General features: G+C 35.7%; 1 protein-coding gene and 1 pseudogene across 1 annotated transcript; one reads left to right on the forward strand and one right to left on the reverse strand.

The window, feature by feature from the left end:
- Positions 1-13026: 13026 nt before the first annotated feature.
- Positions 13027-20687, reverse strand: LOC128211990 (uncharacterized). The gene is made up of 13 exons (XM_052917192.1): positions 20581-20687; positions 20122-20203; positions 19345-19416; positions 18818-18924; positions 18627-18717; positions 18351-18431; positions 17842-17976; positions 16702-16798; positions 16450-16532; positions 15962-16138; positions 15641-15742; positions 15429-15531; positions 13027-14668 (listed from the first exon to the last, which is right to left on the reverse strand). The coding sequence occupies exons 4-13, from the start codon at positions 18844-18846 to the stop codon at positions 13659-13661; spliced, it is 1908 nt and encodes a 635-aa protein (XP_052773152.1). The 5' UTR covers positions 18847-18924; positions 19345-19416; positions 20122-20203; positions 20581-20687; the 3' UTR covers positions 13027-13658.
- A 6811-nt stretch (positions 20688-27498) lies between these two features.
- On the forward strand, positions 27499-34613 carry LOC128211624 (uncharacterized; annotated as a pseudogene).
- Positions 34614-72089: the final 37476 nt, after the last annotated feature.

Here is a 72089-nt window from a genome sequence, read left to right on the forward strand (position 1 = left end):
CTTTGCTCAGGTGAGCTAAAACGCGTGACATGAAAAGTGTGACGGACAGACAGATGGACGGACAGACGGCTGGACAGACGGACTAAGACAGACGCCAGAGAAGTGATCGTTTAGTGTCACCTTCTGCCTACAGCAGGTGACACAAAAACCCTAGAACCATCAGTACTTCTGCCCCAGCTCCTGACACAACAAGGTTTTGTTATTATGGGCTATTACTCAATAATCGTCTTGAAGAGACAATTCAAAACTATAAGTCCCGTGCATGGAGGTCAACTCTCGTCTATTATTTCCCAAGACCATAAACATAATTCTGACAACAAAGCATCACAGAGTTATGGCTCTTGGTCAGATTAAAGCCCTTGTGATTGTAAACAGCTGTGTGAAGTTTCATTGCAGTAGCTTCAAGAACAAAGAAGTTATAGCCAAGGTTAAAGTTTTTCATGCCTACACCAACCATGACTAATGACGACAACAACGACAATGCCAACTCCTATATACCCCTTCTCGAACTTGGTTTCTGGGGGTATAAAAATAAGCATCAACTACAGACCATGATCATCTATAACACCACATAAGGTAGTCCTTAGCTGAATGCGTTTCAATTAATGGTACTGACTAGATTAAAGATCACGGTGGCGATGACCTATTGATCGAGTTATTCAAGTTACGGTATTGAGCAGAAATGTTTGAGTGCACAGGCATTCTATATATCAGATAACTGTGACATTGACATTGATTTGGTCCCTAATTAAGTGTTGCCTTGGTGCCCGATAACATAACCTTCAAATTAAAGATAGCTACTGGTAGTATTTGAGATTGGTGACCCAACAATGTATTATACATTTTTTTATATATTCCATGAGAACTCTGAATAATTGTTGGGTCATAAAACAATTGACCCAACAATGTAATATATATATAACTTGCAAAACTCCAAGAATTGTTGGGTCATAATTTTTTAATCCATGGTTGCCCTAAGCTGAATAGTATTAAAGTTATTGAGCGGACAAGAATGGCTAACAGACAAAAAGACAATGTATTATACATTTTTTTATATATTCCATGAGAACTCTGAATAATTGTTGGGTCATAAAAAAATTAACCCAACAATGTAATATATATATAACTTGCAAAACCCTAAGAATTGTTGGGTCATAAATTTTTAATCCATGGTTGCCCTAAGCTGAATAGTATTAAAGTTATTGAGCGGACAAGAATGGCTGACAGACAAACAGACAGAGGGATGGACAAGCGGAAGATGCGCCATAACAAAATACAACCAAAGTTTCTTTGGGCATATAAAAAGAAATGATTAACAAGAGCTGTCACAGTCACATGACACATGCCCCAAAAGGACTGGGTCTAGCATGAAGGCACTTTTTCACAATTGTGCATGCAATAGGGGTTGGGAGTGCCCATTTACGCACTAATGTCAAAGGTGAAGGTTTGTGATTTTTTAAGATTTAACTTACTGACCTACTTTATGACCTGGCCCCACCCTTGATTGAACTTGATCAAGATATTATCAAGAAATAATCCTGAGCTAGTTTCAGGAAGATTGGGTAAAAAATGTGGCCCTTAAAGCCTAAATAGGATTTTTCAAAGATTTGACCTACTGACCTACTTTTTGACCTGGCCCAACCCATGGTCAAACTCGATTGAGATATCATCAAACAAATATTCTGACTGAATTTCAGGAAGATTGGGCAAAAAATGGGGCTCCTACAGGGTAAACAGGATTTTTCGAAGATTTGACCTACTGACCTATTTTTTGACCTTGCCCCATCCATGACTGAACTCGATCAAGACATCATCAAGAAAAACATCCTGAGCAAGTTTTTGGCCCGAGGTCTGACCAAAACTGTCACTTTTGTTTTGGCTTAAAGGGATTCAAAAGAGTTCCTATCCAATTTTGTCTACTATATATGATCATTTTCATCAGGTTTTGCAAAAAAATTAATGACCCAACAGTTCTTAGGGTTTTGTAAGTAGTATATATTACATTGTTGTGTCAATTCCATTTGGTTAGCACTGCCTGATACTTCACTAGTCTTGGTCTGAGATTAAACTGTCTCACTAGTCTTGGCCTGTGAGTAAACTGTCTCAATGGTCATGGTCTCTATGGGAACAGGACTTGTATGAAAACAATTTATGACCCAACAGGTATTCATGTATAATATGTTGTTGGATCACTGATCTCCATTACAGCTTGTAGCTTTCTTAGCTCTAAAGGTAACCTTAAGGGGCATCTAGGCAACATTGTTGGTTAATTCGGAACCATATTAACTGTCACTTTTGTTTTGGCTTAAAGGGACTCTTTTTGGGCCCCTAGCCAATTTTGTCTACTATATATCATCACTTTCACCAGGTTTTGCGAGAAAATTTATGACCCAACAATTCTAAGGGTTTTGCAAGTAATATATATAACATTGTTGGGTCAACTGTTTCCATCTGGTCAGCACTGCACTGCCTGCTGCCTCATTAGTCCAGGTCTAAGATTAAAATGTCCCACCAGTCCTGGTTTGAGAGTTAATTGTCTTACAAGCCTTGGTCTGAAGTTCAAACTACATTGTTTACAAGTGTTATGTATTCAGTTCACAGTTGGGACTTTTCAATCAAATGAATGAAATAACCATTTTGGTAGAAGCTGATAATGATTATCAGCTTCTGTTCGAACGTTTTCTCCATTCACACAAGACTATTCCAAAGTCTTAACACTTTACTCCTAGGCCTGCAACAATACAGGTACTTCTCGGTTCGGTTCAGTTTCGATTATTACCCTCTCGGTTATCGATTATTCGGTTCGGAAATAGGGAACACAAGATAATTATAGAAACACTTTAAAACAACTCATTTACTTGCCAATATTCATCTAATAAGACTAATATATACATCTGTCAACTGTATCAACTATCAAGTTATGCTGCAAGCCTTTTTGAAGAAGCCGAAATGCTTCCAAAGTGCCGATTTTAAAGCAGCCAGTGGATCGCACAATTCAGACATTTTTACCTAACAACAGTAGGCAGAATATTATCGGCAAGCTGATTGGTCCAAATAAGCGGTATAGTCTAATGGGCCGTCATGGCCGTAAATTGACGCACCGAACCGAAATTTTGCGGCGCCAAACCGAAAATCGAACCGAGAAAAAAGAATCGAAAATAACCGAACTTCGGTGAACCGTTGCAGTCCTATTTACTTCATACATTAATTTTAGATCATCACTTCATTTTCTATAAATTTGTATTGTTTACAAATTTATAGAAAATGAAGTTAAAAAAAAAGAGCACAAAATGAACTTGAAAAAAATGATGGTCTGAATACCTTTAAAAATATCATGGGAAATGGAGCATTTTGCTCTATAGGAGCACATACTCTAATTTCATTTAAATTTTCAACCACTTTAAGTTTCAAAGGTTTCAATAGGTGCACTGTGCTTGTGTGGAGGAAGGGTAAAGTCTGAGCATGCAAGAATAAGAGACCTGGTCCAAATTTCATAAACAATATCCGACTCAAGCTTATGTGAAAACTGTATTTGAGCTGAGAAAAAAACATAATTTGTTTTTGACACTTGCCCACTAATTCTTAATGTGTTTTAGAAACATATTGAGAATGAGTGGGCAAGTGTCCAAAACATTTTTTTTATTTTTTTTGGACACTTGCCCAAAATCCGGAATTCTGGAATTTTGTCACCCCTGAGTGAAACAAGCAGAGCAGACCCAGATCTTTAGGAGCTGCCTGATCTGGGTCTACTCTGTTTGCAAGGGCGTGAAAACACGTGATAAACAGGTAAATGGTTGAGAAAGGTGCTAATGAAATTTTCACATCATGTCACATCGTCACCTTAAGTCCACAAAAATGTTACTCCTTCAAAAATGCGAGGGCGTTACATCTTTGTGGAATTATAAATGCGACAGCATGTTGTTATAAAATAGGCACAAGTGGCTAAAACTGCTTCTGGATAAGAGTGGGTGTATCCTTGAAATGTTCTCGAGATATTTTTATCCAGTTTTGAAATACTTTAAAATATGATTTAATAAAATGGAAAGCTTTCGTAACACTGACACGATACTACCAGGAAACACGCTGATTAAACCCGGAAGTGGTACTGTGGCCGTATCTGCGATGCCCATATATTAGACATTCCCCCTGTTCTAGGAATCCAAACATCCGGTTGCGATTCTAATAAGTGGTCAAACATAGGAATAGATTGAGAAATGGATATTTTAGAACATGCAATACACACCTTATCTTAAGCTCTGATTAATTATACACAATTGCTAGTCAGGACTCGTCAGGATTTGTCAGTGCTTTACAAACATCTTTCACAACCAGACAGCAGTGTTTGGAAAATTTAAACACATACACACTTGTTGACAGTTGTTAGATAATACTTAGTGACGACAAACTTGCTTTGCCTATGTGTTATTTTTGGTTGTCTTCGTCTGCTTTCGGATTATACACTGACGAGCAATGAAAACGCAACAAAGAATATATGCTTCAATATCTTTTGAATGCAAACATATACACATCTCTTAAGGTCGTCATTTCATCTAGCAAAGTGTTAAGATTTAATGCCTGCAGAAAAAGAAAATTTAAACAAGGCATTGCCTGAGAGACGGGTGTGCAAGATGTGGTACCCAGAGCAACACAGTTACCACGCCTGTGTCAAGCTGACTGTAACTTCAATACGATGGCTACGGCGCAACACGACAATTTGCAAAGCCGATGACAACTTCCACCGTAGTCCCTAAGTCTTCTTGACACAGTTTCCAATGTTTTGGTTTACCACCGTGTCCTGACCAAGTCTTCTGTCGTCGATTGGGCTGCAAGGAATCGATTACGTTAACGTTGGTAGACATTCTGTCTTGACGGCGTTGCACGCTGTGTACCTTGTCATGGACAGTCTGAAACGGAGCCCGTGACGTTATAGCGTTCAATTTGAAGACTGACTTTTCGATTGTTTTATCGTGTCATTGCCTATTTCTTAGAGATTTGCTATTTCAGGTGATTTTCATAAAGTAAATCAACGCACACGTGCAATAAAAGTAAAAACGAATTTTAAAAACGTCGCTAAGAAAGCGTGCGCGTCGCGGACGTTGAATACGCCAGAAGTCCGGCCGTAGTCAGTCATGGTTGATTTCAGAAAACAAAACCCATTTCAGGGAGTAGCATAGGTAACTAATATGAAATATGTCTTGGTCTGTTGTCTACGAAAATGCACGTTTTGTAGTTACACTCAAAAATACTTGTTGCATTTTCATTGCTCGTCAGTGTACCCACTCCCCTATTGTATGTTGATTGTTAACTCATATCAGAATGTCAACCAGCTTGGATCCGAATGGGACGTCCAATTACTCGGCGTCTCATTTGGATTCAAGTTGTATGCTTATGAAGTGATACGATGATGTACAGGAAAGAAATAAAAAAATAAACCATTATTTAGCATTTAAGAAACAGATTTTTAGGGAAGGAGCATTAAACTTCATAGAAAGTAATATTTAGAAAGTTTTCTTGCACTAGAATGCCTGATTTTTTTTCCTGGGATCTATACTGGCTGACATAGGAGTTATTCTATGAATTAAATTATTTTGAGTTACATGTTAATGTTCACATCTACCCAATAACTGATAGAGACACATTCTAACGCATCTAGAGAATGTAGAATGTGATATTTAAAAACACGATGAAACATGGAAACTTTGCTCCTAAGGAGCAAATTCTCCATTTTACATCATATTTTCAAAGCTATTCACAAGCAAAAAAAAAAAATTGAATTATTTATAGAAAATGATGTCATCATCTATATAATAGTACATCAACTAAACGGTTAAGGTGTTATATTGCTACGTTAAGGTTTGTTGTTACTGTGTATGGAAAAAAATAAGTATAACATATACCAATAACGATAGCTTTTCCACTTTATTGTGATGTCCCAATATATTGCAATATTGGGTCAAAATATATAATATAATATACAAATATACACGAAACACGGTGCGTGTATATTTGGCGACCCAACAGTGAAATTGCGACCCAATAAATGTGTTTAGGAATACAGGTTGCAATCACGTATTTGACCCTGCAGATACATTTAAAACAAACAATTATGTTGGGTCCTTATATGTTGGGTCTTTGACCCAATATTGAGGTATGCCCCAATAAATACACCGTGGACCCAATAATTCGGGTGTAAATATAAACAGGGCCCCAATATTTTAGAGGTTTTAAAACTATATATATATATATATATATATATATATATATATATATATATATATATATATAGTATTTATGCACTGAGCTGTTTGTAGAGTTTTGTGCTGTTCTATATTTCTTGTTAGTGAATTTGTGTTCTAAGTCTTTGGCGTTTGCCCATTGCCACTAATCCGGGTTTAAGTTTAAACTTTTTGCTACTGAGCCTGTTTCTGTAGCATTTTGCATATATATTGAACCCGCCGTGACGCCATCACGACTTAAGCTATGTTAAAATGGCATAAATGACATGTGTTCGAAGTGATAGCGAATTCGCAGACGAATCGAACCATTTGAAGACTTGAAGGAACAGACAGAATTTGTCTGTAAAAAAAGTCAAACATTTCATTATTAAAATAAGTTTTCTATTATCTGACTGATGAGATAAAATATATGTTCTTTAACTCTTATATACTTCCGTAATTCGATTACTGTTGTCATGTATGGGACAAAGGCAATGGTTCAAATGTAAATAAAATAAACATACTACAAAGAACAGTGGCTAGAATAAAAAATATTTAAAAGACCAAAGCGATTTTCATCTTGTGGACTGCTGCACGAGTTAAAAATAATTAACTATAACAGATGGATCTAACTATCATACTGCCGTACTTGTATATAAAACCATACATGATATGGTACCAACATATATGTCAGATCTTTTACCATTTTCAAATGATGAAATTATACTCTTAGATAAGTTTCGAAAAAGGACCTTATTTGCAATATGTTGCCTAGAACAAATGATCTCAAGGATACCTTTTCAGTTAACAGTATGCACGTATGGAATGAAATACGAAAATCAATTGGAAACGTTCAAATTTTAGTATAAAACTTTCCTTTTGAATAAACATTTAAACATTCTAGTCAACTTGAACTCCGACTGCATATAATTAAACAATTTGTTTAAACGTTATATTCATTATTATATTTCTCACTTATTGTAAATCGTGTGTTTGCCGGTAAGTTCTTGAAATTCGCTGAAATGATAAATGTGTTTTACACGGTTTATTAATCATTACTACTTCATATGAAGATTTTTTTTTATCCTTTTTGCTATTTGAATGAAAGTATACATGTGTGAATTGTTTACATGTGTTTAACAATATAAACATGTTTTATTATGCATTTATGCTTTATATGACTTGTTGTTTATCGTATTTCATGATATTTTATTAATAGTATGTATACATGTGTGAATTGTGTAAAGATGTCATTATATTTTGTTTTAGAGGCCATATTATAAATATGATGTTTTATAGTTGACACTGTAATTATGTCTTAATGTGTTACCTTCTTAAAACAAAGATGTTATTATTATTATTATTATTATTATTATTATTATGTAATAAATAATGCAATGAGAATAATCATTATTATTATGTAATAAATAATGCAATGAGAACAAAAATGTAAAAGTGGTAACAAACACTAAGAAGAAAGGATGCTGCTGCTTCTATTTACAGCTACGTTGATAATTGTTTTAACAAAAAACAATCACCATAAACAAATACAAGGTAATAAAAAACTTGCTTAAATATGTTTATTAGTCGTTGCTTAAAGCCAACAGAACAAGAATATCGCAGGGAACAATGGGTGCTTCCAATACGCCTATTCTGACGGAAATTGTGATATAATGTGCTGGTAAAAGGTAAAGGGCTGTAGCATTGTAATATACAAGTTGGAAAAAATCATAAGATTGAACTATATGTGTGTGCATCAACTGAAATTCAAAAATATCAAAGTTATGACCAGGACAAAATCATAATATATTTGGTAAGGAGATATACAAAATGTATTGCATGATTATGGTTCATGCACTGACACTTATTGCCAGTTTTCTATATTTCAATTCATTCAATATATTCCCAGATATGACCCGGACAAGTACTCATTTTTAAAAGAAAATAATCAGGTAAAGGGAAGAAAACAAAAAAAAAATATGCAGGGCGGAATTCTTGTGCACTGCAATTTCTTTAATTCCATCTATCTATATTTGAAGTTTCATTTCATTTTTTTAGTGATCCCAGAAATGGCCGGACAAGCACAAATCATGAACAAAATGGTTGGGGGGGGGATTTTTCGTTGTTCATTATGCACATATGAAGCAATGCGATGAAAAGTTTATCACACAAATCAACTCTTATGTTTGCACTGACATAACACGTTCATCGCTTAAATCAAAAGAATATCGAAAACGCAATCGACATGTTTGTCTCTCTAGTGTGCTGCTCTCAACAGGACAAAGAACTCCTTGAGTTAATGAAATGCTTCATATTCTCGGAAACTAGTTGATTAGTTTCTAATAGTTTCACTTGTGAGAACCTCTTTCTTTGTGAGCTGTAAAGATAGAGCGTAACTATAATCAATAAAGTTTTCTGAGAACTAATGTAAGAGTTTTTTGGCCTGTTTCTGTTAATGTGACAACACTCTTAGAACCCTAATCCGGAAGTACTTCAGAATCTTGTTCAGACAAATATTAACCTAAACAAATATTTTTAATTTTGGAAAGGTATCAGAAATCGATAGAATGGAAGCATAATGAATTGTATGTACGTTTTTAATTCAACTTTGAACTAAGGCAATACATATAAAGTATAAGGACATTGATCACATTCTATCAAACATTAGACAAAGTGTATTACTCCCCTCGAGTAATATTTATGCGAAAAGCTACAGAAACAAGCTCAGTAACAAAGAGTTTAAACATAAACCCGGTTTAATGGCACGGGGTAAACGCCAAAGACATAGTACATAAATTCACAAAATATTCCTAAACAGTCGATGGGTATAGTTTTGAAAATATTATAAATATGGTTTAATTATACCGAAGTCCGCTCGGCCAATCTGTAATGACCAATTGCAACTCGGAGAAGCCATAGAGGTATGATATGGTTTGCCTTGAAACCAGTGTGTCGTGTCCGCCCAGCGACCACAAACCAAACTCACATGCGCCCAGGACGGGTATCGAGCCGCCTTGTTGACGAGTGTGCTAAACTTGTTTTCGGGGTTAAACCCCACGCAAACGTACCCTGCTAGGATTTCATTATTCCAGGTGGTACCCCTCCCCTCGTATATTGTCTATTGATAAACTTTTTATGTTAATATTGCAGAAAAAACAACAACAAATAAATACGCAGAGTAACTCGTTGTCAACTCTGATTATGTCAAATCATAAATTATCATTTATCATTTCAAAAGCTGTTGGTGTGTCTTTTCAACGCCTTGGTAAAAGATCAAATGAGAACCTGAAATATTTATCCGAAAGTTGCCCTAGTTACTTCTAAGCTCCAGCCTAGGGAACAACTTGAAAGTTTTTCATGGGTTTTCAATATGTTGTAGTTATTGCATTCAAAATGAAGCGGAAATATAATGCAACATTTATTATGTGTGATATAAACGAATAAGGGCGGGGTGGCTGGAGGTAAAAGGTAAAATGTCCACCTTTCAACCAAGAAGTCCCGTGTCAGGGAACACTTGTAGCCTCTCACTCTTTTGGACACTCGGTACTCGTTCCACCCAGGAATTCACTCCATAAAGTTGATGCATTTCGTCACAATCGAATTGGAATAATTTGGAATAAAATAACTCCTTATATATCTAATACTAGGCTTAAGCAAATATCTTTTAAGATTCTCATCTGAATTAATTAAAAATGTTCAGGCTTACATTTACCTATTACTTCCAGGAGGCCAGAAGCGGATATTTAGGTTGATTTTTTCGCGCGATAATACCATTATTCAAAGAATATCTCATAATATGCCATTTTCTATTTTATTTTAAAAGACTATTTATATTATGTTTAAATTTAACTATACATGGCTATAGGTCATTTCATTGGTTATGTTGACTAAATCTGTGTTGTCCTTTTTAGCTATTAAGTGAAAGCAGTTGGAGATACTCCCATCAGCAGAGACGACACTCGCATAATAATTAAGTTCGCAGATTAAGCCGGAAACCTGTGATGTCAATTTTGGAACATGTTAACCTGCTATTACTCTAGCAGACATCCAACATTCGGAAGAAAAGATTCAGGTCTATACAGGACTTCCAAATTATCACACATTTAACGCTTTATTTACTACTTATTCGTGAGAATAATATTTCTAGTGAAACGGGTCGGAAGCGTAAACTTAGACCAATTAATGAATTTCTCATGGTTATGTCGAGGGTAAGATTAGGTTTATTTGTCAAAAATCTTCAATATAGGTTTAAAGTTGCAAGTACAATGTAGCACAATGTCCAAGAGATTTAATAGCTGGATAAGTTTTATGTATAGATACTTGCAGTCTATAGTGTTTCTTCCTAAACAACATGTCCTTCAAAAACGTGTGCTACCTTGTTTAAATAACTAGACAAAGTGGCTCAATAGAGTAGCTAAATGCAGGTGATGCTGTTAAAGTGGACAAGGCTTTTATTCATTTGAAATCGGATTTGGCCAAATAAGATTTAAAAATTATACTGCCAACCCTTTTAAAAAAAAGGAAAAGTTTACGAAAGATGTGACTTTAACAAGAAGAATTGCTTCAGCTAGGATTGACGGAAAGGAAAGTGTAACAATTAAAAAAACAGAATTCTGCAATATTAATATGAAAAGCTTAAGAAACAAGCACAGTAGCCAAAAGCTTAAGCATAACCCCCATTTTATTGCACTGAGTAAACGCCAAAGACAAATAACACACAAATAAAAACTCACAAATAAGAAACACGGATCAAAAGCTCAATTCCACAAACGAGTTAAACATTTCTTTTAAATGATCACTAAAGTGAATTTTACAAAAAAGTGAATGGCCAGCAATAAAAAGCGGTTTTAAAGATAACATGAATAGAGAAGCATTTTTTTTATAAAATCAAAGCACTGAAAGTTTAGTTATATTTATGCAAAAAGCTACAGAAACAAGCTCAGTAGAAAAGTTTATACATAAACGTAGTTTAATGGCACTGGGTAAACGCCAAAGACATATAACATAAAATCACAAACAAGAAACATGGAAGAACACTTTCCCACGTGCTATAAATAAAATTGCTGATAATTTGTTTTGCATGTGTGGGCTCTGACCGTGTGCATAAGTATAACATATATAAATCACAACAGCATAAGATGTTACAACATAATGTTAAATTTTCCCTTTAATTTGTAGACTTATTTGAATTTTAGTTCATATAAATTAACTAATGATAATCAAAGGTGCAAGACAACTTGTGATAAGTAATGCCTTCATATACTGTACATTGTTTGTTAGTGTTATTACATGTAAATATATCTTAAATTCAAGTAAAATATAACTTCGTACCATAATTTAGTACAAACTTAAATTTACCATCCCTTTTCACACCACTTTTTATCTGCGGATATTTTTAATATAAAGGTCCATGTAGTAAGAATTTCCTGTACGTACACAAACAGACAAACATGCATTGCAGTATATTATTAAACAGAAATTTTGGTATACATTTTCTTTCATTTCCTTTCAAAAGTAAAACTTAAAGCTTATAGTAATAATGAGTTACAGAATTTACCAATATACTTATAATAATAAAGAGGAAATGAAAAGTATACATGTTTAAAAATGCACAGTAATATTTAATCGTATTCTGTTTTAAAAACTATTTTGCAATGCCTTGTTGATGTTAATGTGTTTGAAACCTGATATCATATCTGATACATTGAACAAAAGCTATTACTTGAATGATAGCAGGAAGACGCCATGTTTCATTTAATATAATAAATCAATAGTCTAGTTATTTTTGTATAAAGTTTTCAATTAAAGCAAAAAGTTGCCTTCTGGCGTAGTATTAATGACGTAATTAATTACGTGCTATACACACTAACTATTACTTCCTCTGCCAAATTTAAACCACTTCAACAGGAACATCATTTTCAGTAGATGAAATTAACTAAAAAAAATACTGCATTTGATTTATTTCCAAGCCTTTTAGCAAGTTAACTCCTGCATAATGATAACTTTTCATCGTTCCATTATTCACATGTACCTTTGTTTGGTTTGCACTTTGATTCTGCATCATTTAGTATTATTTTCTTAAACACGATGTTTTCAACTGTCTTGGCATCATTCTGTCTTTTACTGGGTTTGTTCTATTCGCACGGCTTGGCTGTGCATGCTGCATTCTCAGATCCAACAGCATACACTGATATGGCAAACATCTTTCATCATTAATAGATGCACAATTTAAGGTATCCGTTGTACAATAAAGAGATTTCATATGTCTCGTGACCCCATGTTATTTAAGTATCATTTAAAAAGTTTCATCAATATCAAAATTATATGTATTTGGTATAACATAATTGATTGGCGCGCGTGCGTATGCCTAGTGACATCATGCTATTAATGTATCCTTTGAAAGAAGTTCGTTAGTATCAAAATTAAACGTATTGGTATAACATAATTAATTGGCGTGCGTGCTCTACTGCTTTCATACAGTATGAACACACAAAATGATAGCAATCTTTAATTGAAATATTGAAAACGTTTCATTTTACGCCAAGTTTTTTGTTAGAATATAGAACAAAAATACAAACTGCCATAACTTTGACAATGATATATGAAAAAGAGACAAAGACTTCAATTTACAGTACAGAGCAGAACAAAGTTTATTTCGTATTTATCAGTTCACACAATAAGCACAATGAGATAAATGAAAGATGAACCTTGATCATTGACAAATTGAAAATTCTGTTATACATGGCGATCGGATTTGAAATGACTGACCACGGTTTTCTATATGTTTCAACGATAATTTTTAGGAGCGACCTTGTGCACCGAATGAAGAGCAATTGCTCGTATACGAAGACGCTTGTTTTAGATCAAAATAATGTCTGTATTAAAATATCTCGTGAAAACAATGTACGTTCTTACTAGGCTTCCAGGCTCACTCAACGCATTTTTTGCTTCAAAACAACTATTTAATACCGTTCTTTTGCAAACAAACCCCACCCGATGGTTTGTTTTGGACAATAACAGTATTGCTATTGTTTTCCGAATGCAGACAGCCAATTTTGGTGTAAAATCGGCTCATTTACGAAAATGCTTTCTGGTTCATTCTGTACATTTTTAGAACCTAGGTTCATTTCAAATCTGGAAGATCTATGGCACACTGTATTTACCCAAATTACCACTCCTTTTTTTTCACAAAAAATAATTTGTTAATTATTTAATTAAATAAAAGGGTGTACAGATATATAATTTATATTTTCAGGAAATTAAAGATGAAACGAAAGAAGAAATCAAACATAAATCTTAATAGACAAAAGAAAAGACGCTTAAAAGTAGTGCATATAAATGACATCATAAATGAACTCTGCAAACCTATATCACCACAGTTTAGGCAAAAAATTGTCAGCAGCGTGAAACGATCGTTTCCAAGATCTCCAGCCACAATAACATTCAGGTCACAGTATAATTTGCTTTGGCCTTGTTGTGACTCAGTGATAAAAAAACAGGTTTAGTCTCTCCTTCTGCCAAAACTGAAAATTTACGTGTACCTTTAAAGTCACTTAATTCAATCAAATCCTTGCCAGCACACTGCTTTCCCTCCTGAACAAATTTACGGGTTTTGGTTTCTGTAGCCCTTTCATCTATCTGTAGATTTGGAAGAACAATACACTTAAGGAATATACAGTGCATGCAGCTATTCTTGTTTGAATAATTTAGAGTTTGGCTATGAGCTATATCAAATAAAGTTCTATATATACTGCAGGTACAATGGAAGTAGTCTCCAGATTCTTGCTTTAGCCAAGTGGTATAAACATACACTTCTTTTCTTAAAGAACCAGAATCATTAAAATCATTCATACAACATATCATGGTGTCTTCCTCAGCTACCTGAATATATATCTTTCCATCCTCTATTAAATCAATAGAAAATTGTTCATACATAGATTTTTTTGATTCCTGCATAACACTCAATGGCTCCACATCTTTTGTCACCTTCACAGAGGCTGTGCTTTTCCTCTTCTTAGATGGCCTCTCTAGTGCAGGAATTTCTAAAACCTCACATTGAACCGCATTTAAATCTGGGGAATATGTTCTATACTTAGTGAAAATTGTATTAATTTCATTCTGCAGAAAGAGACTGAAAGTAAGATATCTAAGTGACGTTCTGAGTCCAGGTTTTTTCTTGTTTATGAAGTTGGATGCAAATTTTGGATCACCTTTGAATAGTTCGGTTTTTCTTTTGACGTCACCTGGTAAACAATTTAATGCCTTTGACTGACTTAAAAGGGTTTCTTCTCCTTCATATTGCTGCTGAAATATTTCCCTCGAGTTTCGAGGAACCTGTTCCAATTTTGAGTGCCTAAAATCTAAAAGCAAAGCTTGAAGACGGTCTTCCTTTCCTGCAGTACAAGCATCCATAAACTTGGCAGTTGAGGTTGAAGAAAAGGGCAAAATTGATACTGCAAAGGATAAACAATTAATATTATCAGTGTCTAAAGAAATCATTAAGTCTCCTGCTGGGCTTATACGTATTCGGCTTTTCCTTTTTATCTTTTATATGATCAGATTCAATGTTCTGTATATCTTCCACTGTTAATGTATTATGCAAAAACATATTATTGTCAGTGTAATGAAATGTATCTTCGATTTCTTGCAAATATTTCTGTTCCATTAGGCCAGCATACACTCCAGACTCAACATAGCGGATGTACAGATATTCAGCATTGTCTACAATGATTTTAAATACATGACAAACAAAAACACCTTTGGTGCAGGTTTTGGCTGATGCTAATACAGCAGTGTCATATTCTAACTTAAGAAAACTTAGTTTTTTGCAATCAACAATTCCTCCTTCTAAAATCAAATTCAGAAATAAGTTCTGCATAGTTATGGCATGAAAACAGAATTGTAAATTTGTCAGCAAGATACTTGACCATTCATTTGGAAACGTGCAGGAAGCTTTTCTTTTTACAGGCTTTAACTTAGTTCCAGAATGAGAATTTGAACTTAATTCAGGACGTGAAGTTTGGACAAAGTGGAATTGATATTTTCCACCTTGGAACTGCCTGTGCTTGCGGACTTTTGGATCTGGACTTAAAAGTGAATCAGTGTCATTTTCCTCAAATTTACCATTATAATCTGACCAGTCTTCACCTAACAAAAGTCTTTTTTCAATAAATTTTTTCTCAATATTGAAGAATTTTTTAGTATAATGATTACTTTCAAAATCCAGTGTACACAGGTGGTCGCTCATTGTGTAGGATTTGTTTGTCGGCATGTCCAGGTAGTCCTCATCAAACAGTAACAACTTCAGCTTGCTTCTCTGTAAAAGACATTGAATATTTCTCATATTTGTGAGTGAAATATTGCTGAAAAATACTCCTTTATTTCCACATTGAGTTCAAATATGAGAACTTTTGAAAAGGTCTTACCAGGTGTTTTGGACAGAAGCGTAAATCAGTGGTTTCTGGGTCGATTCTTTTTTCTGGGAGATATTCCAGCCAATCATCTAGGGAAGGAAAGGTGATTCTGTCCTAAATAAAAAATCATTTGGGAAATAAAATTGACAGAAAGATGTTAAACAGTGTCATACATGAACACAAGGGAATGCCACAGCTAATGTGTTATTGCTCAGTAGGTTAAGGAGATCATCATGGCTATTGATATACCCTGTTATTACATTTTTAATTTTCTATTTAGTGTTATAAACATGTAAAAAAGTTATACATAACAATATTGTTTTTGCACCATACATCAAAGAAGTGGTCGTGTATAATGTGTAACTCCAGGTCTTCGTAGCTCGTTCGCTGAAATCCATTGCATTGCGCCCATTTGCATTCCTCTTCTCGTCCATGTTGTCGCAGGTGTTGTCCCATTCTAGTTGTTGTTAGCCCGATGAATCCACAATTATTCCATTCACAGTGATAGGTCTTGGGGACAAAAACAGAGGAAATTTGTTTAATAAATCATTTAATCTTTTTCTGAATTATTACCTTCATTCAGACCATAGAACATGCAAATTTTTATTATTATTATTACAAATCTGTTATATTGCATGTTTCTTAATATTAGTCATTAAAGCAAGACCAGTTTAAACTGTTTTATTGTTTTAATCTCATAAACAAACTTTAGGATAACATGCAGAAGATGAAGGTTGGCACTTAACTTAATAATAGTAACTTTATATTTCATAAATTTTGATCTCTTCGTTATTTTCATGTTAACATATTTTATAACTCACGGGTCCAGGATTTTGCTCAACATCATTTGATAAAAGTAATTTTAATTTGGAGAAATCGGCGTGATCTGCGATATCCAATTCATCTGTAAGAAAAACACAAATTTCTGAATTCATGTACTTTTGAGCCTTAATAAATTTTATTTTTTACACAGATATTAAGTTGATAAGTAAGTGTTGACAAAAAGAAGCATGAATAACATGAAAAAATTATATAAACAATGTTTGATTTAGTACCCAAGAAAGAAATTAAACCTTGATGGGGAGGTGAAGTTTTTTCTACAGGGTTCAGGCTGGATGTTGAAATGGTGCTCTTCGAGTTTGGCTGACTTCTGCTGCTCTTCGTTGATTTCTTGTTTGTAAATTGTAATAAAATAATTTCATTAAACATTAATATCCCTTTTTATTATTTTATCATTAAAATTACCCTAAGGGGAAATTCATTATATATAGATGATGCTTGTTTTGTTTTTCAATGTAATATTGTAATTTATTTCACTGAACGAGCAAGATAAATGTCATTTCAGAAAGGATATCATAAATTTATAATTTGAGTTCCTGGACCCTGTTTGCACTCAAGTATGGTTTTGACATTAAAACTGACTAAAATTTCAGAACAGTGTAAATAACCATTTTGTTTTACTGATAAATTTCTTTTATTAGACAGAAAGCACATAATGAATATTACATATAAATCTGTCATTTTTGGCATTAATTCAATTAAATTTGATAAACATTACAATGAATTGACAATTATCGACAAGCAAGACTCATTGATTATCTAATGAGCATTAAAATTCAGTTAATAAACAAAACTAATGCATATATACAATTATAAACATATCTTTCACTGGGGATGGGGGGAATGTCGCATAGAGAAAGTAGACAATCCAATGTATTTTACGCCAATATAAATTTATTGCCACATTTTCATCAAATTCTTGTTTTAAATAGAGGTTTGGGTTGTTGTTTTTTATAACTGACTGTATCACATTTGTATATGTGTTCATGCTCTGTCTTATTGCATAACATCATGTAACAATCCTGCCTTTTTACAATGTAAATGTTTACATCAACACCAGCTGGTATCAATTTAAGCTGTTTCCAATACCTGACCAATATGCAAGACGGTTAGACCCATGTTTAGCATTTTTATATCAGTCAATAAATTTAAGGGGCCAGGGGAAATTTCCGAAAAGGGGGTGGGGGATCAAAATATACCAATTTAATCATAGCCACCTTATTAAAACTTACAAAGTAGTCATGTAAGAAATGAAGATGCCAAGGACTATGAAAAATTTATTATACAATGTATTATTATAAACTAAGAGGTAAAACTCATTCACTGATAAAAAAAACTTGTTTACCGTACTACTCAGTAAGTATCTAACATACCCGATGACAGAAAGAATTGTCAGTGTTCTTCTTGTATTTGGTCCCTCCAGGTACATGGCGTCGACAGAAATGGTCCAGTAGGAAATCTTCTCTAGAACACTTTACTGGGCAAAGGGGGCAGTCAAACCATGTCTGCTACAGTTAACGGACACAATGCATTCAATATTTCTTGCTTCAAGTTATAAAATGAGGTTTTTACAATTCACTTCGACACTTTTCGTAATATTGCACATTAAAACATATCAACAGAAAGCATCAAAGCAATACACCAAAACATTCTTAGAAATAAATAGAAAAAAAATATGATAATAATAATAATGCAAACTCAAGGGCTATAACTCTGGTTTTATTAAATGAAGCTGGGAATGAAATCCTCATAGATTAACAAAGGCATTGGTTTTGCATTTGCCTACCCCTTTTTTATTAAATTATTGGAAAACTGAATTGTATTTAATTTAAATGATGCTGCAATTTGTTACAAATTGCAATTACATGTAGCATGTTCTTACTTTGTTTATCTTCTTAACTCCAGTCATTGTAGAGCAGACAGGTAGGCGCTTCTTTGTGGTAATGGCGTCTTCATTCGGGCACTAAATATGCAAGATATCAAAGCATTTATTATCCCAAACCACCATCAAAAGTGTTTCTTCTCTTTATTTCAAGAACACATCAGAACACTAGGACATTGTTATGGCTCAGAAAAGGATTAGGATTAACTTTGATAGTTATGTTGATTTTAATCTTCTTTGAAGAAACTACATCACTACAGGAATATTGTAACTTACCATCCAGATGCTATGTACATTGTCTGCCTTCACCTTTACTGTTACATCAGATGTCAACGGAATTTCAACGTGATCTTTATACTGCTCAGATCTACAAATATACATGTGGAAACATAATTGTAACATCAATTAATTGATTTGACAAGTAAATTAAACAGAAGCTTTAACATCAGCAAATATATTTCATTTACCTTTGAACTTTCAGCTGTCTGTGTTGCATAAATTTTCTTCGCCTTGCCCTTCGATGTTTGTTTGATCTGTGGTCACATGGTCTGGCTGATCTAGCACATTCATCAACCTAAATATTAATGACAAAAAAACCCTAAATATTAATGACAAAAAACGTTGGCTACCTTCTGGGTATATTAACAGCGTCAAAGTCAATCAGGATATATAAAAATATAGCAAAATATGGAAATGTTTCAGGTTGTTTAACCCTTGTCCCTACCAAAGGTAGACAAGAAACAGACATGCTTTAAATGATTTCATCAATGAATGTATTTAAGGTTAGTTATGTAAATGCTCATTAAATTTTATTAAAATTGTTGCATTGCCCATCTGAAACAGCTTAACAGGCTTTCAAAAAGAACACCAGCACTGTATCATACCGATCACAGGAATTTCAGATTTACATAAGTTTTTTGGCACTATTACCTATATTTATTAAATAATTATGTTATAATATATATTTCAAGTACAAAACAAACATAACAGAGACCTTCAATACATTGCGCCTTGGTAACTTCACATTATGCTGCACTGAGGTAACATCTGGAACTTCAGCTGCTGGCTGTAAGAATAAAACAAATGTTCCTTTTGCGGCCATAATATGAAGTTCAGTTCATCTGTTTTATGAAGTCACTATAATTAAGAATAACCTTCGTTATCTCCTCTGAATAGAGGCATTTTCAAAATAAAAAGAACAGTGGTACAACATAGGAATTAAGGCAAAAAAACCCACAACATATGTGATTCTTCCATGCTAAGGTTAAAACCCTTGACATTGACCTCTTTTGCCTTCGTAAATAAGTGTTAATTTACTTTCAACACAAACTAGGTAAAATATATTTCGGCATTGTTCAAAATATCTTAAAATTAATATAATTGTTCATTTGTTGCCATTCAATACAAAACAGCGGTTGAAATTAGCACAAGCCCATTCCCTGCACTGGTAAAATGTGTTTTGGCTTCCTCAATTTCTGGGTTTTATACTGCAGGGCTTGTTCAAAAATCAAATGCCAAGCATTTGTACATGAATTCGGGCTTGTTCATCCAAAAGACTAACTTGATGACTGACCAAATGTTACGAATATCAAATTAGAAAAGGTTCATAATTGTTTGAATTACCTGTAAATGGTAACTTATGAATGAAGATCCTATATCTACCAACCAACACAAGCATCAGCTGGATATTATCAGAGAATTCAATGCTTTTGATAAATTATAACTATTGATCTAGCAAATGCCATCCATTTAGAGCAAGTGTTGTATTTACCAAACGGACTATTTCCGAGTACAGAGGCTGCTTGCTGGCCTGGACATTCTGGTCACTGACTGGTTCAACAGCAGCTGCCAGGCTTTGAAAATAGTCAGAGCTAAAAATAAGGCACCAGGAAAATATTGTTTTTAATATCTCAGACGTAGGGAGTTAGGAACACCATATGAACTAGAATTAAATGGACATCATTTCTTTAACTGACTAACATATAACAAACCGAACAAGAGTCATACTTAACCTTGCATCATACAACAAGCAATTAAGTACGACAGTATCGAACAATGCCAACATTTAATATAATTCTTATCATTGTAAAATATTTCATGTTAATTCATCAACATGACATGTTCATCTTATTCCCTTAAACAACACTGAGGCAATGACAATATTCAGATATTTTACACAGGCAAAAAACTAATTAACTCAGCTGTATTGAAATATATTTGAAACAAATACCACTGGTCAAAGCTTGATGCATCAATCTCTGCTGAATGTGGTTGGCATATGTCTTCATTCCAATGCACATCCTGCTGATAGGCTATTTCACTCCAGGAATACACATCCTCCTCAATCACCTGACTTCAATGTCTACCACCAACACGACTCAGATGAAGTCCATCACGACCCAACACATCAGCACATTCCTTAATTGTATATAAAAACAGAATGCATGGTTTAACAAACTTTTTAATCATTGGAATATTAAGTCTTCATCTTTGCTATCTTCAATATACTATCTTGTTAACCGAGATACAGAAACAAAAATAATGATATTGCTCATATACTGTTTTTGAAAAAGTTGGTGAATATTATATAAATATTGCATGCCTTCCAGTGAGACTGTACATATTGTTAACATGAGGGAAATACTGTTACCCGAGGAGAAGCCGAGGGTAACAGTATTTACCCGAATGTTGACAATATGTACTGTCACACTGGAAGCCATGCAATATTTATTTTATTATACCGAACACAGTTACATTTATATACATGATATATAAGATTTTTACCATAACACAACTTTCAAGTTTAATCAATTTATTCTGTAATTATTGTTTGTTTACTTCAGCTGTCATTTTGTTGCAAATGTTGTTTAGAAATAAGGCAAACACCGGTTGTAACCAGATTCACAATACATTTTAATAAGCGCTTACCACCTCAGACTTGGGAAACCAAAAATGCCTATTTTAAGACGTGCGTGCTATGTGACAGTATCATGTCAACCGGTCAAAACGATACTGTCAGTGTGTGACAGTACGAAATTGCCCATGATGGTTATATGAGAAATTAACATGGGCAGGTCACGTGACTTATAATAATGATATATGTATACCAATGAAATAAACAATATCATTATGACAACCCATATCCACAAAGGCATAAAAATGCATTACTGTTACATATTTCTACCGGCCTATATAAATAAGGATCATCTTAAATTTGCGAAATATCTACAACTTTTATTTCTGTATTGCATAAACTTATTTTGTTGATTTATACCTGAGCTCCATATCCAAGGAATCTGATGTATGGGATGGCCTCTGAAATGTCCATTAGCATGGTGTTCGCATTCTGGATCCATCTGTTGAAGACTCTCGCTAATGTTGAAGATACTCGTCTGTCATTCTTTTTTCGTGGCAGAATAGAACATAAAACAATCTCAGTTTCCGGACTCGTCTCGTGGATACTATCACATACCTCAGTGACTCTCCTTTGAAATAAATATACATTATTAGACTATTAATAAAGCCAAGGCAAACAAGTAGTGACTTAATTCTTCAAATAAAGCATTATAAAGTCGTAATAACACTTTGTCATAACTTTCTTGAATCAGGCATATTTCATAACATTAAAACTTGAGGAAAAATAAAATTTCATAAATTGTTTTGTTACTTAGTAGACAAAATGTGTGTCATAGAAATAGAGTACGCCAAAGGGAGTTTTTAAAAAACTGGTACCTTGACGAAGCTTATTGAAAAGACTGCTTCTTACGTAATAGAATCAAACATATTTAATGTGTACCTATAAAACACATCCTCTCTGGCTTGAACATCATTGGAGCCAAGATGAATATAGACACATGGGTAAAACTTCTTCTTCAATGAAAGCTGCAGAACTGCCACAAATCCCTTCTTGTCATTCACAAACTTGGCTCTACAATTGAGGTAAACTGAACAATGGTAGCTTTTGTTTTTATGTTTTCTTTAACCACGACCCCCCCCCCCCCTTGGGTCCAGAATACCGGTGACTTTGACTCTCGGTCCAGCAAATCCCGGGTTTAACCCCAGCCCTGTGGGGACAAACTGCTAACCCTAACCCTAACCCCGGTAAGGACCATTTCTTGCTATTTTTTTTTATTCATGCGAAAGGGTGTTGGGGGGGGGGGCGTGGTTACAATTGACTGATGCATTAATAATATTATTTTGGTATTGGATGGTTCAAATCAATCAAGAAACATTTGATTCAATCATTAATATGGAATGGAATACGCAGTACCATATTTTGTGATATGATTGGCGCATGGAATTTAATTGGTATTAAATAAAAAAACATTTTTCCTTTTCTTTTCACATAATAAACTGTTTAAAAAGTGGTTGTGTGGAGTTCTTGTTTGTCCATATACATAAAAAAATTATTCAGTTTAGCTTGACTGATATGTGGGATGTTTAAACAGGAAAAGTGAAAAGAAAGAAGGTCTTTGACTAGAAACTTAAGAAAAACATTTTGTATACACCAATCACTTTAACAAGTACTTCGAGCTAACAGGGACCTTTAGATGAAATGGCCGAGAAACAAAGCAATATATGACATTTTTACTTCTAGCAATATATTGGCCTACATGTATCTGTACCTTGTGTGGGTAAGAACCACCAGCCCAGTAAGCTCAATAGGTTAGATAACTGTGCTAGTGTTCCTGCCGCCATGGGTTTGAGTCCAAAAGAAGGCTATTATTCAAACAAACAATATTTCCTCCATATTGTTTTCCTTACTTGTGTCAATAAAAGGTAAAAATGACAGAATCAGCTAATAGGTTAATTGGGGCCAAGGAGTGTAAAATGTGTGAGCAAGAACAAGCTACAAAATAAATGGCGGAGTGGAGTAAACAGTGTGTGGGTAATGGTAAATAGACATGTTATCACTTCTTTATGCAAACATTATGCTGTGAACAAGTTTGTCATGTCAAGATTTTTTTATAAAATTCACTGCAATTTGTATAAATCAACATAATTTGCAAATATGAAATTGGACAAAAAATAAGAATTTTTTTGGGAAAAATAAAATTTATGGTCCAGTGAAACAGCCTTGAGAAGCCTTTGCACAAAATTAATCACTGGAATGCCATGCTAGTGCAATCATGGGTTCAAGCCACACACAGGACGCACTCTTGCTCGCAGGACTACTTATAGACTGATATATCAAAAGTAAAATGCAAGAATCTCTGGATCAGCCTAAAAGGTTATTGGTGGAAGTGTGTGTGTGTGTGTGTGTGTGTGTGTGCATGTGTAAAAACCAGCTGCCCAGCTAGCCAATTGGTTAGAGGGCTGTGCTATTGTTCTGGTATTCATGTGTCCAGCCACCACACTGGGTACTTTCACTACCTCCAAGGATGTCTTTATTGGTGTCAGAAAAGAAAGAACCGAGTGCCAGAATCACCCTTAAATGTAAATATGGGGAAAATTAGTGAGTGTTTGGATAAGAAATCCTACATGTCCGCAAAGCTCAGTTGGTTCGAGCAGTTCTGGGTTGAAAGCCAACACTGCAAGGACACACTTTTCCTCACAGAATACCCTTGAGATAATAGTGCTACGCTAATTCACCAGTCAATATTGTAACCATGGCCCCCAGGGTCAGGGGAATAGCCGGGACTTTGACTTTCGGTCCAGCGAACCCCGGGTAGAATCCCTGCCCTGCGGGAACAAACTGATGGTTAAACCCCGGCCAAATGCCCCCGCACCTCAGAGACTCTACATAAGGCCCAATCTCGGCTTTTAAAATTTGGCGCTATGACAAAATCACCGCAGTCACCCGGCCCTGCGGGGCCACCTGGAAAGTAGAAAGATGGCCCTTTTCCCCGGCTATCCCTGGTATTCCCCCGGACCTGGGGGGGGGGGGGGTACAATTTACTGGTGCATAACATAGTGTTTACAGTAATAACCATCAAATATATCAGAGCAAATTGGATACTATAAGGAATAAGGTCTTCGGGTTGATGAAATATGTCGTCTGCAAAACTGAAGGAGACTATAAGTTGAATATTGTGGCAGATTATTTGGGTTATAATACATTCACTAACATCTTTATGCAATATTGAAGCAAAATAGTTCGCCATAATCATTTAAATAACATCCATTTGCCTTTTAACAATGTGTGTACCTGATACTTGGAGGCATCGAATAGTGGACCAATTTGGAATCGCTGCTTGGATACGATGTACGTTGGAATCACCTGCCACAAGCGCACTACAAAGACATCCACTTGAATCTGCAATGGAAGAAAACAAACGCTCCTCGACCTGGATGTGCATCTCGACAGAAAATAAAATATAGACAAATACTGCTGTTTTTTTTTAAATAAAGTCGCGAAATCAAATGACGATTCACAATACAAGCGAAAACGCGATAAATAATTCTAGGAACTTAATTCAGTCACAATTATATTCAAAAAAAAGGCGCGAGTAGTATTTTGATTTAAAGTTTGGTCAGCGATGATATCTAAGCAAGCTTAAATCTCAGTTTCAATCTCAAGAAATTCGAATCAAATCTCTCTCGTGAGCTTTCCGTGACAGAAAGCATCAGTTTCCGGGTCATTTCTCCAGAAGTGTGCGTAGATCGTAACCTTTGCAATACGTCATGTGCTATTTTAAGCATTTTCCATATAAGGTAATCCTCTACTTCCGATACCGAAAAACTTACAACAGGCCTCTCTTATTGACTTTATGCTCATGGGAAATGGAAATATAATGAATATATGAGTAAGTGCATCTAACACTTAAATTTTGACATCGACGATGGGACATCTTAGTTTTATAATAGTATAACAGTATGTATTTAATATTAACATGTGTTTACGAAAACTGAAGAGATCGTGTTTCATTATGTTTTAAACAGAAACTATGATGACATATGTAGTAAAGCAGAAACTAAAAATAATTCCATTAAGTTAATTTGTATGATTGCACTTTCAGTAATTGAGTAACTGTAAATATTGGAGTAAGTGGGCCATTCTACAGAAACGGTTTTTTCATGTCCCAGCTTTTTAATTGCATATAAATGATGTGTTTTACAACATTTTAACACATAGACTTATTCAATCGATAAAGCAATTATTTGTTTTAATATTTATACGCTATTAAACAAAAATATATGAAAAAGAGTAATATTTTTCAGATGTTAACCAAACATCCCTCCTTTTTTTCCATGTCCCAAACTCAAATTTCTGGCCTACTACACTAAAGTATGTAGTAAACCACAAAGAAATTAAAATTGTGTATGGTTATTTCCATCACTTATTTTGAAAATAATGTTTTAAATGCCCATATTTATCTTTTCTATGTTTAGATACAATAATATAATCATTTAAAACTTGTCCCAAATGTTTTATGTCACTACCGCAACGATTCAATTTTTTTCCAATTATAAGACTCAATCAAGAAACCATTTTAAAAGCGTGCTTGATATGACGTCATCAACAAAATCTTTCTTTGGCGCGAAGCTGCGAATGTTTACACACGATGCCTGAAGAAACTTTGGAAGTAAAAGGTAGTGTTTTATATTCGTACCTTTTTACTATGTCACTACCGTATGCTGTTCCATGGCTAAATTATATTATGTTTGTGTTTATTTCTTGTTTGTTTGTCCGTACTATGTGTTAAGATAAGTTAAATATTATAAAATAACATCGGCATGCATGATCATTGTCACGTAGGCGCTTGAAAATGATCGAAATTCACTACCGTCACAGTTCACTACCGTCACACACTTTTTTGTTGCGGGAGTGACATGTTCGTGACGGTAGTGAACTTATTTTGACTGCACGATAAATTCATCATTTTGATTATATATTTTAGCAAGTATACTTTAAATTAAAGGACATTGATAATCAGATATGTTTAATAATTTTGTTAAACAAGAATCTTAAATAATTCTACATAAAATTAAACAATCTTTCACTTCAAAAATATAACAACTTAAAAAGGCGTTCGCATTGTTCATAATATAATTTTAAATATATTATTGTAAAACATTTCAGACCCTGAACATATATTAGCAGAATATAACAGATGTGAAAAGAGTATCGCCATTATAGAAAAGCTATATTATACATACTTACGATACAGACCTACTGAAGAAGAAAGGCCAAACTGGTCAAAAGAGTTGCTTGATACAAGAGACAGATTAAGCACAGAACGCGACACAATCTACCTCTTGCGGAAACAAATTAAAGAAAGGGCAGATAAGCAAAATGCCATTGACGCCTGCAGAAAGGGCAAAACTGTACAGAGACTGAAAGATAATCCCGCTAAATATAGCGAATACCTAAAATGGGAACACGAACGGTATGAAAAGCGAAAAGGGAATAGAATCATCAAACTAGTAGCTGAAATTACCAGTAGGGAAAAAAGAACAACAAGAAAAGCCTGGAGACAAAGAAAACTTGATCAGAGAATACGAGAAACGATGGCCAATATAGTAATTAATGAAACACCACCCGCTTCTCCTGTTGCAGTAACATTGACCATACTAGAGACTCGGCAGAATAAAGAAAGCCGGCAAGAAACGAATAAGACGGGAAAAAGCGAAGTCTTACAGAACAATACAGAAACTGACGGTGAAATTATCGCAGGAAACAAGAAGAGCTGAGCAATTTCGAAAGCAACTCCAACGTCAGACATTGAAGGTGACTAATATGAATTCACCGAGATAAAAAACAAACAAGGCGTTGAAGGGACAAAATGTCAATTCTGCTACACGCAAAACATTGTTGTTTCACAACGTATTGATAGAACGGATACGACAGAAATACATAGATGCAAAAACAAATCACGAAAAAAGAGCCATCGATGAAACGATTAGAAACAAATTGTTCAAGAAATACAAAATGCAGGGCGTTGCACAGAAAACATTTGGAGTAACAATTAAAAGACTTGGGGCCAACAGAAAAAGACCATCGCTAAACGGGAAAAGGGACAAAGTATTAAGAAATATGAAAATGTCTGTAGAGGTTTTCTTGTCGCGTGACGATAATAGTAGGATAAAAGCTGGAAAGCGTTCAACTAAAACACACAAAATGGTCAAAAAGCAAATAAGGCTTCTCACAGATACAATGAAAAATCTCCATTTAAAATATCTGTCTTTAAAAAACGCTGAGAAGAAAATGTCGTATTCCCTATTTTGTCGACTACGGTCATTTTATATCAGAACACCTAAACCATCAGACAGAGAATCCTGTCTATGCAAAAGGCATGACGATGTGCAATACAAAGTAGCAAAACTGAAGCAATTGGCCCTAATTGATGAAACTGACTTATATGACGTGTGCGACATTAAAAACAAGGACTGTATGTATCGACTGTGCAATACATGCAAATGCAAACAGGTGCCCATAAAGGAGTTTTATGAAGGCAAAATTGTATTTTGGTATGAATGGAAAACACAGAGAGTAGAACGCAAATGTGACGACGGTACTTGTAAAACAGTTACGGTAACTGTAAAGCAACAAGAGAGCGGAAGTATTGAAACCCTGGTACAAGAGTTTCAGGAGGAACTCGAAAAATGTTGCAAACATTTGTACAACATACGACATCAGTATATGGCTATCCGAGGACTGAAGGAAAAATTAACAGAGAAAGATCTGTTGCTTCATATAGACTTCTCTGAAAACTATGCCTGCAAGTACCACGAGGAAATTCAAAGCATGCACTTTGGGGTGTCTCAGAAGCAAGTATCAATTCATACTGGTGTTATGTAAACTAAATCAGCAACGGAAGGTTTCTGCAGCTTCTCTGATAACCTGAAACATGGTCCTGGGGGGCATTTGGGCGCACTTGCTGCCTGTACTTAAGCATGCACAGGCAACATACCCTGGTCTTGAAAACCTATACGTGATAAGCGATGGCCCTACAACTCAAAACAGAAGCAAGGACAACTTCTTCATGCTATCAACTATCCCATTTCATGAGGGCTTCATATCTGTTAATTGGTCATTTTCAGAAGCCGGCCACGGGAAAGGAGCAGCTGATGGGATCGGTGCTATAACTAAACGAGAAGCTGATCGTGCTGTTATGTTCGGAAAAGACATCAATGACGCAAAAACACCTCATGATGTACTGGTTCAGTCAGGCGTTTCACTTCAATTGTTCCTCATAAGTGATAACGACATAGCAGCTCAAGAGAAGAAAATTACAAGGGACCTGAAGACTGTTGTTGGAACAATGAAACTTCATCAGGTATTTGATATACTGAAAAAAACATTTCAAATCTATACTAATCCGATAATTGATTAATGCCATCTTGCATGCATGTATATTTCATAAAGTTGTATATTAACCATATACTGACTTGATATATTGTACAAGTGTGTACCGACCAATGCGATGAGTTCAGCTACAGAGACGTCAGTTTCTTTTGTAGTGCTCCCAATACGTGCAGCTGCTACAATCTTCGAAAGCATGTTCAGGTTTTACAAAATGCTTTACCTGTACAAACAACATCAGATGTTCACCGTCTTCACAGTTAAATCATTGTCTAAAATCGGGAGATTTTGTGAATGCTTGTGAAGAACACTATGTCCAGTCCACTGCTTTAGAGATATCAAATACATGTATGTTATATAATAAATAACGTTTCGTTTGTTCGGTTTAGCATTATGCAAGTGAAAATGTATTTTTATTGCATGCTTTCCGATGAAAGCGAAGCAGTGAAAATACAAAAAATATTTGTATATTGTAGTGAAAATAAAGCATGACTTTTGCCCGTTATGACGTCTAAATCAAACATCATCGCACACGGAACTGGGAAACAATTTCATCAACGTCATTCCGAAATGACGTTACGTTCGCATACAATTTAGCGTGTGTTTTTTATTTGCCGAATATTTATCATTTATTATAACTTTTAAGCATGTAATGAAAAGAAAATTTGTTGATTTCAGTGGAAGATTTGTATTTTACTTCATTCGTGATCATATAAAATAAAGGTTTCACTTGTGGCTGGGCCACTCATAACAATATGTTTTCTATGATCACTCGTGAAATAAAATACCATCTTACACTGAATTCAACAAATATCGTCTATATGTTACACATTCTAAATATTATGTTCTAAACACTAAACTAAGTCTTATTAATTGTTTTTCCAAGCAAACTTACAAACAAAGATGACTAGTCATAAAATTAAACAATCTCATTTTAATTTTTTCAGAAGAAGTTCAGTTTGACGACTCCTTTCTGGGCCAATATTGTGTAGTCCTGTACGATGGAAAGCCCTTTCCTGGTATCGTCCAAGAAGTGTCTGATCAGGAAGTCGAGGTGAACGTGATGCAAAGTGTTGGAATGAACATATATTTTTGGCCTGGAATGCAAGACGTACTTTGGTATTCTGCCGAAAATTTTCTTAACCTTATTCCACCTCTCACAAAAGTTGGAACTCGGCACAATCAGATTGAGCCGTCCATCTGGGAAGAAATCAGAGGCCATGTTGATTTATAATAAACCACTATGACTTCAGTAATACAGACTGACTGTCATGTGAACTTGTGTTTTGTTTTACTGTTAGTTCTACATGAGTTTCAGTTTCTTAAGATATAACCGCATTCTTGTTGATTCGTTTGAAGTGTGTGTATCTACAGCTATGAAATATTTCAATCTATGGACGTTTTGTAAATATTACAATTGTGATCATTCTTAATCATTCTGTGAAACATATGTGAAAATATCAAGAAACAATGTTTGCTATAATGCTATTATCCAAAGAATCTTAGCTTACAAGTCGCTTGTTTAGATAACGCCTTTCATTGGCGGTGGGTTTGTGTGACGTGACTGTTTAGCATTGTTTCTTCATCATGTAAACAGCAAACATGTTTAATGTTTTTAATGTTCACATGTTTTAAGCAATAAAAATGTATTGTTATACAAAATACTGTGTTTCCAAATTGTCACATCACTACCGTAACCTTATGTGACTACCGTAACGTCATGTCACTTCCGTAACGCAGCATTTAAACCATTGTTACTCCAATAAATTGGTAATATTTACAAAAGCTTTTGTAAAATGTTTTGTTTATGTAAGTTTATTCATGAAATAAATGTTCTTAAATAATTGAAAAATACAGCATGACTTTATCATCGTTTATGATTGACCGCTAAGTATTAGCTGCTATTAGAAACGAAATTTATATTACACACAAATGTTTATTTTTTTGTAAAATCCAATAGAAGCATTAACAATACTGTATGCGGAAACCTGGTGTCCAATTTCTGTTATAGTTTTTTATCATTCAACTTATTTTTTTATGGTTTTAAAATCGGTTACGGTAGTGACATTTCTTGAAAGACTAACCGTTTTATGGAGGACATAGCAGTGTTCTGCAATGGGATCGTTGCAATTATCAATAATGAACATTTTAATAAATAGGCTTTAATATGACCATGGAATTACGTTAAAAACAAAATAACTAAAAATACATTGATAAAATTTCGAAAATAACCTTTTCTGTAGAATTGCCCAAGAACAGAATTGTACAAACATATTTGTTACACATAAAATCAAAGTAAAACATTCAAGATCATTGCGTCATAACTTATAACATAACTGATATAGTACACAAATGTTACATGTAGTTTAATACTCTTATGAAATTAGCAAAATGGTTTGATGCATCATCTTTTAAATGGCAAACTTTTCAAGGTATGACATTGCAAACAATTTAGTTAATTATATACGGGAGATGTATAAAAGGTCAAGTAAACCTATATTATGTCTGTATTGATACTTAAAGAATAGATGGTGTTTGCTTATTAATACATATATTCTCAATTACACCAGTAACTGAGGTTCAAATATAACAATGGACTATTGAGTTCCAGCAAATACATGAAATACTAAAACAATGGTACACATTTATGATTAGAATTAAAGAATCGATTATTGATCACTTTAATAAGTTTAAACTATATGAAACTTAGTGCATCATTTCTATAACAAGTTGAAACTGTCTATAAATTCCTTAACAGTGGAAAAACAGCTAAATGGATGATGCCATTAAATTTTATTCAAAGTGATTCTCTGTATTATGGTTATACTTTCTTGTCAATTTATATCTGTTTGGGAGTTATTCGGTTATATTGTGCCATTATTACTTGCAAATCATTGCAATGATGTTCGCATTTTCCTGCGGTATTCGTTGACCGTTTTGTATGAAGTAAAGAGTCACACCCCTGAATTCAGAATGAACGAACCCCTTGAAGTGTTGCATGTGTTTCATTGATCAGTCACGGAAGGAGCTTATAATTACTTTGTGCTAGTTTTGTTGAATATTCACCATGTCACTTGTTGGACCGATTTAATGAAGTTTGTGATTAAATCTGCCTTTTGCAAAGAATTGTAAAAAAAATGTAATGAAGAAGTACATGTTTTTTTTTATAAAGTGATACCTCCTATCTGACAGCTGTGCGGGAAAATGACGTCACTCTATTGCATTACGGGACAGTTTGGTAAAATTTACCACAGGTAAAACATTACCCCTACCTTGTAAATCTACCGCCTCGGTATTTTCTTTTATAAAACGCATTTCACGGCTTGTTCAAATTACCACGGAATTAACCGCTTGTTTTATTCCATTTCTGAGGTGAATGGCAAAATCTCACTTGCAACAGAAATGAATTCATTCTTTCCAGATGCAGCTCTGAACATACAACGCTTCATGCTTTAATATCAAGACGAATTAATTCCATCGATCATGTAACGATTATTTGTAAACTCTCGTGACTTTGAACCATCCCTGTGACATGGATAGATAATGTTTGGTGACTGATCCATGTTTATGCACTTTAAAAAGCTTTTATGTTTTGAATTGATATTGACATATTAAATTAAATTACTCTGAGTGTAAAGGTATTGAGTAGAATTGAACAGTTTTAGAACAATTTTTGGGGCACATTTAAATACGGGTATCTTGCGTGCCGATGTCAATGTGAGAGAAAAAAGTTGTAACCCTTTTTTCGAAGGCACTTGATAATTTTAAGGTAACTCATCAGGCTTTAATTAGCAAAGTAAAACGATAAATATAATACCTGGTTAGTGCATCTTCGGCACTATCCTATTATTCTCTACATCTGGGGTGGGAGAAATAGGTGTCTTTCCAGCGAAAAGGGACAAATAAGTATTTAATCTCCCAAATTAAAGGTATACGATGGCCTTATCATGAAACGTTACATATATTTCTATCAAAATCGGACAATATCATCCTATAATTAAACATCATACAATGAGCTTACCGAATAACTAAATAACGTGTTAACAAGTTAAGTATAAGACATTAACTTTACTAAGGAACAAGTAAAAAGTTCATTGTATTTATTAATATCATTTATTTGTTTTTAATAATGCTTTTCTTACATGAATATTCTACAATTCATAATAATTATTCCTAGACGTAAAATGGAAATATCCTTTCTTGTGTGAGTTTATCACCCCGAACCTCGAAAATCTCAAATTTAACCTAGCAACGTTAGTATAACTAGTTTAACATATGATTTCAATAATCCCTAATAAGATGCTTTTATAAAGTGCAATGTTTTAACAATTTCAACAAAAGTCTCTTAATACCAAGTTACCTAAGACAACATTCACATGACATTGTTGAACTTAACCAGTCCGTCTAGGTGAAAAGTCGTTTTAAGTGTTTTAAGTGTAGTTTCTTATTGGCGTCTCAGTTCGATCGGTTAGGAATTGGAATTACTTTATCAATTTATATATTAGTTTTACTTGTTATATGTTAAATTACATCATTGATTCATCATTGCTTTCAAGTTAATGTTGATTTCAATAAGGCTTATTAATTTAAATGTGTAATTAATAATGTGTGAGGTTTTCTGCATATTAACTAGTTAAAACGCCCTGTGAACAGTAACTGTTCCAGAGAGGTAATCCCATTAATTATTGTCGAACACGTTTGCGGTAAGCGAGACATAGTTGTCACAATGGCGGTTCAATAAACATGCGTGCGTCAGTCCGCCACTGAACTTTGTCCGGGTTGAATCTTAACCATCTATTACATCCATTGTATATCTTTCAAAATAAACTTGCCATGATGATCACCATGAAAAGGTTGCGCAAATAACCAAGGTCAGTAAAGGAAAGCTCAATGTCACGTTGAAATGTTAAAGGTTCAAAGTCCTAGTTTTGCAGACACACACCTTGTTCCACTCTTTGTTCTTCTGTGCTTGAACAGCATTTTGTCTGTGTAAAAGGTTCTATCAACGGGCTCGACATGTCGCAATCTGGCGTCTTGTTCATCAAGCTTTTTGGATTTGCAACCTTGAGCCTATTTGCATTTCACTTGCCCTAAATGAGATCTATCTAGATATGAAATTTCAAGTTGATACCACTAACAGTATACGAGATATGCACCGGAAAAGTGAAAACGGGACGCAGACGCCAAGAAAGGCAATTACTCTTAAAATACGGAAGCAAGAGTGACGGTTCTTGTTCACTGCACGTGCCTTCAATGAGATCTATTTAGCTATGAAGTTTCAAGTTGATACCTCTTGTAATCTTAAAGATATGCCCTGGACAAAACGTTAAACATGAAAATTAACAAAGGCAATTAATCTAAAACTTAGGAAGCAAGAGTTACTGTTATTGGGCACTGCACCTGCCCTCCTTGATATCTATCTAAATATGAAGTTTCAAGTTGATAACTCTAACATTCTACACGATATGCCACGGACAAAACTGTAAGCATGAAAATTAACAAAGGGCAATTTCTCTTAAAATACGAAGGCAAGAGTAACAGTTCTTGTGCTCTGCACTTGCCCTCAACGAGATCTATCCACCTATTATATTTGATAGTTGATACCACTAATAGTTTACGAGATTTGCCCGGGACAAGTAAAAACCGTAAGCGACCGCCACCGCCACCACCGCCGCCGCTGACAAAAGTAACCCCTATATGTACTATTTTGTCATTGGTCTATGAAATTGTGTAAGCGTTATTTTGTATGAAGAATTTCAACCAATATTTAGCAGGTGATGAATCATTGCTCTGATATCACCAAATCTTAAAATCCGTCAGCACAGTAGACATTATTATGTTATGCATGAAACAAAAATATAAATATAATTGACCAAAAAAGCGAGCAGCTACACATAAATGTAACTACTGAATCATAAAATAAAAAAGTGAACTTGTGTTTATTTTAGTCTGATGAGGATTTTATCTCAACTGAGGTATCCGTCAACCTGTTAGAAACTGAAAGCCAAAATAGTTGAGGAAATCAACGCCTTCCCACATCACTTATACAAGCAGTTGAAGAAAATAATGTAAGTTTGACCGAATTTCTTGAGTTATATTATTAATAATTTGACGTTACAGTGATGTCGAATATATTTCATGAAATATTTGAACATGGATGGAAATATCATTGGCGGCTCCGACATCACACAATTGAGAATGAACATAAAAAAACTGGAAAAAAAATATTATTATTAAACAGAGAACTCTTGTATAACACCTGCAGGCTGACATTCATGAAACTGTAATCATGATTCTCTGGTGTGACCTAGTTCTTTAAAAGCTAACACTGAAAGCAAGATTGCACATATCCATATGTCTATGAATATGTTTTGCTTCTGACTGGTAGTTTCAAATGTGATGGTACATGCGTAACAGCCGTAGGACTGCGAGCAACGGTGTTTAAATTAGAGGCTGAAAATCAACAATTAAGAGATCAACTTGAACTAGCACTTAAATAGATACATGAAATGACAGTATAACATATATTTAATGGACTTTTCAAAAAGCTGTAGGGTTTTTAATTAGAATAGTTGCTCGTAGACATTACAGCTTAATACATCTTGATTTAGAAAAAAATCACTTAATAGATTTGTTACTTTCACTGTCAGGCTGGATGTACAAATCTTAGCAAAGTATGTCAATAAGAACCACATCTTTATATTTGACTCGTGTGTTTTCGTTGTAAATATACAAACTGGGATATATATATTGAATAAAGCTTTGAAAAAAATGTTTGTTTTTTAATTTGAACAGATGCTTATCACTCACAATTTCTGGGGGTGTTTTTTTCCATATGATTCAGATATAAATTTTATAATCAATAAAAAATATGTAATATTAAAACACATATTTTACTTACCAATCTACCCTACACGAATTGGCATGGGTCGCGGGAGGGGAAACAAACAATATTTTATGTTAGGCCTATCCAACATTTTCTAATATTCTAACACTGACATTTTCTTCCCATATCCATCCAAATCCCCAGTATTTTAAAAGATTGGTAAAAAAACATGGCAACAAACCAGGAACTTAACAGCAAGATTCGGAATCAAGTTGCTAAAAATTAAATCACTGCATGGCTTAAAACAGTTGACGATATAAATTATTATGCAAAGCCAGCTGAATCGTCAAACAGACAATGTATAAAAAATTCTGCGGATACATATAATTAACTGGATAAGAGTAAATTCTCTCCTAAGGGTTTAGAAGTTTTTGAGAAGTTTTTGAAAAGTGACGCATCATTTCCAAAAGTATCCCCTCATCTTCAGAAACCAAAGGATAATGAATTGCCATGTAGCTCAACATCAGACTTCTCCTTCAGAAATGTAAGCTTTGACTTTGCTCTTGAAATAGAAACCTTAAATTGAGAGAAACAGGAACTAAATCAAAATGTAAATGAGCTGAAACAACGCAAAGTTTCCAGAAAAACGCTTTAATATTAAAATCTACTATTAAATCAAATAAGATATTGGTAAAATCTGTTGAAAAAAAAAGAGATAAAATATAAAACAAACTATTGAAGAGAGTAAGACCACAAAATAATCGTCTAGTGAAAAAGGTAAATAAATTGAACAATAAAGTGAATGGTGCCATGGTGCAAGTTGCTAATATTAGAACTTTATTAGAAGAACAAGATAATATATTGAGAAATACACAGGAAGAATTGCAGGGGGAAAATGAAAGGCAATATTGAAGATGAACGGGATTGGTTGGCTGACATGTTGAATCAATCAGAGACATTAAGTGTTTATGACAGTATTGAAGGGAAGTACTCTTAAGTGCTCAAAATATATCTGCTGACATTGAATCAGTGCTAAAGATGCTATGTAAAAAGGTTAAAAAATTACCAGCTAGGTCAACTATTTTAAATATGAATGTTGCAAGACTCATTTTGTCCCAGAAGCAGTTAAATGAGGCGACACCAAAGAAGAAAAATCTCACCCTGTATACTGATGAAAGTATTCAGGGTATCATGTGTCGGATGAAAATGGAAACATGTTTGTGTTGCTTGGCTACGACAAATTGAAACCAAGTCAGCACAAAACACATTGAATATGTTTGAAGAAAGTTTAGAAGACATTGATGAAAAGACAGTTGAATCTAATTCTGTAGGTAGGAAATTACTACTTAAAATAACAGATACAATGAGTGATAGAGCAAGCACAGAGAAAACGTTTAATTCCCTGTTGCAAGAACTTAGAACAGAGGTACTTCCAGACTTGACAGGTAATTGGATTGATCTAAGAGAGAAAGAACAGACAACAGTTAGCACACTAGTTAACTTTTTCTGTGGTTTGTACAGTCTCGTGCACTTTGCGGAAGTTTCTAATGCATGTCTGATCGAAAAGGAAAAGGCTACCTTCAACAATGAACCGCCAATATTTAATAAAACATTCTGAAAGCTCCAGAATCATCTGTTGTAAGACTTATCAGAACAACTTGTAAGGCTTCAACAAGAGAAGCTGATGAAAAGTCTGTTAATTTCTGTTAAACCATTCTTGAAGGAAAATAAATTCCATAGCATACCCTTAGAAGAGTTTCATGGGAACAGGGTCAATATTCTTTTCGAAAGTGCATCTGCTGTATTCAAAAGCAAAATAGAGGAATTTCTTAGTTAAAATCAAGGCAACAAGTTACTGAAGGCTGTCCTGCATGACATTCGAGTTCCCATGTACATGGTGGAGGTGAAGGCATTGGGCTTGGTAAGCAGACTTATTACAGGGCCGTTATGGTCTCTGGAAGACAAGTCGGTGCATATTCTGCACATGAACATTCATTACTTAGAACTGGTTGTTTTCTTCGCTGATGCTCAAGCCGATATTGGGCGATTCACGAAGGGTGAGATGCATAATAAGGTACATGAACATATTTAAGATTGTATTTCACAGATGAAGGAAAACTTTGTTTTCTTATTAGCATATGGAAATTTTCTCCATTTTGCAAATATACTTATCTATATCGATATATATATATATATATTACTATCTATTGGTATTTATATAAAACCTACGTGAATAAAATAAATGTTCATGAATAAAACAGTATTTTGTGTTTAATACAAGAAAAATATGTTCTTTTACTTAAACTGATGGGCTGTAATGGCATGTTTGTTTATAGTCATGTGGAAATTAGTGAGATATTTTGAACAAAAGAGGAATATTGAGAATTATTATTTTGGCTTCATGTTTTCGCCAACAATAGCAACTTTAAAATGCAATAACTTTAGAACCATTAAAGATCTGGACTCTATTTAAAAACCATTAATCTCGTTTGAAAAGACCTTTCAATGATGTAAAATATTTAATATGTTTCTCAAAGTCAAAAAATGACCTGTCATTGTTAGTAACATTACACAGACGGAACGTATTGTAAATGCATGCGAGTCTGGGCCCTTCTTAGGCAATAATTTAATTTTTTTGTTGACTTTCCGATGAACGCTATACCGATCTAACAGTAATTAATTATGAAATAGAGTTACACCTAAACTTACAACGTCAAGTACTCAATTTTAAAGGCCCTGTGTCATAATTAACGTCCAAGGATTAAATAATAAGAAAATCACAGTGAGTATTTATCAATGACAGAGTCTCAGATGTCGTGATACAATGCCAATGTCTACACAATGCATAATTAAACAGAAATACATCGAAAATACCAGTCCTGAACTCGACTTTTAATCCACTATATGCTAATGTGGTAGATAAGTGGGTGGGGCAATATGCTTTGCAAACAGTACCTGAACAGTGTTATATAAGACTGGATCAATAATTAGAGAAATACATTAACAAAGGAACTTTCACATTAAGCAAATTAAGCTCCTGTTTCTAAAGTTAATGGGATGCAAGCATTTTCAAATTAAGAAAGTTACGTGATATGCAAAATTCGTGATGACGTTGTGTGCGTTAAATTTACATTACACATTTGGCTTTATTGTATTTTGTAATTGCGATAAATGCATTATTATCATTTTTGGGGTAAAAAAATCAAAAAGGTTGAGAGAAGTCATTTAGACAAACGTACAAAAAAAGTTAGCATCACATAACAATAATGAAACATTTAATTATGTCTCAACGTGATGGGAACACTGGTCCCAACCTTGTTAGGAGTTTTTTTTTGTCTCAAGCGGGTATTGTCAGTTAACTGTATCTTACGTGAATCCTAAACTTATAACACGAGATGATTTGTGAATTACTGCAAATGGCTTCATACGTTCGCTACATTTGAAGTTATCGCTTCAGCTAAATTTTAAATTCACACATCTAAACTAATCCACATTTAGGAAAAAAGAACAAAGTGCTAAATTCAAATAAAATATTTTGTTAACAATATCGTTCCTTTGTGTTTAGTTTGCGGTCGACAAGCCATGAGTAAAATAAGTATTATCAACAAGGAGCTCATAGGCAGCATCTCTGTTTTATAATTACCTCTAACACATGACTTTCCTTTGAACAATCCAAAAGAATAGCAGTTTTCGTTGTACTTGTTCTACCATTGAAACTAATCTCGCCCAGAGGTTGTCCATACAAACGCTTCATTATGACAGCTACCAGAAAAATGAAGTGATGTATTTTGCGCATACTCTATTCCCTAGCTACAAGAGCATTTTAGTTTGATTAAGAAAAAGTTGTTTTCTTTTTGAGGAAAATAAGAACGTGCAAAAGTGAATAATAACCGCTCTATGAATTTCGATTTCGAAGACGGCACAGTATAATTGAGAAGGCATTAAAACATAAAATCGTCCATTGGGACAGAAGCTAAACATTTAATAAGCTCAAAATCCTTAGCTTCATTGATGCGATTGTCAATATTGAATAAAAAAAAGTTGAATGACACTCACAATATTTTAGTGTCCATTTGGCGTAATGAAACATTAAAATATTTCACTCCTCTTGAAACATCGCATAAGACTTAACATTTAAGTGGCACATCATAAAAAAGCAACTTTAAATCGTCAATAGAAAGCCAAAATTAGTCAAATGGCTTCAACACCACAATATTAGGTGTGCAGCTAGAAATGAAATCAACTTTACCTGTCATCTTTGTCACTTAATGTAGCAGCTCCCTAATGGGTGATATTTCAACATATGACATATCATATTCATAAATAGTATCGTACAAATGATTCCCTTGCAAAATTTGAATAAAATTTACCGTTGAAAAAAAAATGTTTGTTAGTTTGACTTCCAATTTTACTTTTTCGACCCAATCATTTGACTCTTTGGGTTGGTAAAAGTACCATAACTCCATCATCATTTTGGCGTATTTTATTATGTATCTAAATATTCTTATTTGAGATAGCATGGTTAAAAATCATAATCATACATTGTATTGTTATAATTATTCAATAAAAGTGAAACTACTTAGACAGTCGCATTCAAAACAGAGCAGGGTCATGGCGAAGTATGACATGGAAATCACTGATTGTAGAATGAATTATATGCCAACTCAATCATTAATGTGACTTTAATTTTGATAACTGACCATTTTGCAATGATTAGAGATGTAAATATAACAATTTGCCCCTGTAAGATTTCAAAAAAAGGATTACAACTTACATTGTTTTTTTGTGTATCAAAAGTTGCACGATTATTGGACCCAGGTTTGATAAAAGTTATATAAATAATTCTTTCCTTGAAATATAGCAACATGTTTGTTAAATTTGTTATCATTTAACACACAAGTAACGAAATAAATGTCTTTTTAGTTATTTTCCAAAAGACTTTGCTAGTTTAGAAACAACCTCATCCAAAACTGTATTTGAATTAGTCACACGGGGCAAACGATCTGAAGTTCAAACATCCCTCAGTGTATCTTCCCCCCACGACTGTCTCAGGTGTAATAGGCTCAAACCAGAATTTGCAATGTTCTCTCCTGTTGGTCGCTTACATGCTCCCGTGTAGATTAGCGGATCCATGCTTGACATGTTCTTCGCCTTTTCCGCTAGAGAACACTCATGGTTTGCCAAAACTATAGGCTAAAACAAAACGCATAATGTCCTGCTGCGATAAAGTGGTAAACTAATCAATTGACCAAGTGCCACAACATCTGCCAGGGCATTGTGAGCTTCATAAGTATTACTCCACAGGGATGTAACAAGATTTTGGTTTTTTTTGTGGGATGACGCATGAGGATAATTTAAACACTGACAACGAATCAACAAAAGCACCAACTTTTTTCAATGCGGTCACTAACATACGATTAACAAACCTGCGACCATTATTGGCCACTAGACACACATTACTGAATATTTCAAGCCATTCGAATTATTGCTCTATTGCAGATTGTATAAGAATGACCTGAACTATGTCCCCGTTACATTTCATAACACGTTCAAAAATGGTGACCCCAGTAAAGGCACTAGTCTCTTCTGCAACCACAGAGCCTGCGCGATTTTCCATTGTCTTCAAATTATTTTCACTAATTGACTTCAGGTTCCGTGTAGAGATTACCTATACTTGCTTGGCCACCGACACTGTCAATTATAGATAAAAATAAAATAATACAATGTTTCGAAAATACATTAAAAGCAAATGGATCATCAAACAAATGTGTTGCTACAGGAGCCTTATTGTTTTATTATTTAATATAAATAAACACCCTTACTATTATTACCTGAAACTGGATTAAAGCTGCACTCTCACAGATTGACAGTTTTGATACTTTGGAATAAAATTGTCCCAAAATGAGCTGATTAAGGCAGCAATACTTTCACTTCAGTAATATAAGATAACTCACAATAAAACATATCTCAGAAACTGCCGAAAATTTCATTTTTCTTAAAGCGTTAGTAATGCTTCTAGCCGTAAAACATCATTTTTTAACGAACATATGAAAACTGTGATCTAATCATTTGCCAGCAGTCTTATATCACTGGTTTACGCAACTAGTGGCTCATTCAAAGAAAAGAAATATAAAAAAGTTGTCTGTGAGGATATAATAAGCTTTAACGTTAATTATTAAGCCATTTTTTTCATTTTTGGTGTGATGATTGAAAGTTTTAGTGGTTTGATATCATTACATTCAATGATCATAAAATTTAACATACACAAAGCCTGGTGTTCCTATCAAGCATGACATTGCCCTTGAACTGCCATGGTGTATTTTCAAATATTGTTTGTTAACAGGCCACCAACATTTTTCACAAATATCTATGTTTGAATTATGGAATAATTTAAGGACTGTTTGAACGTTATTTTGTCAAATTATCTTAAGATATTAAGAACTGGTAAAGATATGCAAATATCAGTGTACTTACTATCTTGTTACGCCTTTTAAATCAAAACAGATTAAATACAGCCTACTCAATTGAATTTAAAGTACAATAAGTATATCTTAACAACAACATGACAGACAATTACCATCTTGTTCAGGAATTCAAGTGTCTTAAAAGCTATTGTTTTGTACCATCCGTAGACGCAGGTTTATCATTACATTCTGTAATATACATAACTGTACGTTATATCATGTTTGTCCATCTGTTGAAATAGAAAACCACATGTTTTAGTTCTTTACTCAAATTTTGAAAAAAGCACATAATGTGTTAGTTAATCCGTAAACATATGTCCCATCCGTAGACACTTCAAAAAGGAGCTAATTTGTTATGATTTGCAATGAAATAAGTTTCCTTTGCTCTTATTAAGTTCGGTGAGTATCTCAGGTATAAATGCAAATGAAAACTTTTATAGTTTGTGAAGGATTTCAAAAGATTTAAAATTACTATTGATATTGAATGCATTTGTGTAACATTATGCTGTATCTGCAATCAAAACAGTTACACTTTTTTAATTCGTTTGAGTAACGATTTTTTCCACATTATATACTAAATATGTTATATTACTAATATGTTGTGTTGCATAATTTATGCACAAACAATAAGGAAAACGTAAAAACATTTATTAATACAAAAATTGTTTTGAAGTCGATCAAAAATAAAATAACAGAAGTCAAACCAAAAAAGAGGAACTGCTAAAGCTAAGAAAAACGCATACAAAAATGAAATGCAACGTGTTTTTGATAAAAGAATCTCAAAGTGGTATAGGTTTGGAAGTGCCATAACAGCATAGAAATTAAATGGAACTGAGAAAGCCAAAGAATATGATCACTGATAGAGGAGCACAATGGTGGAAGTTCAAAACCAGAAACAAACGAAGAAATAATTATCCGAAAGCACTAAAGAAAAGGTAAAATCTTTTTCCTTTCATAAGAGGATTCTAAAAAGGAACCAATGAAGAAAGATGTTAAGTCTGTAGATGTGGGTAAGGAAGAATCACGCATAATGGTGATGACCCTGTTAGATGCATACGAGCTTCTCAAAATGAAATATCCGAAGGATAATTAGGGTTGCCATTGCTTTAAAAGATTCAGCTTTCACAAGTAAAGAGTTTAAGCAACATCACATAAGTCTTGCTTGTGTCAGATATGCTGCAATATAGCCCTTAAAAATGGACTGAACAAATATGCCGAGAAAGAAAATGAACCTCTGAAAGAGAAGCTCAGAGCCTTGAGTAAAGCCATTATTGCAGACATCTCTGTGTCCATATCATGACACGTATTAAGACACGGCACGAAATGCATTGAGAGGCAATGTGAAAACTGTAGACCAATGAAGTAGTGTTGTGCCGATCATCAATTATAATCGATAATTGATCGGAAAGGCCTACGTCAGCGACATCGATAGTGATATTTGAACGATCGATTATAGAAACAAGGGACGTAACCGCTACCAACTAATTTTCTTAGCTTCATTTTCATTCCATTATCAATATGGACGAAGAATGCATCGATTGTGATAACAACACTATAAATATAAGTACCCTGGCAAGGCTGAATCAAGAGTTTGGTTTTTATAGATTGAAACCCGGTGCACCAACTAAAGGAAGGCTAGATATGAGTAGAGCGGTTTTCAAGCTTTGCAAGATCGTCTACGCCTTTTTTCATTTTTGAAAGAAAATGTTGTGATATAGAATATTCAACTGCTTGCTGTACTTGCTACTGACTGATTATTAAAAAGAAATTGATATCTTTCTTAGTGTTTATTTAACACAAGTATACACTATGTAACGGACCTGAGCCCTCCGTGTAATAAAATAAATCCAATGTACTTGGAAATTTTACAGAATTATTAAGGAAACACAAATCAGAATAATTAAAATCACTACTTACGTGAAATCTTAACCTGTTACTATAGTTATTAAGTTTATAGCAGTCTGGAACAATACAACAGTGATAAAGGAGAAAAGAGCTTACCTTGTTAAGACTAATATCCATCTTTCCAGAAGTATTTATCCGCTTCAAGACAGAGAACTATCCTCAAGCGAATTACAAATATCCCACCCATCGTGATTTATATTATCTTCAGCAGTTCATAGCGAATAACAACCCCATATTGTTTATTCGGCTTTAAATAACTGTTCGTAAATTAACTTAAAACACTACTGAATAAGTAAATATCGGCAGCCATTTTTTATCGATTCGGTGAACCTCGGACTCGGTCGTTGTGAATCGTTCATGAATAGGATATTCTGTGAGTTTATAAGAGCGGGAAAAAAGCTCATTTGAACGGTGCTGTTCGAAGTGATAACATTACGTTGACATCATGGAACCAGCTATTGTTCAGGTAACCACTTCTGCAAGAATACCAATTTGGTATTAGGTCAGCACCCCTCCATCTCCAGTACCAGTTCTGTGCCGAAAAACCATGTTGGTTTCATTAGCCACTTACCTTATACCTATTTCCTGAGAATACCATATTGGTAAAAATCTCCAAAGACGAAACCAACTGACTGACATTTTACTAAGTGTAACTTCCATACTGACAGTGTCTAAGTGTAATAACCACATCTGGTAACTTCCATACTTAAGTGTTTAAGTGTAATAACCACATCTGGTAACTTCCATACTTTAGTGTCTAAGTGTAATAATCACATCTGGTATCTGATTCCATACTTCAGTGTTTAAGTGTAATAACCACATCTGGTATCTGACAACATCCTTAAGTGTCCAAGTGTAATAACCACATCTGGTATCTGATACCATACTTAAGTGTTTAAGTGTAATAACCACATCTGGTAACTTCCAACAAAATCGTGTTTGATTAAGTGTTAATACTAAATCTGGTATAATTATACTAAATGAATAGAAGTGGAGTACTTACTCAATAACAACGTTATAAGTGCCTTGACCAAACCTTGTGAATAATAACTAAACATTGTTACCAGATCGGGACTATCTTCAACATAGTATTATCAACTAGCTGCCAGCCACCTATTTTACCAGGTCTTCAATCTCCGACACTTACCAGTTTTGGTGTATTGCATCATCTATCAAATCTAACCTGATCTGATAGACCACTCAACAACCGGCCCTAGCGACATATATTAACCATTGGACAATAAACACTGAACGATATCAGCCCTTACGTCCAGGACGGGTTATATCGCTACCTGATATAAGTCAACCACATGGGGAAACAACCACGCAACAGAGGTCTCTGTGACGATATACCAAAAGAAATGTATGAACCATTTAGAGGGGAACGTTATGGACTATTGGATGTTGCCTTACGAACTGCTCGGAATAAATCGCTACCAATGACATTAACTACCTATGGAATTCTTTTTATAGTTACAGTTCAATAAATGTATTGAAGAATATCGTCTCTTTATCTGAGTCACCGAAGGTTTATCAAAAGCCAGGTCCAAACGGACCCTGTTACACTAGCTGTGCCGTAATCCCCCAAAACGTCATAAGCTGGGTCGTACAAATGGTGGTAGCGGTGGGATTTGTTCGACAATTTAAGAGACATTTGGAACTGGTGATAAACTTTCAAAATGGATGACCCAGAAGTGACATTCAAAAGACCTGACAATCATATCCAAATAGACAATAATGTTGATGTACCCCACGACGACCAATATGATTCTGACGACAGTAATACAATTTCCGTAAGATCGAACGAAGGTGCTGGAGATGGAGTAGTAGGTACAGATAAGATGCAAGGACAGTTTGATAACTTTCAGTCTCAAATCAATAAAAGTATATGTAACATTCTAACTTAAGTACAATCTACTTTAAGCAGTCTGCAATCGCAAATGCAAACATTAGAAAATAAACTGTGTAATGATGAGGTCACTAGACCAGGAGGTGTGCGTGCCAGAGATGTCGAACGACATAATCGCGAAATAGGAAGGGGGCGAACGCCAACCCTTACTTCATATCGTGAGGACGCGTACAATCATTTAGGAAAACGCGATTTTGTTACCAATAGTGGAACCGCGACGTTCAAAACAAAACCGCAAACGTATGATGGTACTAAAGATCTAGATGAATATGTGACACATTTCAACATTGTGTCGGATATAAATGGTTGGACATATCCAGTGAAATCGTTGATGTTAGCTAGTAGTATGAAAGGTCCATGCCTTTCGCTCTTGAATGATTTAAGTGAGCACCAGAGAAAAGACTATGGGAGTTTGTTGGAAGCTTTGCAAAGCCGGTATGGGACGCAGAACAGAGCCGAAATTTACAGAGCAAGGCTACAAAGCAAAAAGGTAGAAATGAAACCATCTCTGAGATGGCTCTGGCCATACGAAACCTCACTAGAAAAGCTTACCCAAGCGCCTCTACCCAAGTCATAAAGTTGCTAGCTTTAGAATATTTCATTGATGCTCTACCAGATGCTGATATCCGGCTTCGCCTGAGGGAGGTTGGCCAAAAGTCAATCGGAGAAGCGGAACAAATTACCGTTCGGTTGGAAGCCCACAAAGTCGCCGATCGTAGTAGGGGGAAACATAGTGTTCGTTCGCTTGAACCAAATGAAGACCCGGCCAGTAACAGTTTCGGTAGATTGAGCTCCCAGCTGGGAGAAGTTATTGGCCAGTTGAAGCGAATACGTGATAATGGGGAACAGGCCAATGCAACAATTTGGTCGTGGACGTTCAAGGTACAATCAACAGCGTTATCAAAATCCACAACACAATCGAGGTCAAGGAAACCCAAATTGGTCGAATGCGAGGACCGACAATCGACCCAATCGCCCAGGTCCAACACTGAGGAATGCGTAAGCGTGACAGCTAAAGATGATGGACTATTTGTTTCAATCAAAATTCAAGAGACAGCAACTACTTTGTTGATTGATACAGGTTCTAACATAACAATTCTAAGAAAGGATCTTGTTGAAATATTAACAAATCAGGTGAATTACAAATCGAAAATGTAAACTTAAAAATGGTAACGGCTACTGGAGAAGTTGCTCCATTCTTTGGAAAATTTAAGGCAAATCAAGGTTCAAAACAATATTGTCATGATGTATATATTGCTGACATTAAAAATGATGGCATACTGGGTATGGACTTTTTTTCATGACAAGCGCTGTGACATTATGCTCAGTAAGAAATGTATTGTGATTGATGGTGAGAAAATTCCTTGCTATTCCGAATTAGGTAGAGATAATTCCACATGTAGAAGAATAACTGTGAAAGAAAATGTTGTCATACCACCTGCTACCGAGATGATTGTAACTGGTAAACTTGATGGACCAACAATGAAAAGTATGGGTATTGTGGAAGGAAATTCAAATTTTATAGAAAAACATGGAACTTTAATAGCAAAGTCTGTGGTCAACTTTAACAAAGGTGAGATTCCGTTGAGGAAAGCAAATGTAGGTACATTGTACAAGAACTCATATATTGCCAACTACGAAACTGTGTATGAACCGGAGGTGAAGCAAGTTTTATCCATGCATACAGATGAAAGTAATGAAAGATATCAGTCACATATGCAGCCCGTATTCAATACCGACAGTGAAAACCTTAGTCCTGAAGAGAAAAAAATGTTAAAAACTTTACTGACAAATAACCAGCATGTCTTTTCTAAAAATGACGACGATTAAGGCGAAACTCATTTAGTTAAGCATAACATTAACACCGGCGATTCCCAGCCCATAAGACAAGCTCCGTATCGCATTCCATTAGCTAAACGGGAAGCAGCTGAAAGTGAAATTAAGAAAATGGTTAACCAGGGTGTAATTGAACCGTCAGACAGTCCATGGTGTAGTCTAATAGTTATGTTTACCAAGCCAAACGGTGGCATTTGTTTCTGTTGTGACTTCCGAAAGCTGAATGATGTGACATTTAAAGATTGCCAGCCATTACCAAGACTCTTGACGCATTGTCTGGTGCTACATGGTTCTGGATTGCAAATCTGGATTTTGGCAGGTCGGCATGAACGAGGAAGATCGAAAGAAAACCGCTTTCTCTATCCTGGGTGGTGGTTTGTGGCATTTCACTTAAATGCCATTCGGCCTTTGTAATGCCCCAGCAACCTTTGAACGTCTGATCGAACGTGTCTTGGCTGGACTTAACTGGAAAACTTGTCTAGTCTACCTGGATGATGTTATAGTTTACTCGAAGACATTTGAAGAACACATTAGCGCATTGGTTCAAGTGTTTACCAGCATTGGTACAGCAAATTTAAATTAAGTCCAGAAAAGTGCAAAGTATTTCAAAGGAAAGTTTCATTTCTGGGACATGTTATCAGTGAAGAAGAAGTTTCAACTGACCCTATAACAATCTCCGGTGTTCAAAACTGGCCGACGCCGAAATGCGTAAGAGACGTTTGAAGTTTCCTTGGCTTGTGTTCCTACTACCGACGATTTGTGCCACAATTTTCCACACTAGCTAAACCATTGCAATCAGTGAACAGTTTAAAGAACCTTTTGTGTAAAGCTCCTAATTAGCCTATCCAAATAGTCAAGGAACTTTCGTAGTGGAGTGGGAGTGGGAGCCGTCCTATCGGAAGTGCAGGATGGTACTGAGAAAGTGATTGCATATTACAGCAAGTGTTTGACGAAACCAAAAAGACAGTATTGTGTAAATCGACGTGGACTGTTGGCAGTGATAAGTTCAGTGAAACATTTTTACCATTACTTGTACGGACGGAAATTTACCGTACGATCTGATCATGGTGCCTTAAGATGGCTCACCAATTTTAAGAATCCAGAAGGACAAATGGCCAGGTGGCTAGAAATTTTGTCGTCATACGACTATATTATCCAGCATCGTGCTGGACGGGTTCATTCCAATGCGGATGCCCTTTCGAGACGTCCTTGTCACGATTTGAGCTGCAGGTACTTCAGCCGAGCTGAAGAGAAGTATTCTGTGTCAGTTGTCAGAAGCCTAGAATGTGGGTCGGCAGAGGGCAAATGTTCGGCAGAAGCAAACGAGGGCCTTACCAGTGTTTGTACGAACGTTGCTCGCGAAGTGTATAACGACAGTAGGAATGTAGTTTTTTTCAAAACCAAATCTGGTGATGGTAACCAACAGGATGGTTCGACGTCCAGTGTACTGATCAACCAAAGTGGGCGTGTTTCATCGGAAGTCAGAAGTACATCATGTACTAGTGTAGGCTGTCCAAGGGGCGTTGAATCTTGTGACACCAATCTCCATGAACAGGTACCTTCATCTGAGAAAGTGTCCAAGGATAGAAAAAAAGTCATCTAGCGCAGAGTTGAGTATTGATTCTTTAAGAGAGGCATAGAAGAAAGACAGAGCTCTTAGTTTATTGTGCGAATGGAAGCGTGTCAATAGAAAACCAGACTGGCAGGAAGTTGCGCCGCAGTCTGTTGAGTTGAAGCATTATTGGAATCAGATGGATTCTCTTGTCCTGTCTGAAGATGATGTTTTGTACTATGACGTGGTACATGTGGGAGAACCTAATATTAAACAGATCGTCTTGCCAACCGGTATGCAACAACAAGTGAAACGTGAGTTACACGATGCTTCTACTGCGGGACATTTTGGCGTTAAAAGAACACTTGAACGAGTCAAGTTACGATTCTTTTAGTTCGGAATGAAAGAAGATATTAAACAATGGTGTAGGGAGTGTGTTGTTTGTGCTGCTAAAAATGGTCCATCAAAGAAAACAAAAGCAAGAATGAAACAGTATATCGTTGGGGCTCCTCTAGAAAGAGTCGCTATGGATATAATAGGAACCTTTCCGACCAGTGATCAAGGCCACAAGTATGTCTTGGTGATTTGTGATTATTTTACAAATTGGTTGGGAGCTGTTCCCCTACCAAACCAGGAGTCTGCAACAGTGGCAAGTGCATTTCTGAAATTGTTTGTATCCGTCTTTGGTGTACCTTACCAACTCCATACTGATCGTGGAACAAATTTTACATCTCAGTTGTTTACTGAGATGTGCAATCTTCTGGGAACTGTAAAAACCAATACCACAGCGTTTCGACCACAAGCCGACGGACTTGTGGAAAGGGCGACTAGTACTATTCAGATCATGTTATCAAAGTTATTTTTCGACAATCAGAGTAACTGGGACACAATTCTTCCTTTAATAAATTTAGCATACAAATCGAGTGTACAAGAAAGCACTGGATATTCCCCTTGAACAATAAATGATGTCGCTTACCGCATACAGCGAAACGCTCGTTCGAACTCAAAAATTATTCACCATGACCGCCTGAAAAAGTATAATGGCACGCAATCCTCCTGGTACGCACCTCCAAATAACTACCTATTTCTTGTTTTGAATGAACGAACTATTACAACATTGTGTCTTATCTTTTTTCAGTACAAATGCATGATATGCGAAAACAACTACTATGCCACATTCTCAGCTTTCAGTAGGCATGCAACTGAAGTACACTCGGGGTTTAAGCACAAGTGTAACACATGTGCCGCCATTCAACACGTACGAATAAAAACCACGGATGTCGGGAGGCTTCATGAAAAAGTGACGCTTAATTCGAGGCCCACAATTGAAGAGAGGTTCGAAGAGTACTTTGGGAAACATCCTCTCATGATTTCACCAGTTTCCTCTCCAAGGGTTATTCTTACAGACATTTCCGATGACTCCGTTCCAACCGACGATGAGCAAATATTAACAGCCACGCCAATCACGCTCCCAACGACCTCTACTCCCTCTCAAAGTAAAGAAAAGACACTCACAAAAACTCACTATAAGCAACCACATTCACCAAATGTAGAAGTAAAGGAAAACAAGAAAAGCAAACAGAACAGTGAAACAAAGAATGACCGTAAAGAGGCAAATGCAAAGAAACCTGAAAGTTACCTAGAGCAAAATAACCACAAAGAAACTCAACAAAGTAAATCAACCAAAACCAATGAGAGCAAGAAAGAAACACCAAAATGTACAATGCAAAGTGAAAACCTGAAATCTAAGGATCAAAATAAAAATGACTTGAAAAGGACAACTAAAACAAAGGAAGAACCTAAAGTGCATGCAAACCAGACAAATGAAAGATCATCGGTGATAATCAAAGCGGTAAAAACTTCACAAACAAACAAAAGAAACAAGTAATGTAAAGAAGCCACTGAAGAAACAAGAAGACAAACAATGTCAAACTGAAATCATCCCAATCACCAAATTGCCAATCTTTGATGAGAATCATACCTGCAACCCATTGGTGGACGAAGCGGACTTCAACAACGTAATCACTCTGAACGTAGGTGGGACAGTATTTCAGACCACCCTCAACACATTGGGACCAGTTCCAGAATCACCGCTGGCTTCGTTGCAAAACCGTGCCTTCTTCGATAGGGACCCAGAATCCTTTCGTTTTGTTCTGGTATATTGTTGTGCCCTTGTCGGTGTTTATGAAGGTAGAAGAAAAGTGATGTTTAAATCTAGTCAATGAAAGAAGATGTCCATACTAATTATATGTGATAGACATATTATACACGACTAAGGTGTTTATGTAATTGTTTTTGTTCATGTATAGTTAACAGTTTTAGTAATAGGACTCTCGAGTTACGCGTGCTTTAAAGTGTTTAGTTATAACTTGATCATTCCAAAAATTAAAAAGTTAAAAACTTTAGCTGAGTGTTTTAAAAAGAGTTGGGAAGTTTTGGTGACAAATATATTGTGTTTTTAATAGGCGTTTCCTCCAGTTAAAACTTAACTTGCAAGCTTTTGGAGACCAAATCCAAACTTGGAAGGGGGCATTGTTACGGACCTGAGCCCTCCGTGTAATAAAATAAATCCAATGTACTACTTACGTGTAATCTTAACCTGTTACTATAGTTACCAAGTTTATAGCAGTCTGGAACAATACAACAGTGATATAGGAGAAAAGAGCTTACCTTGTTAAGACTAATATCCATCTTTCCAGAAGTATTTATCCGCTTCAAGACAGTAAAACTATCCTCAAGCGAAAAACAAATACCCAACCCATCGTGACTTACATTATGGTCAGCATTTCATAGCGAATAACAACTCCATATTGTTTATTCGGCTTTAAATAACTATTCGTAAATTAACTTAAAACACTACTGAATAAGTTGCATCAGTTCATCAAACTTATCTGACAAAGTGAGCAAAAAAATCCAGCACTAAACATATGAATTTTCAATGTCAGAAACTATCGGCAGCCATTTTTTATCGATTCGGTGAACCTCGGACTCGGTCCTTGTGAATCGTTCATGAATAGGTTTGTGGGTAATTCTGTGAGTATATAAGAGCGGGAAAAAGCTCATTTGAACAGTGCTGCCCGAAGTGATAACATTGAGTTGACATCATGGAACCAGCTACTGTTCAGGTAATCACTTCTGCAAGAATACAAATATGGTATTAGGTCAGCACCCCTCCATCGCCAGAACCAGTTCCGTGCCGAAAAACCATATTGGTTTCATTAGCCACTTACCTTATACATATTTCCTGAGAATACCATATTGGTATAAATCCCCAAAGACAAAACCAACTGACTGACATTTTACTAAGTGTAATAACCACAACTGGTAACTTCCATATTAACAGTGTTTAAGTGTAATAACCACTTCTGGTATATGATGACATACTTAAGTGTCTAAGTGTAATAACAAGATCTGGTAACTTCCATAGTTAAGTGTTTAAGTGTAATAACCACATCTGGTAACTTCCATACTAACAGTGTCTAAGTGTAATAACCACATCTGGTATCTGATAACATACTTCAGTGTCTAAGTGTAATAACCACATCTGGTAACTTCCATACTAACAGTGTTTAAGTGTAATAACCACATCTGGTATCTGAGAACATACTTAAGTGTCTAAGTGTAATAACCACATCTGGTATCTAATACCATACTTCAGTGTTTAAGTGTAATAACCACATCTGGTATCGGACAACATACTTCAGTGTCTAAGTGTAATAACCACATCTGGTATCTAATACCATTCTTAAATGTTTAAGGGTAATAAAAACATGTGTAATAACCACATCTGGTTATTCCATACTAACCGTGTCTAGGTGTAATAACCACATCTGGTAACTTCATACTAACAGTGTTTAAGTGTAATAACCACATCTGGTTAGAACTCATTTGTTTTCATCGGATGAATTCTTGTGTTAACAGTCCAGGACATATAAAAGAACTGTCAAAGTTGTGACGTGTCATTGATGTTCTGATGGTTGTTCTGTACACTACCAAAACTGCAGTGGATATAGTAAGCATAATTTATTACTCTTTGTATTTACATGTATTTATTGCACTATGTCTTCAGGTATCTCAGATGATAACAAAAAGAACACAGAGAAGCAAGCAGACTTAGGAGTTGGCGAAGGTGTGAGCTCCAGTAATGGTATCTTCCAACAATATTCACATGATGTTGCTGAAGGTGGTAAGAAATCTGTAACATTCTCTCGTACATTTGTACACTTCCTTGGCCCAGGGGTTGAAAAAGGAGGAGCCAAGGTCGAAAGCAACCCACAAGGGGAGCTATGCTACTCGTATGATTGGGGTGCTAGTATTCTACCTTATAATACAACTAAGGCCGCATGTACCCCGTCTAAGTTGTTACCTTATATGTCAAGGTGTAACAGCTATCGTATCACTAGTCATGCTGTACATATACATGACCTGATAACGTCCCGCGACGAGATCCAGGCTGATGGTCGTATAGTGACCACCCCCATGCCTGATAGTATAGAAGTATTCTCAGATAAAAATAGATTACTTCGACCCAGTAACATAGTGCCAGTAGGCACTAAAAGTATCTTCGAAATCAATAAAGGGTTTCGTCGCGTCGAACCAGAGACATGGGAAGAGGGGTTACTACCCCGGGTTAAGGTCCAGTTCCCCAGTGAGATGTACCAGAGTACACGAAACGAGCCCCAACGTGACTTCCGACTTAAGGCATTTGATGTATACAACGGCCTTTTCTCTGTTTTCAATTGGAATACTGGTAATAGTTTATCATTCAGTTGTAACCTAGACTCAGGCCGCATCCCCGTAGGCTCGTTTGCTGAAATGCACGAGTTGCCATGTAATAAGACGACACTTAATCTGGCCAATAAAATGCTCGACACTGTGTGGGGTATACAGGCTAACATGGCGACCCAACAGAACCGCTCCCCCATCATCCCCCCCATGCCGGTCTTCTTCCGGTTTGCCCCTTTCTTTACGGCTAGGGGCCGTGCCCAACGTAGAGCTCAATTTAAATGTACTTATTCATCTACTATTGAGTTCTATTTCTCACCACGCATGGGGGTTGAAATGTTAATGCTAGGTAACCAAGGTAAACGAATGAATGAGGCCTACATTGATCCATGGGATAATGCCGCGGCAGATGTACTACGGTACAATCCCGGTGTCCATGCTGAAAACTTTGTCATGCCCTTAACGGCCTATATACTTGAAGAGGCCGCTCAAAGAACCGCCAACGACGCTCTGGTCCCCAAACCCGTTATGCTTGACGAAGACATATTCATGCAGGCTAATGTCGAAAGTGAATTGACTCAGAAAGGTTTTGTCTTAACAGACAATATGATTAGTGACGTCCCAGTGACTAGAAACATTCAGTCAGAGGCCGGTGACGGCAATCTCAAAAAGTTTGACAATGAGGTTGGACACGACTTACGTAACCCAGAGTTCTATGCTTCCGCTATGGAGGGCATGGGGTTCAGTCAGGACGAAATTAATCTCTTTGGTGACGTACTTGACATGGAAGCAAATACTGAAAGCGCGTCAGTAGACTACGTAATGAAAGACGGCATCTTGACACAGACAACGAAAGGCAACAAAGACGATGCCATCGGTCCTCTCCTCCCTGTCCAAGTTATCCCAGGTGTTGATGGTGACATACGAGTTACAAACACTCGTAATCTGAGGCCCGCAGAGGCTTGGCGAGCCATCGGGGTAGAGGACTACCCTGTTTGGACTCGCAAAAGACATGGTTATAACTTTAGTTATGTACCGTGGCCAAGACTTGATCAGTACGGCTCTGTTAATAAAAATCTATGTGACATCCGCGATGTCCAAGCCGTCCGCCGCCTTAATGAGGCTGGTATTCTCAAAAAAATGAGAACTGTAAACAGGGCACAACTTGTCCAAGATATGGAGTTTGATGAGGGTTATAATAAAGATACTACTGCATTGTTTGATCTGCCTGCTAGTCAGCTGCAAGAGAGTAGGCTTACAACTCCTTTGCAGGTCACTGGCCAAACATCGATTCAACAAGTGATGCCACAAGGCGATTCATTCCCTACACTCAGACTGTCCATCACACCAGAGCAGGAGGTAGCTATTGAGGGACAAACCCCGATGAGTTACGACCAAGATACTCAGGCAGATATCTTCTCTACACCACCGCACAAGAAACCTAAAGTCGGCTAAATGGGGGACAATCCAAGGTTAGATGATAGTGATATTGCAAACATTAGGTCAGATGATAGTGATATTGTACATAGTTTTAAGCCACTTAATTTTTATGGCTTGAATTTATTCATTAACGCTATACAAACAGGTATACAAAATCTTTGGGTTAATACTCATCTCACTACAGGTTTTCAATGGCAACTAGTCAGTCGTTATCTTAGAAATGCATTAATTCATCTTGGTGTTCCAAATGTGGTAGCACCTACAAAAATGTCTGAGGTTATTCAACGTAATGTATGTGAGGATATTCACAGTAATGATCGAGTATGTTATCCATCATATGCAGGCAGTCCTACAGGTGTATTTAATGGTGAACTTATGACTCCTACTGAACATAAATGGGGTGCCGGAGTAGATTGGACTAGATTCAGTTTTAAAAGAGTAGTTGTTAGTATGCCTGATGATGATATCTTTAAAATAAAAGTAATTAATGCTAGAGGTGATATCTTCTTTGATTCAGAAGGCAATCTACTTTGTCAGCATATTGATAGTACTAAGAGTAACTTATTTACCATAGCCATTTACATGCTTGAAAATCAAATGCCTATTCCAGAACTGCCTAAACTCGTAAAAGCATTAGAAGAGGTTACTACAATTCAAAAGCAAGTTGTAGGTGTTGCTGGTAAAGTCGGTGCTGTAGGTTCCCAATTAGAGACAATGCAAAAAGAACGAATTGATTATTTAAACAAAGAAAAAGATATGCAAAGAGCAATTGCAACCATAGAATTAGAAATCGAACGTGTCGATAAACAACTTATACCCACTGAAATTCAACAGTTAGGTGAACGAATTGGCAAGTTAGAACACAAACATGATACAGACATTGCAACCATCCCCGAGCCTGTAGATAGGGTTAACGATGCTGTTAGTCGGGCACGTATTAGGATACTCACTGATAGGGTGGATACCATACTCAGTCAAATGACAAACTATGATGCTAACACTGTAGTTAAAAGACCATTCACGGAATATACTGGTCCTGTACCCAAGGCTGATGGTGGTAGAGACCCTAACCATCAAAAGCCAAACGATTTATTAAATAGGGTTAACGGTATCATTGGTCGTATTGAAGATATGGTTCGTGAATTGCAACGTCACTCTGATCTGTTTAGTTCAATGCAAGAAAGAATAAATACACTAGACGTTGAAAAACAAAATGAAGGAATGGGGGGGGAGGGATGTCCATGTCCATTACGTGCTACATACACTACTGGCAAACGTCCTTATACCACACTTGTATAATTTCAGATTTGCCAAAACATACTCAAAAGTACCAAAAAAAAATTGGGAGACAGAGATATACAACGCAGACATTACAGAAGGTCCTTGTTATTCTATTATCATAAACATACCTGAGGAGTTGAGCAGTCTAGTTGAACTTCTTCAACCCCAAAAGCCTCTTCTGAAGAATGATTCACACGAGTACGTTCGCAATAAGACCGGTGAAGTATGTCGGACCTATTTTTCATCCGACGACATCTCTGCCAGACTCCTGTTATCCATTCCCACTGTGCAGTGGTCCTCCCCCGCGTCCATCTACAACGTCACACAAGATACCGTGAAGAGGGTTGCCGATGCGGTGAAAGGGTTGTTAAACAACTCGCCGAACGTTGCCTGCTGGCACGACGGCCATTCGGATCCCAGCTGTTCTTTCCGGGGACTCCATCTACATATTCTCCTGAACAGCCATGTCCCCTCATTTCCAGCGGGCCACTGGAACTTCATGAAAGTCAGTCAGACAGTGAAGGAGACCAAGAGTTTTTATCCTGGGTTGACGGTACACTATCAACGCTGCGCCAATCTGGATGGGTTGACAGGTTACCTGGTCCAAGAGCCGAGAATACCAATAGGCTGCAACAACAAAATGCTCCTAGAGAAGCTACAACAGAATTCACCAGTACCCGAACCAGGCACCGTAGCCGTGATGTGGAGGGGAGAAGATCAGGAGGAGGCCCTCTTCGCAGAGTCCTGGGTGGACACCGCGGTAGCGTCTACGAGCGGGCTGTCTTCAACGGTCAGCCAGTTCGGGCAACTATTACAATCGCGCCGGACAGCCCTGATACCAGCTCTGGATCCACCATCTCTAACCTATCAAGAGACTATGAAGGCTTCTACGCGCCAGGGACTCCAGAAAGTGCCAATCTCGGCGACAGCCCGCAAAGTGGACCACATCCTAGCGATGATGAAAGAGACTTCGAGTTGCACCTACGAAGAGGTCCTCGAACACCTCAAATGCCGCGTACCAGTACCCCACGAAGAGATACAACGCTGGAGGACAATCATGACCAGCATGAACTCTCAACGCATGCTTCAGCAGGCACAAGCCGAGATGGCGATAGATAAACGAGCCACAAAGAGTACGTACGTAGATACGTTAATCCAGACCAACTTTGGACATGATCAAGATCAAATGTCAACACAAGAGACAGCTAAGACCTTCTTAGATTGGAGCAGGGAACAAAATATTATGCCCGCCCAGTTTGTACTTGATGTATACCTCATTCTGGCCAAGAAGATCAAGAAGATCAACACCTTTATGATGCACGGTCGAAGCAACGCCGGGAAGACCTACTGGGCAAATTGCTTTATTCCATTGCCTAATCTTGTGGGACAGACCGTGCCATCAGCGGACTTTGCATTCATGGATTGCCCGGGAAAGGAGATCATACTCATGCCAGAAGGTCCAGCACTAACAAAACCAGAGCAGGTAGAGGAATTTAAGTGCATTACTGAAGGACAAAACAAAAAAGTAGGTGTCAGAAACAAAGCACCCCAGTTCTTGAACAGAACACCCGTGTTACTAACATGTAACACAAAACCATGGAGTACTTACTCTGAAGAAGAAGAGCCAATGAGAAACAGGTGTTTGATTTACGAAGATCTAATAGAGTCAGAAGTGCTCAAGAATGCAGGAAATCCCAATCTCAGGTTCATGCCACACTTGTTTGAATACATTAAAAACGAACTTGACACAGGCGCAGACTTCGGGTACGACATGCAGACGGACCCAGACAAGCGTACCAAGGTGGAGGAAGCTCTAGACGTCGCAATAAAAAAGGAGCTGAGCGATTATGTGTCGATACAAGAATGGATTGAAGGCGAGGCTCCAGACTACTTAGAGCATCGAAGAAACCCACCAAATCCCACAGAGACAGATCGGTATCTATTTTTAGAACCGAGCAGATTGGAAAGGGGGTATCCCATGACATGCGTCATTCGGGAAATGAGGGAGCATCTCATCAATTGGAACCAACAAGCTGGAGATTACAGCTTTAAATGGGATAACGACACTTGCATCCTTCTAAACTGCCGTGAGGAAAGGTATCGTGTACAGGACATCCCCGCCAGTATCATGGCGAAGCTTAAGTACCATAAAATTAGGCTGGTGCGCATCTTCAAAATATGCGCAATATAACTGATAACAAAATCGTGTTTGACTTAGTGTTAATACCAAATCTGGTATAATTATACTAAATGAATAGAAGTGGAGTACTTACTCAATAACAACGTTATAAGTGCCTTGACCAAACCTTGTGAATAGCAACTAAACATTGTTACCAGATCGAGACTATCTTCAACATAGTATTATCAACTAGCTGCCAGCCACCTATTTTACCAGGTCTTCAATCTCCGACACTTACCAGTTTTGGTGTATTGCATCATCTGTCAAATCTAACCTGATAGTATAGACCACTCAACAACCGGCACTAGCGACATATATTAACCATTGGACAATAAACACTGAACGATATCAGCCCTTACGACCAGGACGGGCTCTATCGCTACCTGATATAAGTCAACTACATGGGGGAACAACAACGCAACAGAGGTCTCTGTGACGATATACCATAAGAACTGTATTAACCATTTAGAGGGGAACGTTATTGACTATTGGGTGTTGCCTTACGAACTGCTCGGAATAAATCGCTTCCAATGGCATTAACTACCTATGGAATTCATTTGTTAGTTTCAGTTGAATAAAAGTATTGAAGAATATCACCTCTTTGTCTGAGTCACCGAAGGTTTATCGAAAGCCAGGTTCAAACGGACTCTGTTACACTAGCTGTGCCGTAAACCCCCAAAACGTCATAAGCTGGGTCGTAACAAATACTACATGTAAGACAAAAATTAGAGCCTGTGGTCTCATGTTCTGTAACGGTAACTTATAAACACTAAATGACAGTTGCGTTTTGAATAAATAATGTAATTCATATAAATAAACGTACAAAAATATTGTAAGGGAGCATTGGTGCTTAAACCTGGTGCATGTACTGTATCTGTGTGCCTTAAATATGATGCCAAAGCTAATTAAATAATGATTAAATCGATTAATAATCGATCATTGATCGGTTTCATAAACCGATTATCGATAGTATTTTTTCTGTCCGATTCCCAACACTATAATGAAGTATATCACAAATATCGATGGTAAAATACAGTAGTACCGATGGGAACCGTTACTTACACAAATTGACGAGAACACGACAAAGCGAGTGACATCTTGTCAGCCCAAATACCCAACAGCTGATTAATTCCTCCGAGAACATGAAATGACCTGCAAAGATACCCTGGGCTCTGTGCTTAATGACAGCATAGTCAGGTACAGGTCTGTATAGACTCTCTTACTGATGGAATGGTTCTCATCTTGATGGATTTCAGTGAGAGTTATATATCATTATATATTAAGTACCGTATAATAATTATATGTTATTCATCTACATACTAAACCTGATCTTTATGAGTCTAGTACCAGAAAGGTTTTTTTTGTAAATCGCATTACAGGTCATGTAACAGAAAGATACCAAAATTTCTTTTCGAGTATGATTTGCAGCTACCAATTGGACAAAGTGGAACAATGTCGACAAAGACACGTACATTGTAAATAATCTGTTGAAACAACTCAGATAAACCTGTCAAGTATAAGTACTTTGTACAAATTGTGGGTTTTAAATTACGTTAATGCCAATAAAGCTTGTATATTTATCATTAGTGACTTAAATTGACAAAAATCCTCCATAGCATTTATAACAACACTATACCTTAATCACAGCCAGTGTGAAAGCTGGTATTTTTGTTCTTGTTGGGATGTCATCTAAACGACGGAAGCAAACTTTTGTCGCAAAGGAAATATAACAGTCTTTAAAATGACCTTTAAGCTTTATTTGTTTAAAATATGAAGTATATTGTTGAACTTGCATAAAAACAGTATTAAAATCTAATAAATATTGTATTATTACAGAAAGAAAATGGAATTGTAAAAAGTGTTATTACAAAATTCATAAACTGACTAGGCTTCATGTAAAGCGCATTTACAACGTGACTTTTGGCGCCGCACTGAAGTGCGCGCCTATTATGGAATGGGAATTTATTTTATTTAGTGGTAGGAGCGGTTTTTAAGTTGATTGACAGTTGGGTTTTACTGTTATCTTATTATGAGTAAAAAATGCAAATGGATGGCGATTGCATGGGTGTTAAAAATGCTATTTATGGTTGAATAGATTGTCTTCAATTTATCTTCAAAACATTATATCGGAAGAACGACAAATAAGTTTAATAACTGTTCCCGATTCGTTTACGTTTTCCGATTGGTTACCTTTAATATCATGTGCCGGAAATGTAGACATTCGGAGGAGTTCCGAATGAAATGTAAAATGTGTTGACCGGTAATTATGTGAATGGGAATAATTATGTTTTATGTTGTTTTGTTATGTTTACTGCATTAATAAACCATGGGGTAAGCTGTTTTCTTTAATTTAATCGATATTGGAATTAAATATTCACCTAACTTTATTTGTTAATGTGTTGAAGGTGACATTAGTAAAATTTTATTACGATTACCCCCGAGTTGTTTTATTTTTAGAACACTACACATATCCGGATGTTGCTATTTTTAGAACCAGAAGGTATTTCCCCGCTATTCAGAGGTCAATAATGGAATTTCTACATCGTCGTTTAATAGTTGGAAACTCGGTGAAGTTTTCTCATGAATATACGTTTAAAATAAGTAAACACTAAAAGTGCACACTGACAGTTGATTACGATACATCTAACAATTTGAGTCATTACAGTAAAACATGTGTGTTCAAAAATTTATCTTTGGAATTCTTAAATCATTTTTATTTGCTAAATGTTAAGACAGCGTTTTAATATTTTACATGTACTATAAATATACATGTTACATACTTTACATCTACTTATAATGCACCAGTCAATTATAACCACTCCAGGTCCAAGGAATAGCTGGGACTTTGACTTTCGGTCCAGCCAACCCGGGGTAAAATCCTCGTCCTGCAGGGACGTACTGATGGTCAAATCCTCACCATATGCCCCCGTACCCCAGGGAACCTGCCTTGTGGATAGACATGGATGTCAAATCTGTCTCAATGATCCAACAAAGTATTTAATGCAGGCTGGAATTCTTCATTGCTCAAAGACAAAACCACCGCATTCACCCGGCACTGCGAGGCCACCTGAAAGGTAAAAACACAGCTATCCCCGGCATATCCTCAGACCTGGGGGGGGGGGGGGGGCGTGGTTACAATTGACTGGTGCATTATGTACATGTTTCATATTTTTAAATGTACTTATGTACATCATTTATGTATATGATATGAGTATGCAATCTTTTATTTGATTGTTTTATCTTAGAAAAATATTAGACTTAAAAATACCAATTATTTGTTTACAAACTGCATATTTTCAAAATAAACCTGTATTAAAAGATGTACATGGTTTCGGGCTGGAAGCCACAACAGCTTGGACACAAGCGACATTCATTTGTTTGGTGTAGGTCTCGTTGAACGCCATACTGTTGTGAATCATTATCATCCATATGCACAACAACTACACATTTGTGCCTACCAACCCTTACTCTTGGCTAAAACGGATATTAGTGCAGAATGTATAATTAATACATGTGCATTTGTATTTTACGGTTGTAGTTTCTGTTGGTTGATAATCAAAAGTCTAATTTCTTTCAGGCAGGAAAATGACTGAATATTACTATTATATGAAGAATTCCAGCCAGCATTAAATACTTTGATGGATCATTGAGACAGATTTGACATCCATGTCTATCCACAAGGCAGTCACATCTGATAGAGATGATGTGAGTATTTCATATAAAACATATTTGAGTTTGTGTTTGTTGTTTTATAATCTCACTGTATTCAATAATCCAGTGGTGGTGGTGGTGGTGGTGGTGGCGGTGGTGATGATGATAATGAATTTTATTGATAAATTTAGTAATTTTCTTTATATTATATACATGTATGTATCAGCTTATTGTTGTTGTTTTTTAAATAATGTTGAGAAATATTAAACTGTTTATATTTTATTTTGTATATGTATGGCAGTATTATTATCTATACAAATTAGTTAGAAAGTACTTTTTTTTCTTTTACAGCACTAAACATTCTAGATGTGTAAAGAACCTGAAGGGGCATGAAAACCAAATCAGCGTTGACTCAGCATTGAGTAATTATCATCTGTGCACACACTGCAAGTACCAACGCATGGGAACAAACCAAACTTCAAATGTTGAAGAGTGAAGAATTATTGTGAACAATTCTAAATGTTAGAATACCATTGACTAAATAAAACAAATATATATCGATTACCAACAGAGACTGTTTACATATTATAATATTAAAAAGACATTAGGCCACACCAAATTGATAAGTTGTTCATCGGATTTTTTCCAAAAGATAATGGGGCGAGCGAGCGAAATAATAATAAAAATATTCGTTTTGCATTTAGCAAAAAAGAGGAGCGAGCGAAGAGCGAACAAATATATATAGTGATTTAACTCACTTTTGCTCATATTGTATTCACTTATTAACTAAACAATGATATTGTAAACAGTACAAGGATAACATCCGGTGAAAGAATGATAACACTAAAAGATAATTGAGATCAAATAAATACATGCATAAATCATTAAATGTATAATTATTTTTTTTGGAAACAAATAATACAAAAAATACATCATATTTGCTATATCAACAGCAAAACAATAAAGTAGTTAAAATACACACCTGAAGTTTTTACCTGGACATGTGTAGTAGGTATAGATGAACGATTGGAAACTGTCTTTTCACTGTTACGTAACGGTCATCCGAATTCCCGTCAAACATGTCCGAACCAAATTCAAACTTTGGATAATCACTGTCATTCACGATAAAATTCAGCGCTTCTTCCAGTATATAAACGTTTACTTTTAGCGTTAGCCAAATTAAAACAAACACATTGGCCAAAATTTAATCAAACTTTAAATGGTGGTAGAATTGTCATTTGTTGACGTAATTTTCAAGAATCAGGAAGTGAAATGTTTTCGTTTTGTCAATTTAGTCTCGATCATCTAGACGCTTGTATCCGGGTCTATATCGTTCATTGACTCTTAATTAGAGCGGCTGCATGATTTAGCCGGTGCTTTGATAATTGTTACGATCGAAAAACACGGTTATAAGGCTACATTCTACTAAACAAATTAGCTCTCGTAGAAAAAATAACTAATTTTTTTAGATGGTGCGGGCGCAAGCGATAAAATATATATATTTTTTTTGCTTTTCTGAAGAAATAGGTGCGGGAAATCCGATGAACAAGTTATTAATTTGGTGTGGCCTTAGTTGAGAACTTTCACTCTGACATTTTTGGAGGGACATTACCGCCTACTTAGTGTTCTTGTTTCTTTACATATTTTAATTTAAAAGTACATTCATTGTTTTTAAATCTGAATTCTGAGTAAGTAAAATTCATAAGTAAAATTCATTTATTTGAATGATTACATTTTATGAATAAGTCCAATTAAGCTCTATCAATTTTTACAAGAAAAAGGTTGATTTTTAAGCATTTTATTAGTTATAAAAATGTATAGTTACATGACATTATGCATATTTTCTTCAAAACTGAAACTTTTAGATAGATTTCCTGTTATATTGAGCTTTGTCAATTTTTTTTGTTGTTTTGTATTATGTACAATTACTACTTCTATTTCCTAACTTTTGTCTCATTTGTCAAATTGAATTGTTACATATTTAAGTGAAAAAAACCCACACACTTTTATAAAGATGCACTCTTACTCCCAAATAAGACTTATTGTATTATTGTTTCTGCTATTATAATGGATGATGTAAAGTGTTCTCTGGTGCCTCGTTTTAAATGGCGTAGTCAGAGAGTGAGTAGTTTTTCTCTGCGTCACTGTTTTTGTCAATGTGAACTGGTGTTCAGTATAGATTATAGACAACCCAAATACAGTAATTTTTAAAACGACAGATTAATCATACTCAATGATTACAATTATAGTAGTTAGTTTTGCTGTGTTCTGGCTAAGTTCTATACATAACAGTTGTAGTTGCATGCGGCAAAATATTCTTACGGTGTGTGTTAGCAACGAAGTGCACTTGAAATGCTAGCAGATCTCAAAATATGCACACTTTTGAGTCGGGAAAATAACTCCTAGCACAAATGTTTGCACAACATTTGAATTATGAAATAAAATATTAATCGTACTCGCTGCACTACGGACGTGTTGGCAGCTCAATTTCTTTGCACCACCGATAAGTGGTAGAACTTACGGCTAGTGGCCGTGGTTATGTTCATAAGGAAAAACAGCATGATGTAGGAATGTGGAGATGGAAAACTTCTAGAACATGGTTTCAGATATTATAAATTAAGGAAAACTTTCTCAAAATTTGTTAATGGTCATTATAATCTTATATCAGAGTACAATAGTAGTCTTAAATCGCTGATTGCTAATAGTATTGCTCATCCCGATTTTTATAAGAATGTTATAAAGAAAATTCTTAAAATTAAAATATTTCCAGCAGGTACTTGGGCAGATAAACTCAATGAATTACTTGAATTTTATTTAAACCGTAGCTATAAAGGCAATATTTTGAAGCTTCTAGTGTTTAAAGATGAATTCTTGAAACAAAATATAGGATTGAATATAGCATCCTTACAATAACTAAGCATTCAGTCCTTTGATTTTATGAAGATTTTGCTAATTCATGTTATCTTTAAAACCTTTTTTGGCTGACTCGGAGTGTTCTGGCATGTGAATTCATTTTCTTCAAATATTTTACATTTTCAAATCATTTGGAAGGAAAGATTATACATGTCGCTTTTATTAGCTCACTTGAGCAAATGGTTATTATCATCATCTTCTCCTAAACCACTTGGACATTTTAAATGAAATTTCATAGGAGTGATCCTTGGTTGGTGTTCTTTCAAAATTGTTTAAAGAAATAAATTCCAAGCAGAACTCTGATTGCCACGACAACCTAAAGGACATGCATCAACAATTGGTCATAATCATCATCTTCTCCTAAACCCCTTGGACAATTATAATGAAATTTCAAAGGAGTGATCCTTGGTTGGTGCTTTTTAAAATTGTTGAAAGAAATGAATTCAATGCAGAACTCTTATTGCCATTGCAACCAAAAGGAAAAATTACAAAACTTTTTTGGCAAATACTATTAGGCCTAGTGCTTAAATATTTGGTGTGTAACTTTGTATAATGGTTACCTACCATGTTTATTCAAATTATGCCCCTGGAGAATTGGCCTCACCCCGTGGGTTACAAGTTTATTATAAATACATTTTGTTGAAATTTGATAGTTATATAAAGTAAACTCTTGAAACAAGCAGCAAGTCTTGTTATATGGTCTCCCTTTTTGTTGGAGATTCCACTACAGTGACTATAAGTTCTTTCAGTGTGCAAGCAATTTAACATAGTTTTGTCAGTGTGCAGGCAATCGAACGAAGTCCTGTCAGTGTGCAGCCAATTGAACAAAGTCCTGTCAGTGTGCAGGTATCTGTACAAAGTGCTATCAGTGTTTTGTCAATTATCAAGTTCTGTCAGTGTGCAGGTATGAGAATCAAATTCTGTCAGTGTGCAGTCAATCATCAAGTCCCGTCAGTGTGCAGGCAACTGAACAAAATCCTGTCAGTGTGCAGTCAATCGACAGGTCCTGTCAGTGTGCAGGCAACTGTGACAATTCCTATCGGCGATTATCCAGTCAACATGTTTGACCAGTTGTTTTTTTAATATTCTTTGAGAACAAATATCAAGCTATATTGATTTCAAAGGTTAAACTCTTACTAAGGTGAGCGATTTAGGGCCATCATGGCCCTCTTGTTTTTAATAATGTTTTGTTTATTTGGTTCCAGCTTTAGTACAATGATGATTTTTATTATGAAACTCTATGATCACACAGTTTTAACCTTTTATTTTATAAGGCAGGCAGACTGTGTGTGATTTTCATAGTTTCAAACAATGACTGCATCGTATTTTTGAAACGTTTTTGCATTAGGTGCTCTAAACTGTATTCCTTCGTCTGCAGATAGAGTTGAGATCTCCAATCATAGAATTACTTGGGGTTTACCTTTAAGTTTATTATTATTTGTTTTATTGTTTCCTCAAGTTAATGGATACTTTGGTAAGATTTACCTTTTGCATTTTTTTCTTTTTATGCCACCGAAGGTGGGCATATTAAAATCGCACCGTCTGTCCGTCCGTCCGTCCGACTCAATAACTCAGATTATTATGGACAGATTTTAAAATAACTTGCCACATGTGTTCGGCATATCAAGACGACGTGTCGCATGCAAGAACCGTGTCCCTACCTCTAAGGTCAAGGTCACACATAGGGGTTTATTCACAATGGAATGCTGCATATAAGGACATAGAGTATAGGTTGTCGTGTCCGGGGTGTAACTTTTCCTTGTATGGACAGATTTTAAAATAACTTGCCACATGTGTTCGACATACCAAGACGACGTGTCGCTTGCATGAACCGTGTCCCTTCCTCTAAGGTCAAGGTCACACTTAGGTGTTTATTCACAACAGAGTGCTGCATATAAGTATACAGAGTATTGGTTGTTATGTCCGGGCTGTAACTTTTTCTTGTATGGACAGATTTTAAAATTACTTGCCACATGTGTTCGACATACCAAGACGACGTGTCACGTGCAAGACCCATGTCCCTACCTCTTAGGTGAAAGATACACTTAGTGTTTATTCACAATGGAATGCTGAATATAAGGACATAAGAATGTAGGTTGTCAATTATGGGTGGTATTTTTTATGTTTAGAGGCAGTTTAAAATAACTTGCCATATGTATTTGTTTGATGTTTAACTTTTCATGCACTGACCTTGTTCATAGGTCAATGCCACATTCGGGGGCATTCGTCACATACTGTGACAGCTCTTGTTTTAGGATTGTGCACTTAAACTGGTTTAAACCCCCAGTATATTTACATTTTACTGACCGTTCCAGTGCGGTACCTAATCATTGATAATCATACATAGTGTTTTAAACATGGACAAGTATGTTTTCACTGTGCTGTTTGTGGAGTTGTGTGCTGTTCGTCCATGTTTCTTGTTTGTGATTTTATTTGCTATGTCTTTGTGACGTTTACTCAGTACCATTAAACCGGGTTTATGTTTAAACGTTTTGCTACTGAGCTTGTTTCTGCTGCTTTTCGCATAAAGAATGGTAAAAGAATAAATGTTGTATTTTTTGTTTATTGTAAGTTTGTTAAGAAAATCTTTGAAAAAATCGCTTAGAGGAGGAAATTAATTTATCATGCAATTTAAATACTACGAGATTTTCTTAATATTAGCGGAGACAGTTGTGTACAGAGAAATTCTTTACTTGTAAACAAATAAATGCAAAAACGTGAATAGCGCATATATGCGTTATAAGAATACTTTTTAAAGAGGTAAAATTTTATAGAGAGCTTAAATCAATCTATTTCCGTTTGGTGTTTCGTGATATGGCTCCATTTTGATATTAAAATAAAGAAAACACTACTAATAGGAGCATTTAAACGCATTGTAATACCTGTGGAAAATTCTTCTCATCAATATCGCATTACACATTTATCCGTGTTGTATGCATTAAGCATAGTCATGTGAAATACGAATATGTATAATAGAAAAAAAGGAAATATTCTGGTTTTTACTTTTACGGAAAACTTAATCATATAACTTGTAGTCTCTTTTTTTTGTCTAATAATATGTTACTTGTCTGATACCATTATTCCTATGAAACTACAGAAACAATCCCCGTTTAATGGCACAGGGAAATCGCCACACAAAAAAAAACAATTAAAAACCAGAAACATGGAACAACAGTACAAAACTCCACAAACAACACAGTACAAATATACTTTTTGAAAATATAGGGGCGTTTATCAGGGATTTTTAGGTCTCGCCTTGGAATAGTCGGTAAAATGTAAATTTACTGGGGGTTTAAAACAGTTTGTGTTCACAAACTCACTCTTATCCCAACCACCCCGAATAAAGTAAAAACGTAAATGGTAAATCCTATCAAAGGATGCATTAATTGAGGAAACTTAAGAATAAAACAAATAATAATAAACTAATAGGTAAACCCCAAATACTTCTATGACTAGGGATCCCGATTCTATTTGCAGACGCAGGGAAACCATTCCGAGTTCCTTATGCAAAACCTTTTTAATGTTATGATGTAGTTTTTGTTTGAAACGATACAAATCTCACACAGTCTGCCTTAGCAAATTAAAGGTTTAAACCAGTGGCGGTTCCCAGGACTTTCTAGTGCATCACACTAACTCTTGACCTGAAAAGAAACAGGATATGAAATATTATTTTTAATGTACGTAAATATTTTTACGAATATATATGTATGATTTTAACACTGTACATAGGAATGTACTGAACTATAACATTTACTGAGCACAAATACAATGTACATGTATGTTCAGGAATTAATTTTGCCAGTACAATCAATAGCACTTTTTACTCAAACGAATCCTTTCACCTAGTTTAAGCACAAACCTGGCAACAGCGAGTTGGGTGACGTCCAATGATACACATGCTGCACATAATACTGGTAAGTCTCGGAGGACCTGGAGCAATTGCAAAACTATTTAACTAAACGTGTTATTTTTATAAAATGACTATTTCTTCTGTCTTCCGTTATCAGTGCCTAACATTTGCAAATGAAAGTTACTGAAATGGGAATCTTAAGTCACCTGCAAATGTGTAAAATATGCGTGATCCATAAATTGATACATCTGAAATTATTGTATGGCAACCTGACATTATAAGTATCTTCCATGGCCGAGAGTGTAAGATTATTCATTCCGACCCGAGCGTAGGGTGTTTTGCGGAAACGAGGTTTACCGAGTTTCTGCAAAACTCCTTATGCGAAGGTCGGGATGAACCTATCTTACACGAGCGGCTATGGTAGATGCTTTTTCTCCCACCTCAGTTAAACAAAATTAAGTAAAAATGTATTTTTCGCTGGAACTCTTGTGCTTAGTAAAATTTATTGCGTATGGATATGCGATAGCACGTGGTTGTCATGGATATCAGCGCAGTGATCCAATTAATGTTAATAGTCAAATCGGTCTTACAGAAATCTGCATCAGGTATCCCGGCCTGTCATTCGTTGCATACCTTTTCTGTGGCTTTAATCGTGAAATATCTTCTCTTCTATGAACTACGTTGATGCCATAAAAATCAATGTGTGACCTCCTTGTTTTCTTTGGCCTTTTACTTTTATCACCTGTCTTTTGCGGCTGTGTGTATCCAAACCTGTGTGAAATCCATTCTTTCTTCCTTTGTAGAGCCTTTCTTGTTAGATTTAGTAAGATTTGAGCATTGCTTCAGGTCTTGATGGAAGCACTTTCTACTTTTTAAATTCCATTCTGTTTTCTTTGAGCTGAAAGGTGATTTTTCCTAAGTCACCCCTTGATTAACTTGGAACAGCGACTAAAATGTGGCATTTTTGTTTTGCTTTCTTTAACGCTTTCCGCTCTCTGTCTTTTTTTGCTTTCCCAAGCCTTCTTAGCTAGGATATTTTTTATTTGGGGAGGGGCGGGGGCTAATGGGGGGGGGGGGGGGGGGAATAGGAATTCTTTTTACTTGACGAGTTATGAAATAAACAAGAAGTCCAAATTTACGATGGTGTATGGTTTAAATGAGTAACACTTTAGTGGCGATGCTCCACATTTAACAATATTAGCCTATCGCAATCAACTGCTTCCAAGGAAAGTATTATACTTGATAGTTTTAAAAATAAGGAAGTCTATTCAACAAGGTCTGCTTGAAAATAACCTTTAATTAACAAAAGACGAAAACTAGATACACAGACTGAAATTGTAAAATTTTAGCTGACTTTTTTGATAAAACAACTTTTGGAAATGTGAATTGGCCCAATTTTCAGTGGAAGAAAAACACACTGATACGTGTCCAAAATTGCATAGCTTTAGGTTTGGCATTTAGTGTTATTGGCCAAAAACTCTAGTAATCCGTCAATCATTTATTATTTTACGAAAATTCCGACCATATATTATTTTCGATGCATACCTTTCTGTAATAGGTTTACGATCATTACATATTGTTCTGTCGACGCTTTCCAATAATCACATTTTGTTTGGTCAAAGGTTTACGATCGTTACATTTTTTACGTCAAAATCTTACGATCGTTACTTTTTCCGTCAAAATATTACGATCGTTACATCTGATACCAGAAACAATCATTCCGAGTGGGGATATGGTGGTTATTTTGAATGCTAGGGTTAAACGTTTGCACACAAAAACTTCATGAGTGAATAACAATTTGAAACAAATACCTTGTTGTAAATTTACAGCATCAGCTGTAATTGACAGACGAAAAATCACCCAAAAAATAGTCGTCCACATCTGACGGATGTGAAACGATCGGCGCCACCTAGCGTCTGTTGACCAAAGGGAAAGTACTCTAGTTCGGAATTGGATTTATCGATCGTAAGCAATCTAGTTTGACATAATTGACGTTCGGTATAAACGATGTCATTTTGGGAGCAAAGTTTAAGGCTTTAATTTTATTTTTTTTCGGTATGCTTTACGACATAACGTGTCCTCGATTATAATGCACGTTAAAACTGATTATGAATATTTCACTAATGTTACTAATTGTCACCCGCTAACGAACGTAACAAAATTAACAGACGAATTCTTACAGGTGAGGTCTGTTTTTAATAAATAACAATGATAACAGCATATACAAATATACAAGAGAATAGAAAACAAACATCGTCTTCTTCAAATAACAGTCATTGACGTAAATTGACAGAAATAATTGATCTTAAATGAAAGATGTCTGCTATTGTATTAACGAAATTAAGTTAGATGATAACAAGAATATAAGAATGCAATATTATATTAGTGTTGACATTCACCTATACTTTAGTACATCTAATTTTTAACTTATTAGACATACACTTGTATAATTTACATGTTTTACCTTGCATTGTAGGTGTTTGAGAACGGACATCATTTCCATCTGACGGCGAGGACGTAGGCCTGCTTGAGTCCGATTCGACATGATTAGTCTGTCCAGCAGAGAAAGTGTCAATTCATGACGATAGCATGCTTATTTGCATAGTCATTTGTTTCATATTTTCCCTGCGTTGTTTGCATATGACATTCTAGTAATACTACTAACGCAACGCCGCTTCACCCTTATCATTGGTACCACATGATTTGATGTAAACATTGACCTTGCATTGTCCAAATTGCCATCTCGGCTCCAAAGAATAATGATCTCACCTTTAACTAATTTCTGTTGTACAAGATATCGCGTCAGTCACGGGAATTAACGTTCCGTGAAACAGGTCACGATGACACCAGTCGACGTCAGGATGTAACGACGTGATGGCCACATTTAAAACAGTACAGCGCGCCATAACATGCAACATACTACTCAATCCCTTGTCGCTCTATGTTTTTGAACACTCATTTA

This window comes from Mya arenaria, chromosome 12 (genome assembly GCF_026914265.1).
Source record: "Mya arenaria isolate MELC-2E11 chromosome 12, ASM2691426v1".
Taxonomy (NCBI): domain Eukaryota; kingdom Metazoa; phylum Mollusca; class Bivalvia; order Myida; family Myidae; genus Mya; species Mya arenaria.

What these genes read in the sequence shown, in the direction of transcription:
- LOC128211990 (XM_052917192.1), bottom strand. Translation starts at nt 18,846, where the DNA reads ATGCAACACAGACAGCTGAAAGTTCAAAG. An exon ending in ATGTACATAGCATCTGGATG is followed by an intron (nt 18,432 to 18,626) that starts GTAAGTTACAAT and finishes TTGCATATTTAG; the next exon opens with TGCCCGAATGAAGACGCCAT. An exon ending in TTGAGCAAAATCCTGGACCC is followed by an intron (nt 16,139 to 16,449) that starts GTGAGTTATAAA and finishes TTTGTCCCCAAG; the next exon opens with ACCTATCACTGTGAATGGAA.